This window comes from Schistosoma haematobium, chromosome 1, assembly GCF_000699445.3.
Source record: "Schistosoma haematobium chromosome 1, whole genome shotgun sequence".
In the NCBI taxonomy this organism is placed as follows: domain Eukaryota; kingdom Metazoa; phylum Platyhelminthes; class Trematoda; order Strigeidida; family Schistosomatidae; genus Schistosoma; species Schistosoma haematobium.
Genome location: NC_067196.1, coordinates 23066942 through 23137179, shown reverse-complemented (window position 1 = coordinate 23137179; position 70238 = coordinate 23066942). Strand labels below are relative to the sequence as shown.

Below are 70238 nucleotides of genomic sequence, written 5' to 3'. Positions count from 1 at the left end.
ATGGTACACCAACTGAAAATGATCTATGAAAAATACAAACGAAAAATTAAGCCAGTGTGTATGTAACCTCTAACCAAAATATGTGACATTGTCCGTTGTTTGAGCTTAGGATGTTATTGATTGATTTAAAACTTACATTAGATACTAAAATATATATAGAACCATGGATTTTTCAATCATAACATTCGATGAATTTATTAAGAAATAATATTAGATAATAGTCAGTCTGTCATCATATTAGTTCATGTTCTTAATGTATGTATTTGTCATACATTTACTTTAAGACAAATGTATTCTAGTTTGTAGGTATCATTACCAAGGTTTGATTTGATAATTTCGAATAAATTGAGCATTGGGTTGATTGTTATAAATAAAAATTAGATTTTCTACTCATTGGGATATTACAAATATATTATTTTTATGTATTCTAGTTTATTCACCATTTAACTTACTCATTATCACTGCTAGTTGTTACCTTTGAATTATTCATCATGTTAAGGTCATTCATACGTTCATACATTCATATGATGGGGTCGCACAAATTTTAGAACTTAAATTTTTTATTTAAAAATTCCAGCTCAAGTTATCCGTTATGTTTTCAATCTTATATTCACTAGTTTCTATTGTTTTTCCGCTCATTTAGTGGATTATTGATATATTTTATAATGTAATCTCCATAAGATATTCCATTCCATGTTCTAACTTCTAAAATATTTGTTTTTATTTTTCATTTTATACCTTGAATTGTATACACTACATGGACATGTTCATAGCAGAGAGTTTTATATGGATAAATCCAAACCCTTTAAATACAATCTTTAATGATGAATACACTCTAATCTACAGTACCAAAATGAACGGGAAATTGACTGAACATGACGGATATAATGCGTTACTTGAATTCAGACGAAATCCTTCTTACATTCAAACAAACGAATATGAAATGAATGAGTTGAGCGAATCCATTAGATTGTTTATACCTCAAAATGTGATTTGAATAGCAGTATTACAGCAGTGGTAATAGATACTATCAGCAGAATTGGATGATGGCTAGCCATGAAATCCAGGGCGCGCGCCTCATCCTATTTGTGACTTTCCAGATGGGTGTACCTGCAGTCCGGAGTTCTTGGGGATAAAGCAATTGTGTTTGGAGCGAATGGTACCGGGTTCGAGTCCCGGTTTGGACATAAACTCCGATATACTAGCCCATCCAACTAACGATCCCCAAATAAGACAAAACGCGCGTTCTAGATTCCACTGCTGACCGCATAAAATCTATTTTGTACAGACTCATTTCAGAATGGCTATATCGAAGAAAACCATATAGAACGCACATATGCTAAAAGAGACTGGTCACTTGAAGCTCTAAACATAAGTGGAAATATTCAAATACCCAATATAAATAATTATTATTATTGTTTACTGTGAACATTAATTGGTTTGCTTAGAATTAACGTTTTAACATAACTATGATGAAAAAAAGAGATTGAGATTATTTTTTCAATTATTTACATTGGAATATGAATAAGTAGTTTTTTTATTTTGAAAAAAAATTACTGATTCGTTTTCCTGTTACTAGCCTCTGATCATATGCTCACTCCTAGCTACCATACACACACATACAAAAGCCATGCACGGGGGAAAAGAAGACAAAACAAACGAAAACACACATTGATAAGATAGTGAATGGATATATATTTTATACTGGTATGGCGTAATTTGATATTTTTATATAGAATATTTATTTGTTGTAATTTCATTTTATAATTTCTCAAAAAAACATTTTGACAATTTCTTCCGTTGCATAATCAACAAGGAAATTATATAGAGATAAGACGAAATAAATTGATGATGAAAAAGAGGAGATAGAGATGACATGACTTGGAACACAATGAAACGTGATTTGAGCAACAATAATAATAATGGTAGTAATAATAATAAGTGAATAAGAGAATTAGAATGGGTATATCCAAGCAGTCTAGTTCCGTCTTCTGCTCCCCCTTGCTAGGGAATATACACACATATCCGAATATGCATACATGATTACCTACATGTGTACACGGTGTTCCTCATATACACAAAGATGTCGAAGAAAGTCAACGAATTACTATATTAATACATAAATAATAATTGTAGCACTACTATCACTAATACAATATCAATACAAATATCTACGTCTATATATATGCCACAATAATCTCTTTTAAGTAAATAAATGTACACTAAGATGAATGAGTGCCTCAAGTCTGTCCTTAGCTTTTTTGTATGGAGAACATAATGTCATCGCATTTATTGTTTCTGCACATTATTAGTAGCAAATTACGATGTTATGTTAATATTTCTTGATTTGTTGTACTTTTACCTTTTATTCGTGTGTATTTATGTATTTGTGTACATGTATAAGTGCCTATTTTCTTATTTATACCAACAATTATAATTATAATTACTATTACTATTATCATAACAATGTCTTCCCCACCGCATTTTTATCCTCCTGTCAATGTATACCACCAGTAGCGCTGATAACAAACTTCCTCATGTATTTGTATGTGTGCGTGTGCATACACCTGTGCCATAATGAAAGAGAAATAGGATGAGGAAATGGCGAGAGTAAACAATTGCTATCGTCATTGTTGTTGTTCCTATTGTCATGATTGTCGCCGTCTTCGTGGTTTTTCCCTTCCAATTTAATGAATAAACGAAAGACAAGTAATTGGAAAAGTATGTTTTTTCCTTTAAAAAAAAAGAGTAGATAATTTAATAAAAGCTTGTGTATGTAAAAAATGAATTGGGAAATTTTTTTAATATGAATGCATACATGACATAAAGAATTTTTGGAAAAGAATTGTAATTCTGTGATGGTGGTGGTGTGGGAGACGGAAGAAGAAAGAACTATTTTTTTACATTTACTTATTAATTTGAACAGTTTTTTGAGTTTTAAAAATACTTTTCTAGAGATTAAACCATTTATCAATCATAAATTCGTGTACTTGACTTTAAGTAGCATTCATATTGTGTGTGCTGAATGTGAGGGCTATCGTACGATGTTACTCAGTTGCAAAACATGATCAATTTTCCAATCGGCTACTGAATGGTTGGAAGTCGAATGCTTTAACCAGTAAGCCTTGCTCTTACTTTTATTTTATATTACAGTTAAAGATAATTTTGCATTTTGCATAAAATTTAAGTCATGAACTGATCGTGGCTAGATCAGCATTGGAAACTTAGAAGCACTGGGTGGCCAGTTCGTCCTAGTATAAGACTTCACAATACCAGCATGTATTCACGACCCTGAATCCGGAAAGTGAACCGCTAAAAAACTGTCGTACTTGACACTTAGTGACAGATCGTAGTCACTGAAAACACAAAATATCCTTTTGAATGATACCAATTAGAATAATAGCAGCCATATTGAAAATGGACCGATAGAGATCGATCTGTAATAACAGACAAGAAAATGGTGACACTGGTCATCATTCATTGATCAGTAAATTTTAATTTTAATTTGTTAGATAATGATTATTTGATAGTGTACGAATGAGAAACGGATGTCTAATCAATTATAAATAGACAGGTTTCAATTCTATTTTTTATATAGGAAACTCAATTCTCCACGGAATTTCCTATTGACAAAGCATCAGATTACTTACATTATAGTCAAACATTTATGTTCATGTACGTGTGTGTTTTAGAGTTGATATCAGTCAAAATGATTATTGTTTTAAGGTTAAACTTACCCAATTACTTGAAAAGGTAACTTGTTGTTTCACTCAAAACACAGTTAAACTATATTAGCTGCAACTAACGCTTAGAACTGTAGAGATTCATGTCAACTTTAGTCACTAGTAAGTAAACAGTACAAGAGGTTCCTAGAGATCGTTGAATTTTGTATCGGGCCTTAGTTAAACAGCCAAGCTCATTTTTTTCACTGGATAAGGTTGATGATTCCATCCTCAACCTTTCTCCTTCACCCGGGCTTGGAACCGGAAATAACTCTAAAAAAGGCTGCAGGTGAAGAAGCACCTGACACGTATATCTTTTTAATGTGGAACTTCTTAATCGATTTACGATATTATGAAACCATTTTCTAATATTACTGGTAGATAACTGATTCACAGGCGACATAGCTGAGCTTCACTTGTTGTAGTTTCCCATTAGTTGTCTTAAATGTTAACAAGTGGGTGTTATCAAACTGGTCTAAATGATAAATCTTCTCCGAGAGACCTAAGAGCATTGACTTCAATATGCGATGAGGTCGTAGATGCACATTACTGAGGAGTCCAACACTAGACTCAAACACTTGTTCAGTGCTTCCTGGTTTGTACTGGTTATCTAATTAAGGTCAGTTTTTACTGTAAACTATAAAAGTTACTATTTAGTTGAATGATTCATAAGAATTGATACCATTTTCGAAAATCTTTCGTTACATTAGATTATTTAACTAGATAATTCAAAATCTTTATTGTAGATAAATAATGTATGGATAGAAAAATATAATTATTCATTGTAACTCGACACAACAACAAGTATGGATTTATGCATTTTTGACTATACTTGGTTGAATACTGTTATCGAGTTTCGTAATTGGGTAAAACACTTGCCTAGTGTTTCATGTCTCCCAATAGTTGTCTAACTAAGGTTATTTCATGATAATATCAGATAGCTCTCCATTAAAAAATAACATGATCGTTCTGTCTGCAGTATAAATATAAATAGAAAGTCATCGAAAAACAGGAAGAAGTATTTCATCTTAACAAACAGCAACGAAATAAGATGGTGGTTGGAGGTAGTCAACAAGAAACCCTGGACCTAGGTTTCATGCTACTTGACACTAGTCAGCAAGGTGTACCTTTAACATACATGTAACATGTATGCAATAGCTTTGTGACATGGGATCAAATCCGTCAGGGAGCATCAGTGCCCTCAATATTACAGATATACCATGCTGGCGAGTTCCAAGTAGCAAGAAACCTAAGTCTAGGGTTTCCCGTTCACTACTTCCAACCACCATCTTATCTCGACATAGTGCACGCAATGTCAGGTCTTCTAGACTGGTGGCGACATTGCAACTTGGTCGATAGTATTCGATCGGCACTAGGAAGAACCTGACATACATGACATTGATCACCAACCACTGATCAATCAACTGTAAATACAGCAATGAAAACCTGACATGAAACAACACATTACTTAGTGAAATTGAGACTAGATAGTTATATAAGTTTCATATTTATAAGGTCTTGCATGAAACATACATTTTCATGACTTTATTCGGTAAATGTTGTAATTACTATTGATGATTTTGCTATTATTATTGTTATTCTCATTATTGCAATGAACAATAATTTAAACTGTGACTGTTATCCTTCTTCTTTTTTACGTCCTATTTATTACTTAAATTATGAATTAATTTTTCACTTATCATAGTATATAATCTTTCATCATGTAATAACGAGTGTTATTATTATTGTTACTATCAGTATGATTATATGATTAGCATTATTAGTAGAAGTGTTGGTATTAGTATTTTTAATATTAATAGTAGTATATATATATATATATATATATATATATATATATATATATACATGGTATTAAAGTCCCTTACTCTATATTGAATTGAAAACAACGCACACATGTACATATACACATATATTAATAACACTGTTTCGTATTGACAAAACATAACGCTTCTGTTTAAATATGTACATTTATGTATATATCATTTAGGATTATTATGTACTGGGAGTTTATTGATTTATGATAAATCCTATCAGGTATATACATTATGTTTGTACGTATGCAAATAAATATACACAAATACTTTACACGTTTCAATCATTATTTTTAATGGATATATCCATAGCCTATTATGTATACATTATATCTCTTAAGTCATGTAACCGTCCATCATTCACTTGTGTTTTATATCGCTTATTCTTTCATAAACAAATGCACGCATACACACAAGTATACTCGAGGAAAACGAGTCGACATTCACTCACGCAAAATTATAATTGAAGAAGACAAATGACATAAACAGATGGTCGAAACCTGTAAAATATCTCACGCTTATTAGAATTAATACTATTGAATATAATTATCAAGCAAAAATAATGTCATAAATACCAATGTATAAATGAAAGTTTTGTATATAAAAAACCACAAGAATAAGATTTCAACCAATATATTTATAAATAAACAAATAAATAAGAGAATATATATTATTCTTATATCTTATCATTTGTATTCAACACATTATTTTGCAATAAATGTAATTAATTCACTTGGTATTGTTTTACTTGAATCTTCTCATTGGTGTTTTAGGACTGAAATTGATCAGTCTGTTATCGGCATTTGTGCATACTGTGCGTATGTTCGAGTCCCAGAGTGAACATCAACTCTGAGATGCAGGTATATCCAGCTGACGAGTCCCAAACAGGACGAAACGCGCGTCCTGGATTCCACTGCTAGCCACTATCCATCTTTGCTTATAATGTAATTAATTGTTTTCAGAAAACAAGAGAAATTGCTGTACTTTGCTTCTTCAGCAACTTTTCAATTACTCAGAGGTAGTAATAATTTAATATGATTATGTTCTACTGACGTAACTAATGTGATATAATCCATTCAGAAACATTACGGTGATGTAATTGTTTTTCAATTAAAATTCCGGCGATACTATAATTTATGGACGAACCGATCAAATTTAGGAAAACAGATCTTGGATCTTTGTGCGAAATTCATTCATCTGTTTGGCTAAATAACATTTTAGCATTTTAGTTTATGTCAGTTCATGATGAAAATCTTAAATCTAATTCCTAACTGTAACCATCAACTGTAAATCATAATATTTATTCTTCGCACAAGTTTATAATCGTGATTTAACTCTAGTAAGTAGTTGGGTATTCTCAAGGTTACTTTAAAGTCACACATAGGTCGTCCATAAATTGTTGTCTTACCATAATTTCATGTGTGGAGATTAACGAGGTTCCTTAAATGGAAGTAGGTTTGAGCTTAAAGTAAAAAGCGATCATCATAGATTTGGTTATTAATGTATTCATCTAACTATTTATCTATTTATTTAAAAGTTTAAATTAGAATACATTAATGTTTTTAGATAAATTCAAATTGATCTAGTAGATTTCATTCGAAGTTAATTGTGTCTGTGAAGTATATTAAATCTGTTGAATTGGTACAAAATCTACGAAACACTAGTGACATATAATTGCTCATCATACAGTTGTGTATAAAAAGATGAAAAATTTCTCATCATTTATTGTAAACCCCTGCTGGACATTAAGTTCATCAATAGAGAAAACATCCGTTGAATACAGCAACTTTTGCTGGCTTTAAACATGACCACACTGTTGTTTTATAATCGCATTGAAAACAGGGAATCATACTGTAATCATATTGTTGACGTTAAAATAAACATGATTCCATTTGAATTTTGTGTATTGTGGTTAATGAAGTTTTGTTTTCTTTAAACTGTGTGTGTTCAGCAAAAGAAGCCTCGATGAGACTATGATTTATGGACGACCTTTGAGGAACACCAGGCTGACCTTGAGAGTGTACACCTAATAAACAGGACCAAATGGGGTCTGTAAACCTGTGTGAGAAATTGGAATTATGATTTACAGTTGATGATTAAGGTTAGAAAATAGATTTCGGTTTTTCATCACGAACTGACATCAGCTATAATGCCAAAACTCTATTTATCTGGATGAATGAATTTCGCGCTAAAATCCAAGAATGGTCATCTTATATGTGATTGGTTTGTCTATAAATTATAGTCTCGCTGAAGTCTCATAAAGGTCTACATTCTTACTCTTATTTGACTTATTGTAATAAAGTTGGTCAGTGTAAGACTTCTTTAATTTTAAAATGAAATGGCTTTAATATTTAGTAAATATATTCGACTCTTTAATTTGCTTGTTATTGAGGGATGGAGGTATGAAGTTTCATCATCACAGTTACATAATTATGATCATGTGCCAATAAGAAACTGGTCAACTGAATTTCTAAACGTCAACGGGGAAATTCAACCAGCCAATACAAATAAAGAACAATTACTTTCATGTTTCATTAAAAGAAATTATATATATGCATATTTAAAAGAATTAGCATAAGCGTGTTGAAACATCTGCCTGATTATTTTAACTCATTACACAAAATAATGGTCGGATTTTCTTTCTTGTTTATAACATTCCTACATTAAATATATAAATGGAAAATGTTTTAGAGAAAATTACTAAAGTTAAGACTTTTTTCTCGTAAATTCCTCATTATACTTTACTTAAATGTTTGGTAAAATAAATATATTCACACTCTTAGTGGTTTAGAAGTTAAGCGTTTGCGCTCGAGACTGAAGGTCCTGAGTTCGATTCTTGCGTGCGGGATGGTGGATGTGCACTTCTGAGGAGTCCCATGCTAGGACGAGACGGCCGTCCAGGTTGTCAGTGGTGGCTTAACATTGATACATTCATGATATCATTCTAAACTCGACAATCTGAACAACCCTCTACTGATAATTTCGAAAATGTCTTCATAAATTCTGAGTAATATCTTTTGTTCAATAGTTTTATTGACAGTCGATAATAATGAACTCAAACAATTGATGACTAGTTTAGATTATGAATCTTGGAAATTTCTCTTCCAATGAAATAGAAACTTTGGTGAGACTATAATTTATGAACGACCTATGAACAATGTTAAAATGACTGAAAATGTCAGCCTACTAACTGGGAAGCAGTGTGAGGAATTAAAATTATGGTTTACACATGTTGATAAGGATTAAGAACTAGATTTAGGGTTTTCATCACTAACTGACATCAGCTGAAATGCCAAGATGTTATTTAGCCAAATGAGTGAACAAATTTCGCGCTAAAATATAAAACCTGTTGTCTTAAATCTGATTTGTTCGCCCATAAATTATAGTCTTGATGAAACTTAATGATGATGTACAAATTCGAACTCAATAACTGAACCATTTACTTGCAGCGAAAAACACTATTTCAAAGCTTAACAAAGATGTGTTAAATAGTCTCCACAGCCAGGATGATTTCATCGTTGTCCAAAGTTAAATTGAGAAAGAAAATTTATGTGTAACATTACTGAAAAAACAATGTCACAAAAAATAGTCAGAGATAAGTAGTACATAAATAAATTTTGCTATATCAAGTCTGATTTACCGAATTATAGGGATGGTCAAAACATGGATACCAGTAACGATAATAATAATAATAATAAGGAATTATGGAAATTAAACTAAAAAAATATTATTTAAAATAGTTGATGCTTCTCAGCGAGAAATTTTAGCACCGAAACATAGCTACTTATGTTTCAATTAAGTAGTAGGTTATCAATAGGATTTTCATGATAAGCTCAATTAATCAAATTGTATCATTTTCTTTTCGAATTGAAATAGTTCGTTAAACAATTCATAACCCTGAGAGAAAAGGTATATATTTGAAGAAAACAAGTGTGTTCGATTTAGAGATCTGTGGGGATCGTTAAATGTTATTGATGTGATGAATCAATCTAAGTTGGACATTCTTTGAAAAGGATGAAGTACTGAACAGCTGTTTCGTTCCAGTATGAACTTCTCAAAAGTATGCATCCACAACCCCACTATATAGGATGAAACCTAGAAAGTTGGTTCACGTGCTAAGGCGCTTAAGTTCTAGGCCACTAATGATTAAAAACAGAGAAGAATTGAAGAAAGTAATCCTTTTTTCAATAAATTTTCATTTTTAATCAAAATTAGGTAGTGGTCAGCAACGGAATCCAGCACGAGCGATTCATCTTGCTTAGGATCAGTTACCTGGGTTTACCTGCACTTCGGTGTTGGCGATCAGACCTGAAATCGAAGTTTTAGTAGCAAAGTTTATAACGCGTCAGGCGTGTGAAGCTAAATGCGCTGAATTCAAGTGCCGTAATATACATTAACACAGATGCAGATACACACTACCGCTGAGTCACAAATAGGGCGAAATGTGCGTCCTGGATTCCATTGCCAGTCACTATCCACCTTTGCTTATAATGTTTGTGAATTAAAGCAATATAGAAGCAATCCGCACAGTATGCACTGATCAATTGCAGTCCTAAACATCAATGGGAAGATTCGAATAAACAATACCAAGTGAATTTCATAATTGAAGTCTGTTTAAAAGTGCTTGTGGTTTGTTAGCAATATCAATGTAATCCATAATTAGCTGTAACATAGTAATTGTTAAATATTGAGTAATATGTGGTTGTTCAAGTATTAGTCGTTGATTTATCAATAACATTAGCTTATATTGCATGGTCATCAACAAATCACCATCAAATCTTCTGACAAGTAAGACACTACCCACTTTTTAATTTAGAATTCAGTGGTTATTAATTTCAAATTCGGTCAATCTGTGACGAAGCTCAGTCCTCATCTAATGTAATCAGTAAAAAGTAAGAAATTTTGAAATTTCCACAAAACTGCCAAACTAAATAATAGTATTGTGATCTCATTAGTGTATGCATTCATGAAGCTAATCGATCCAATTCTAAAGCGAATACTAATTGACAATATTCTATAGTGGTTAGATTTCATCATGAAATGGATGAATTGGGAAATGGTCACAACAGTTTCTTGTTGGCTTTTTCTGCCACCCCCACATTATGCTAACCACCTTGGATCAAGCATAGTATATAGTGCAATATCCAGTCATCAAATTGCGACTCAGTCGAAATTAGCAATCGAGAAGCACTAGCAAACGCTTACTAGTTATACCATTCAGTAATTAGCCATTATTATGTAAAGTTTAATCTTGTAATGATAATATGACACAACTTAGTAGCAGGTACTCTTTTATATCTATCAACATCCTTTAACAAATCACCTGACTGATTTCAAATCATTTGACAGATGAAATGCACTATATATATAGTAAGTACCACAATAAATAAACAGAATTAGTCAACAGTTAACAAATGGATTTCCTACTGTATTTGGTAAGTAAATAAGTAAATATATTCGACATTCAATAAATCCAATCAAAAATTACCGCTAGGTTGTTAGTTGTTTTACTATTATTATTATTATTATTATTATTATAGTAAATAACTTAAAATAAAGTTTTATAAGCATTCGATATTGATGCTGATCTCGTATGTTATATTGGAAACTACTAGCTAAAGGCGTTCTGTCAAATATAATCATTAGATTACATAACATTTCCCTTCTCCTCGATAGCCAGTTTAGAAGTATCACCTTTCTCACCTCTAATTACAATCAAATATCGGCCTTGAGCATGGCATCTTGACGTCAACATCCAACAAATAAACATACGCCAAGAGTTATTTGTCACTAAATAAGTTACTGATGATAAAATTAAGAAAACGATCTTCTGTACGCAACTTCATAAAAATTACTTTCCTGTTACAAATAAACATGATTCGTAAGAACTGAATTTTTTCGGATCCAATCTTACAACGGGCTTGCCCATATGAAAATTGAATCATAATTACCAATGAAACAACCAATCAATAATGATTGTTGGAAATGTGATTGCTACAAGTTCAGTCAGCTACATAAATTCATCTCAAATGATGGCTACTTGAACAAGACTGTAATTCTAAACTTTTGCTGTTCTTAAAGCTAGAGAAGTGTATGAAGTAGATAATGGGAGAGTTTATAAATAGTCTTACTAATAGTAGTAATGTTAATACTAATGGTAACAATAATAATTAGTAGTAATAGTAGTGTGGTGTGTGCTACTGAGGTCGACAGATATACGTAGTACGTATCACGAATCGAAAATGGAATGCCTGGTGGCAGTAGGTTGAGAAAATCGAAGAGAAGAGAACGAGAACAGGGAGTGATTGATATAGAAAAGAAGGGACAACAAAGTCTGAGACAGTTAATGGATATTTTGCAAATGAAGTACTTACTGTATGGTTTTCAGATTTTACCAAGATATTCTATAATGTTTTATTAAAATATATTTGGTTGTCACCGCCTGTGTTCTTGTTCACTACAGTAGTAGTAGTAGTAGTAGTAGTAGTAGTAGTAGTAGTAGTAGTAGTTATGGTAGTATTAGTATTAACACGAATGAAACCTATGAGAAAGCGAATCTGCTAATTTCACTCCTCAATACTAAATATCTAATTAACTAATTTACATTTGAGCATATCACTAGCATATTCAAAGGGAGCTGAATTGCTCCCCCCACCTTAAAAAACTTTTCGACTTGAACTTCCACAAAATGTAGGATGTCCTTTCTTCTTGTATTCGTTTTGAATGAATCTACGTTAAATAAAGGGTTGATAATCTAAAAAACAGCAGTATTGTATAGTTTATACCGTATAAAAATTTACCTAAACAAATAACCGTCCAAGCTAAACTTGAGAGTATCGGAAACTGTTTCAGTTTTGTATATCACTTTTGCTGAGTAGAATCTTTGTAAAATCTCTTTAAGGGTCAAACATGAGACTCTTAAGTCAAAGTGAGGAGCACATTAAAATTCAATCACTAAAACAGAACTTATTTCAATAAACCAAACGATAGACTTAAATTATCAAATAAAAAAATGTGACTTTTAGATTTTCTCTTCATCTGAAGTGGGAGTGAAAAATATAAACTATTAAATCTTAACTTAGTAGTTTAAAAGTAAGAGGTACATTGAGTGACCTTAAGGTACTAGGTCTGATCGCTAGTAGTAGGTTAGATGAACACATCTGAAGAGTCCCATTCAAGACGAAACATCTATCTTTCCAATGCTTCACGATTTCCAATGGTTATCCAACTAAAGTCAATCTATGCTGTGAAACTATGAAATTTCAATAATCTTCACAACCATCTGTACTAAAATATAAACTTTTTTTCAAGTAGATAAATTTACTACATTGGTGATGTACTTTTAAAGTTCATATTCATATTATTCAGATAGATCAATAAATATTTTACGATAATGAAATATAACTGGATGAAAAAGCGATTGAAATTTGAAATGAGCTTTTTATTTAATGAAAGTTATCTCATTTTTCATAAGATCGTTTTGAATTTTTAACACATTCAGTATCTGCAGATAGGTAACAATCATTTTTGTCATTATAAAGTGTTTTCTGGAAGTTTCTCGAAGTATAAGGTCATGTTCTTTCTTTTCTGTACAAAAATAAACCTTAAGAGCAGAACTTCTCTCATGCTTCATGTATTTTTTCCATTTTGAACTAAAGAGTGAAGGACTTTGAAAACCTAAAAGCAGTTAACAAGTCGGTGTTAAAATACTCATAGATACAGACTATTAGAACCCTTAAAATGAAAGAAAACCAAACTATCTATTGCTCCTTAGTTTTCATTAATTATTTGGTTAAAATCATTGACTGATGAAAAGCATTCATGGCCTTTAATATTCGTAAAGACTTTTATGCTGTAATTATTTTTACTTCTTCTGGGTGCTTAACTGACTCATAATTAGTATTGAGAAACCTGAATCTGACGACGCTTAGAGAAAGCACAAAGACTGTTGATATGAATTTATTTGACCGCAGAAATAAATGAAAATGATTTATAAATACACCACTTTTTACATGATTTATTTACAGTCGGAATTTGTATAAACTGAATTCAGTAGAATTTGATATCATTTAATGGGCTTGTGGAAATTATCGAATTTCACCGAAATCATGAACAGATTAATATTAGTCCCTCAATGAATGACTATGGTTACTGGATGACTATTTCGTAGAAGTATGGAACTACAGAGGAGTCTCATACTAGAACGGAACGCCCGTCCTGGATTCTATCGTTACTACCATCCATCTCTGCTTAAAACAGTGAATTACGTTTGTTAAAGTTAGTTAACATATAATAATCACAGGATATTATTCATAAAATATTACGTTAAAATTGTTGATATAACGTGTAAAATTTTCCATGTGTAAATAAAAGGTAGGAGAGTGATCATTACTCAACGACCGAGTAATTGGAAAAATATCATTTGAATAAGTCACCCTCATATTCGTAAGAGATTAATGAGAATACCTCTGATTGTGATAATCGTTACTGAAGATTATCATTCCTCACTTAATGGATGAGTATCAGTTTCATAAGATTCCAGAAACATCTATCTAGTAAGCACAGACCAACATGAAACTCTAGATTTACAGCTTTCTGAGAATATGCAATGTTATTTTATGCCCGAGTTAAATAGAAATAAATAGAAATCACATTTTAAATATTTCATTATTGTTTAACCACAGGAATAGTTCCAAGTGGTGTCTACTTACACAGATTTCAGATTCTATTCCTAATAGGACATAAATTTGTACTCTGTTATTCTTTAGAGGAAATCACTCTCGAATTCAATTTAGTTCAAACTTTTTTGCAGTTTTATACATTATGGTTCGTTCTTTATTGCTTAAAATATATTTTGAATTTATATAATGAATAAATTTTTCTGTGATACCACTATTATCATTATAAGTAGTATTGTAGCGAATAAGAACACGGATGGGGTCAATCGAATGTACTTGAGCACAAAATTACAAAACATCTTACTAAAACCTGAGAATAATAGAGTAAATACTTAGTTTGCAAAATATCAATACACTGTCTCAAACTTGACTGTTTCTTTTGCAAACATAAGTCCATCGTCTCAGATTTCATTGTTCCTGCATTTTCATACCATTACATTTCCGTCCTTGTTCTTTCCTTTTCTATCCTCTGCAGAAATGCAATCGTTCTATACTACTTATGTGGATATAAGTATCACACACCACAGTATTATAATTATTTCTACGAATAATCTGTCCATTTAATAAAACTTGAAATACTAAATACATAATAATTTATAATAATAGTAAATAATTGTAGTTATAATATACATATTTTTGTAAAATGATACTTTTTTGGATAAGATAATCACAGTGATTAAACATATTCTATATTCTACTCATCTGTCCATTTATCTAATTGTCTGTCTATCTATCAACTAAAATATCTATCTAGCTACCTATCTTTATATCTATGCATTCATTCTGATTCCAATAATAATAATAATAATAATAATAATAATAATAATAAAAACAGTCTGAATCGGTTAATTAAATTAAGAATAATTATGATTATCAATAACCTAGAGATAAGAACTATTATTCCTTATTAAATAATGAATATGTGCGTATGTTTATGATTGTACACACATATGTGCGTGTGTATATATGCATATTTAAAGATGAGATAATTAACATGATTTATCTTTGTCTCGTAATAAAAAAAAAGGGAACGAAGAAATTCAATTTCTTATATGCAGATGCATATGATGAAATTAACGAATTATATAAGCAGGATTGTTTGCATATAGTATATACATATATATTATATGTATATAATATTAAGCTTGATATAAATGTAGATTAGAATTAATGATGGTTTATTGTATAAACGTGTACAGGCACAAGAAAGCAATTAAATTGATCGTGATAATGAGTATAAAAAGTGTGCATGTACGTACGTACGTATGTATGTATATATGTATAGATGTGTGTGTGTGTACACATACTTATTTGCAGATATACAATATACATATATATATACATTAATATGTTATCTCTACCTATTTATTAAACTAACTTATCATTAGACGTTATATTTTTTAAGAAGATAATTTCATTAAATGAGGTGTTATATATATTTATAAACAAAAAAGAATCTTCCTTTTTTTTTAATGGATATCATTTAAATAATTGTGTGTAACCATTTCGAATCAATTAAGCATAATATACTTAAGTGATAGAGATAGAATTCTAATTGGTGTTCAGTCTGTAATTTAAAGATAACTATCAAATTAATTTGAAGAAAGTAAAAAAATAATAATAAAGAAGAGATAAATGAATAAAGATTAAAGTAGACAAAATATTTTTGCCCTTTTTAGCTTAATTTGAAGGTTCCAAAGGATTTATCTAAGCATATCTGAATTATACGTTCAATTCCTTCAAAGATTGGAACCTACTAATATATATTTTCATATTGACTAGTTTACTATTCATGAAAAGGGATATTTGTGTTAAGTGTAGTGTTTTGATTATAGACAGGGATATCTTAACGGATTTTAGTCAATGTTATAAACGATTTTTATGAATTTTCATAAACTACTCAATTAAACAATCATGTATTCACTAGTGATGAACTTTTTAATAAATTACCAAGGTTCTAGTGATTGATATAGTTCAATCAAGTTATTTATGTGATAATTATTATAGGATGATCACCTGTCTATATCGCTGACTGATTAACATTGAAAATGTTAACCATTTATTAAACTTTGACTTCACAACTGTAGTTCAATGATCCTGATTTCAATCTCTTTTCATATTGTTTAGTGGATAGTTTTGATATTTATTTAGCGATATATATTTTTGAATTGTTCCCATATTGAAATCAGCACATAAGTTCATATATCATTTAATTTTAAATACTTAGTAAGTTGATAAATGCTATGAGAATGATTCAGTAAGATATTTATCACCAGAAAATTACTTTAACTTAACAATAACATGATTATAAAAAGAGAACATTTGTTCTCTTAGCCTAGCATCATCTCATGATGGCTATGACTAGAAGTCATCGAGAAAAAATCAACATGAAATTAAATAACGTTACAAAGCATTTTGTAAGTAATCGGTTCAAACTAAATCGTCTCATCTACTTCTTTGTTGAATAACCCTTTTCGAATTGATAGTATTTGTCACAGATTAATCTGAGTTGTAATATTATTGAAACTAGGAAGTATTAGGTTCTTATTTTAACTTATATGGAGCTCTTTAGCAATGTACACTGACAGCCGCATAAGGATTGGAAAACAAAAGGAAATATGAAAACAGTTTTACGTGAAACCATATGTAGGCTATTATCAACTATCACTAATTAAAAAGAAGTATTAGAAAACTATCTCCTTCGTCAGGAACATTTTAAATTTAATCGTTTTGATCGGTCTACATACAACCTTGATTTATGCTCGACCAGTCAGCGTTAATCACGTAACTATTCCCGATGTATTATAATTGTAGGTTAATTAATAAGAATATATATAAATAGTTGTATTTTAGCTAAATAAACATAATTTGTTTTCACAATCAATAACTAATTCATTATTCTTTTGATATTTCTACAGTTCAGTTAGATCTAGGGTACAAGGATTGGGTAAGATAGAAGAAGAGTAAAATCATATTCATTATCAAATTATTTCATTCAATGGAATCCATTTTGTGATTACTAGTGCAACAATCCACTCGGTCATATCAATTAGAAAGGGTAAAAATTATTTATAAAAATTATTATCCGAAATGGATTAATTTTTAATTTCTGGTTGCTTATCTATCAGGTGAATAGTTATTAGGGAGTATGAGAGAGAGAACACGCAAATTAGCGACAATAATATTTCAGTAATAATAATAATAGTTAACCATTAGGTTAGTGAGTTCAATTTAAACAGGCATCTATGATACACATATTACACTAGGGGGAATAATAACGAATATGGTAGAGGAGAAATTAATATCTCATGGGATTACTTATTATTAGTGAATAAAATGTCAATATTTTTTGCTAATTCAATAAAATAAGATGGTTCAGCAGTTTTCTGGGTTGCTTTTCAGAAGAAGAAGAAAAAAAAACTAATAAATTAGATTTTACTTCGTCAATAAAATTAAGGTAAATTCCATTGTTGTTGACAGTGCCAAGGTTAGATTCTTACGTTCAAATTAATTTATCAGTACCACTAACTAGTCAGTTATAAGCAACATAGAGAGTGGAGTATATGTACGTTGCCTCTAATTAGTCATTACCGAATTGATATAATGAAATGAAATTAACAATATGAAAAACAAGTAATTCTAAATAATCTCAGGAACAATGATGATGATAAAGACTAAAAATGGAGAATATAGCTTAGAAAGATAGAATAAAAAGGTGCGTATGAAGGAATATTAGAATTCAAAGTGTATAAGAAGACACAGAATAAATTCATATGTACAGTTTTAATCGATTTTAAGACATATCACTCAATGTTTTCAACTACTCATTGTGATTATCATACAAATTTGAACCACGTAGTCTGGGTTTACTAAAAGATTTGAACAAACGTTCAATTACTTTATTGACACATATGTCTGTTTCTTGATATGCCGATTCTAGTGTTTTCCCAGCTGAATCCTATGCTACCTAATATCGCTCGTTTAAGTAAGCGGTGGTTAAACATTTTTAATACTTGTCCTAACCAAATCAGTCGAAAAAGATTCACAACCTTAATAACTAATTTGTCATATTTATTAACTTACTAGAAGGGAATAAAGAGCGATTCAACAAATAAACAGTGGAAAATAAATTTTCGAATAATTTCCCGTTCATTTTATGTGTACAGTTTCACTAAGAACTTCATTTTGATCATCTAAGGCTATCTACAAATGTCTTCTGTGAACATGTTACTATAGAGTATCTCAACTTACCAAATTAAGAAATAAATAAAATGAAAGTTAGGGCTTGAAACAAAATCTTCAGTGAATATTATAAAACATTATGAAGCATTCATTCACTAAATAAACAAAAAGAATAGCTTGATGTTGCACAAATATTAGACATTCAGAAAAATATGGACTGGAAATTCCCAAACAAATATTCAGTACCATAACTTGAATAAAAGAATTAATTAGATGAAATGTTTGGCCTAATAGTTTGTTGTTGTATAATACTACTTTACCAATTGAGAATTATGTCAGTGTATATACTTGAAAAAAAAACAATAAAATATTTCCATTTCATAATCTCTAACAAATGATCAATGTCATGTTTTTCTTGTCTTTTAATATTGGTTAAATTCTATAGGTCAGGTTGTACTGCAGTCATTGGTCCAGGTGATTTGACATTGTATGCATTACATTGATACGTTAGATGGTTGGATGTAGTCGACAGGAAACCTTGTTCAGCCTAGACTCCTCGCTAGTCGATAATTGTCATTGAGGTTTATCTTTAGCCCTGAGAAAATTTTTGGTTGATGTGAAGTTTAATTAGTCATCGCTCAGTTTCACAATCTGAGATAATTATATATATAGGAATTGGTTGGTCTCCTGTAGGAATAAGATATTTGTATTGATTTATTACTGAGCATCATATCTGTCTAAAGTACTGTGGTATAAAGTGTTTATAAATACATTGTACCATTTACTAATCGCTTTTACGGTAATATCATTTGATGTACTAATTAAATGGAGTGTTTTTTCAAGAAATTAATTCCTTCATACTGTTATAATTAATCACTTCCCCGCAAACCGTAGGATAAATTTAAATTAAACTTACGAAGTGATAATGTTAACTATACAGAAATCTAGTTGAATACCTGAAAATTTTTTTTACACATTTTCAATGTTTCTTCACTATCATGTCATTTATTGTTCAGATACAATACAATTAATCAAAGTTATACAATTAATGATGAATAAGTTGACTGGTTTATCTCATTAAAGAATTAAGTTAAACTTTTACAATCTGATAGTCATCACAATTGTATATTGAATAAGAAAGACATTAATATCAACAACAGTGGTAAGCTATCACTGTATTGAATATTATATATATTGTATATATTGTATACAAAAGAAATAGTGAGTTGTTTTGTCAGTTTGATCATTTTCTTATAAATCTAGGTGGACTTTACACGAGAATAAGATATTTTTAAAAATAATCACTGTAACTTAACACAAATTATGATTATCATCTTACAATTTGAGAATCTTCAACCTCTCTTAAAAAATGAACGGTTAAGTCACAGGTTTAATATCGGTTACATCAAGAATTGGACTTAGTTGAACAACTATTAGGAACTAGGCAGCCCTGGACATTTACTTCGTCCTAATATGAGACTAATCAGCAGTTGTATATTCACGATCCATACAAGGAGTCGAACTTAGGTCTTTCAGGTCTCACGACGAATGCCTAATCATCTAAACTATCGACTTGGCATCCATTAGTTTACATTTGTAACTTCAGTTGTTTCGTGATATTGAATAACCATATTTTACTACTAATGATGGAAAGTTGCCTGTTCAGTCATTCTTGGTCTTCATTAGCTGTTTAGGGTCAGTCTGTTACTTAAATTATAAAATTCAACAATTTTCACTAGCTCCTTACGTTACTAAAGTACAGTAGTTAATGAATGGTTGTCGTAACATCAAATGATTAAATTACCATTTTGAAAATTTCCCCCTTAGATTGAACATGTGAATACCTACCGGTACGTAAACACAACTAATTCTCGCTTTATAAGCAACAATAAATGTTGGTCTCTAGAAATTGGTAACACTGCTGGACTCTTACGAAGCATTCATAAAACAACTATCATTTTTGAAACATATCTCATAAATTTCTAATCATTCAACTTAACATTATTATAAATAGATTAGCTTATAATACTTATATTTCCAAGCGAATTATGAACTTATAATTAACATTATTGCTTATTATTACAAGTGTTGGTAGTAGTAGAAGGTTAATAATTTCCGGTAAATATAAAAAAACTATTCAAGCTTTTTTCCGGTATATATTTTTTCCTAATAATAATAATACTAGTAATAATAATAAGAATAAAACTAATGAGAAAAATATTCGTTATTATTATTATTATTAGTAGTAGTAGTAGTATCAATATTAACTCATCAATCTATCTTCCTATTCATGCTTCCTTCTATCGAGTTTTTTTTATAATATTTTCATTTTACAAAGGTCAACATTCATTGTTTAACATTTGTGTATACTTATGTAAGTAGATATGTTGACATACATATTATTTAACATTGAACAATTTATTGTTCTACTAAAGTAACATAATTTCATTTAAGAAGAATTCGAATAGAATATTGTCTCTTTTTATTTGATTTATAAATAAAATTCCTAATATTGTTATTGAATATTCTTTACTTTATGTTATGATATCGTCCTTATTATTATTATTATTACTACTACTGTTATTATTAACAATAACAGTAGTATATTTATAAATACAAGAAATATATATATATATATATATATATATATATATATATATATATGTATATATATATCTGTAATATCATTTCCTTTCAATTTCATTGAACATTAAAATATAATTCGCTTTGAACACAAAATTATGTCAAAAAGATTTTTTTTCATGATGAAAATATTGTAGAAAATATTTCAGAAATTTTTTTTTAATTTTAAGTAGTGTTGTAACGGATTTTTTATTGCTCCTGGAAACGCGTTCAAACGCACACACACACAACATTTTAATACATTTATCTAATCAGTTTTTTTGTTTTAGGTATCAACTTATATATGTAATCCCTTTTTTTTCTCTCGCAAATTCGAATGGAGGTATTAATTTTTATAATTACAATCAGTAAATAGATTGAGTACAATCAGATATAGGGGAGATATCTATCTAAAAATTGCAGATAAGTGACTATGCAAATGGTGTGTAATCAGGATAAATACAATTTAAATGATTTAATGACTGATTGAAGGGTAGGCCTGACACTAGCAGCCAAAGTACAAAAGTTTGTATTTGAAATTTCTTCAGTTAAAATGTCCATAGTTAGACTTGCAATATACGGTCATTGTATGATCCTAGTTTTGACGGAAGTCGAGATTCTTCGAAAGTCACGAAACCGATGCCCCTTCTAACAAACGGAGCAACAGTTTGTATAGGTACATGGAACGTCCGGATAATGTGGAAGATCGAGAGGACCAGTCAAATAGGAGACACTATCTTAGTTCTGGTTACAAATGATGGAAACTGATGATACACGTTGCTTTAACAACTAACATAGATATTCAAGGAAAACCTCTAAGATTTTTACTCCTGCGGAGTATCGCAGAAAATTGATACCTTGAAGGATTAGCAGAATAATAATACTAAAAGTGGATAATAGTGTTTAATTCGAAGTGAGGAATCGTCGTAAATCAGGAAGAAAACATTCTATTTTGAGACCTCTTAAAAATATCATCATCACCACGACGTTGGAATTTTGTCAAGAATTTACTAAAGTTGAACTATTGCATTTCGTTCAAATACTTCAAGGTTGAAGTGTTCAAAGTAGGATTAAGAAATTCAGGCATCGATCCTTAAGGTAGCCATTGGTTCTATACTAATCAGAATTTTTAAAACGGAACACAATAAATGTTCACTATATTCTAAATTTCAATGTCATTTCATACAATATCACTTAATGTTTTATAATGAATTAGTCAATGGAATCTAATTAATCAAAAATATTTATTTATTTCACCCAGTCGCACAATCAGGTGACTATCAGGACTTAGTAGCTAAGTGGACAACGTGATAACGTTTGAAGCGAACGGTACTGAATTCTAGCCTCGGAATGAAAATGAACTCTGGGATTCAGATACATTCAGCTGACGAGTCCCAAATGGAACGAAATGCGCGTCCTGGATTTCATTGCTAGCCATTATTCATCTTTGCTTATACTATATGTCAATATCGAGTCGAAGCGTACAGGATATACATATGCCGATATGAGACTAATCAATTGTAGTCCTAAATAACAATAGGAAGATACAAGTAAAACAAGATCAAATGTTTAGGTGTTGTGGAGATTGTCAAGTTTTTTATTGAAATCATGAGTCAGTTGAAGCTAGACCACTATGGAAAACGTGAAAGCACTGGACGGCCGTTTCCTCCCAGTATGGGGCCCCTCAGCAGTGCACATCCACGATCCTGCCTTGTGAGATTCGAGCCCAGGACCTATCAGTCTCGCGCCAGGCGCTTAACCAACTAGACCACTGAGCCGGCATCCAACGGCGTTAATATCTAACTTCAATCAATCCACGAAATTGCGCGACCATCTTCCATTGTACTGAGGTAAACACCTGTTTCTACCCGACACAGATTAGCTCCACTGGTCACGGCTTCTCACCAGAACTCCAAGAATTTTCTCACAAAGCTAGTCACTAATGAGCACATGATAATTATCAGTTTAGGTGTTGTGGAGATTGTTGAGTTTTTGATTGAAATCATGAGTCAAATCCATCAAATGTATTCCAAAATATATTTATTCCTTAATATTATATTATATTGAAAATTTTTACAGGAAAAATATCAACCTCAATTATATGTAACAAGTATTTTTAATCATACTATAATTAGAAAATTAATTCCATCATCCAATACATCTATTGAACCTACAATGAATACACCAGAATTACAAAATGTTAAATGTTCAATATCTGACTCTTATTCATTATTGAATAATAACTTTATTAGTAATAATAATACACCATTGATACCTGATTATAATTTAACACTATCAAATGATTGGTCATATTTTTTAAAAATAAATCTTGAAAATTATATTGATAAAGCTTATTTATTTAATATGACTTTAATACCACAATTTAAATTACATGGTAACGTAAAATCAATAAAACATTTACATAATTGTTATGAACCATATTCTATAAATCAATTACAACTAATTGGTCAATATCATAATCCAAATAATATTGATGATGATAAATTAAATGTTAATTATATAAAAGAATATTCTATCAGAAATATACCTAATCAAAAAGATTGTGAAAAATTATGTTGGGCAATTCGACAACCATATTTATATAAAAATGGTGGATTATGGTTATGGGATAAAAAGTAAGTTCAAAATTATGAATAGTAAATTTTTATTATATTATGAATTAATTTTAGTTAGACATTTATTAAAAGTATGGAAATAATAAATGACTGTTTCATTCTAGTATGAGACACCACAGTGATAAGTATACACAACCTCATCGAATGAAATGGAACCTGAGACCTTTAGTCTCAATTGTGCTTTCAGGTTCTCACTAGTGGTTTGGTGATTTAAGCTAGGAAAATTCTACAATTTTCATAAATCCTCCCTATTTCGATAAAAGTTCAATGTTCCTTGGGACTAGAATGCTATTTGATAGATAATTGAAAACAAGTAATCCCCTTAAGCTAATTAGTGTTCCATTATCAAATGAAATACTATAATTGTAGTTAAATTTCATTGAATAGTAGGTTCATTCAGAACTATTAAGTGTTACTTTACCATCATGGAAAACCTGAAAGCACTGGACGGCCGTTTCGTCCTAGTATGGGACTCCTCGGTGGTGAGCATCCACGTTCCCACCTCGCGAGATTCGAACCAAGGACCTATCTGTACTGTATGTGAACGCCTAGCCTCTAGAGCACTGAGCCGGCATCCAATGGTGCTAATGTCTAACCTCAACTCATCCACGAAATTGAGTGAAGTCGGATTACACAGCATCAGGTCAGTCGGGTAGCACCATTTCCCTTAAGATTATAAGTACGCATTGTTGACGAGTGTCAGGTAGCAAGAAACCTAGTTCGAGGTTTTCTTAGTGACTGATTCTAACCACCTATTATTAAAACATATTACACTAGGTTATCAAGTCATTTAAACTAATACCAATAATGTAACATGTTGATTTGTAGAATTCGATTGGTATTAGGGGACTAGACCAACATGACATTTGTCACCACCCAGTAATCAATCAGTTATTCAAATACACCTAAATAATTGGTACTTTTATTTTACATCACATAGAACCTACAAATTGTTTGTAAAACTTGAGCATAATGTTTCCTCGACATTATGGTCTTGTAAATATAACAGTTCAGCAATTTCTCTTATTTCCTTTACTAACGACTAGATAAACAACATAATGGTCACAAATCAGTGATCAATCATTAGGTTCGAGTATACATGAACTAAATAATTAACACATATCTAAAGTTAGTAAACACTCTAAAATTACATACAAACGTACATGTAAACATTCACAAAAAATACTAATACATACCATTATACATCATTTAATGTAATAAGAAGACGAAGATTATCAGAACTGTTTTTACACTTAAGGTTAACCTTCTAATAGTCTTCTTTTGAGGAATTTAAAGCAACTGGTCCATTTGATAAATTTCGATAATGTAGTTCTGACAATATTCATCTTCTTATTACATTATCGAAATTTATCAAGGGGACTAATTGCTTTATGCATTATTTAATATGTAGTCAAATGTTATATTTTTCAGTTAATTTTGAAATTGTTTGTTCCTGTGAAATTTGACACATACCATTTAGTCATACATAACATTACTTCTGTTATGCTTATTATTTTCGAAGTAATTATCACAACAGTCGCTTTCTTAAAAAAGTACAATCCAAATAGAATTATCCTATTCATTCTTTATGTAATGAGTATTCACATATGTGTTATGTGTAAGTGTGGTGGTCTATGCATAACTTATGTAACTTAAAACTCATTAGTTTCTGACAAATTATAATCGATACATGCAAGCATTAATTAATTATATATAGTTAGACACATACTTATGCACTCAAATACCCATGTATACGTTTACATGAATACACACATACAGATGTACATATTTCTATAATAACCAAAAGATGGTACATGCAATTTAACACTGAAACTGGGATTAACTAGTTTTTTTTAAGATTAAGAGGATTAATTTTGTTTATTTGAACGTGAATTATTATTGAACATGACTTTTATTTTTATTGAAAATAATAACAATGGTACTTTGTTTACTTATTCAAAGGGTTAATTGTATCACACCATTACTACTAACATTATGTTAGTGATAGGCTCACTAATCCTATGTTAGTTACATTAATTGTTTTATTATAAAAACATTATTATGATAAGTATTATAATTAAACAAGTAAACTCCCACCTAATTATTCTCATAAACCTACTGGTTCAGGCAATGTTAAATAGCAATCCATAGTTATTCACTGTTCGAATTATATCATTAATCCTTTCTCTTTCCATCGTGTCCGCTTCCCTAACCTTTATATCATAGTCAAGTAAATCAGTGTTACCTTCCATCAGATTACCATAATAATGATAATAATAATGAGAATATTAGAAACATTTATGATAAATATAAACAAATGTTTTGTGTAGAGTGAAAAAAGAGATTTTTTCCCTTCAAAACAAAACAATTAACTAGATTAATCAAAAAGGTATTAAATTAAATGTTTTTATAAATAGAATTAAACAATAATACTGTTAATATTGATGATAAATAATAAACAAACACTCGTCCATTATTATTATTATTTTCTCTTTTGTAAATAGAGAAAAATTAAGTTTTAAACTTCTATGTTTTAGTAATAATAAATCATTTTAAAAAAATAATAAATATGGGATGATAATGGCAATGTTTACTCAATGGGATGTTGAGACTATTCATTAAATTAAATAATAAATATAGTTTGTAGGAAAATTTCGATTAACAAAAGCGGAGATTTGTGCAGTCAGAAATATTATTATTATTATTATGTAACTTGAGAAGAAGCGTGTGCTAGAGGGAGATCATATTTACTTTTTTTTATTGACAAAACAGAGTTAAAGTTTTCTGATAAAATTATTATTACTTAATAAATAATTTATGAGTGTATTTTGTTGTATGTGTCTGTATGTGTTCATACTGTAGAGAATAAGAGAGAGAGAGAGAGAGTAAGAGATAGAAAATAATTACAAAAGTGTATAGTTTAAAGTAAATAAAAAGACTATTCTACATTTATATAGAATGAAAGGGAGTCTATGATGATTCGAATAATCCTTCATTCATTCATTCATTTGTTTTGTTTGTTTGTTTATGCAAACAATGCACATAAACACACATTTATCGTTGAGAGTAAATATATCACTTTAACGACAACAAACTAATAAAATACATTAGAATTATGCCTGAGAGAAAGCATAATAAATAGATCACACTTGAAATATCAACTCTTTTTCTCATTTATATGATATAAAAGTTAATGAGTTTCGATCGTAATTAAACATAATTATACTGCATAATAATAATTATTATTAATATTATTAAAATATCTCAATTTCCCTTACTCCACCTCAAACATCATCATTTGTACGTATTTAAATAAAAACACATGCATTTAGTTAGTAGTTCTGTCAGAAAATGATTTTTTTTCTCTTCTTTTAGAAAGCAGCACTAATAATAATAATCATTAATAATAATGATAATAATAATAACACAATGATAGTTACAAACATCCCCTCTTCATTCTATCTAAATAAACTATACTCTTTCATTCTCTGTCATTTTCTAGCTTAATCGAATAAAATATTCGGAAATTATAAATTTCATATTAATATGAATTAGTTTTTTTTTATAAAACGAACAAACAAACAAACAACAAACAACAACAATGTACAAACTAACTAACAAGGTAATAATCATAATAACATAGAGAATTATTTCGACAATAACATATACAAAATGAATAAATGAGTGAATAGATGAAGTATTTCGTGAATTATTTTCACTTTAATCGAATCTCAAACAAAATTTTTTTTGTTTTTTCCCCTTCTTAATTATATATGAATTTTTAACATTTTCTCTAATAAGAATAGAGAAAATAATAAATTTCATTTATTCACTCACTAACCCCCCCTCTTTCTCTTTTTATTTTTTTTATGATTATTAATTTTAGGAAAATAGAAAATTTGAAATTGAACACGCATTTAGTTTTAATTGCAATTTTTTGTATGTATCTAAGTGTGTTTGTGCATATGTGTGTGTGTATGTCTGTGTATATATATGTATGTATGTATGTATGTATGTATGTATGTATGTATGTATGTATGTATGTGTTTATAGGATTGGCAAAAAATTAGTTTCGATAATTATTATTATATTTATGATTCTTTGTGTTAATGACGTTTTTAAATGAAAAATTATTAAATTATTTGCAAATGATTCAATATATTCCCCTTTTTTTGTTGTTGAAAATTCTATATTTAATTATAAATTTGAAAAAAGGGATATAATTTTAATTTATAGAATATACAAATAGTAATAATAATTCTTATTATTATTATTATAGTTCTCTCATATTCATTTATCTATACTACAAATGTTAATATGAATAGATTAATCAATATTAGTTATTCTATTGTAGTAATCATGGAGTTTATTACACAATGATCAAATTATTTTAGAATGTAACTTGGCACTCTTCAATAATTCTGTGTCTAGTACTTGTGTGTATATGTGTGTGGTTATATATCTATATACTAACTGACACTCATATTGAACATATATGGGATGAATGAATGAAAGATTGTGCTGACAACTTTCCTACAAAAAAAAAAGCTGTTGTTGTTGTTATATCTACAATTTGTAATGAACAATAATTCATATTCATTTTAATATGATAGATATATGATGAGATTCTATCGGAAGTTTACTTTTAAAATAGATGACATAGTTCTTAGTAATTTTAATCAGTAACACAATTTAATTGTAATTAAACAAGTATGATGATAAAAAGAAAGTGTACTAATATTTTGAGAGCCCTCAAGAGTCAGTAAATATGATTCATACAAAGAATTAGGACATAAACTTTTGGGTTCATATTCATCACCTGACCTTTAAATAAGTGCATTGTAATTAAATGATCTAGATTTTTAAATTTAATGACACTTCAAACTATATTGGTTAAATGCAAGAAAGACTAATCGATAAGATGCGATTAAACAACTTGAGTGAGATAATAAAATGAATATCATATGTTAGTATGGAGAGTTTGTAGAAATTGTTGAATTTCATAGTTTACATCATGAAATGATTTTATTTAGGTAACCATTAAAAATAAGAAAGTATTAGAAAGACAGACGTTTCATCTTAGAATAAGACTTCATAACAATGTATATCTAGGACATTATTGACAACTGGACTTTGAGCCTTCAATTTTGGCGACGAGCGTTTAATCTTTAAGTCATTTAGTCAACATCCAGTGATTTATATTTCTAACTTCAGTTGGCTTGTGGTATACCACAACCATCTTCCAGGGTTATGATTGAGTAATTGTCTTATATACGAATATGGTTGAACGTCACTAGAGCTTAGGTCGTAGTCTCAATTCTTGGTGTAATCGTAACTGCGAACTACTGAGTAGTCTCATGGAGTTTTCCTGAAAAATAACTTTCTTTTAGGTACTTCTTGGTTTAAACAGTTGAGTAATTTTGATCAGTTCGTTGATGTAGACCGTAAAAGACTGAATTATCGTTCAACATTTAGGGATTTTTAGTGTTTTTTCTTCACAGAAATTAAAATCTGATTAAATCTACTTCAATAAAAATTGACAATTCTATTTCCAGATATTTTTCACTCTGATTACCATATTCCCTTAATATATCATTAGAATAACAGAAGAGTAATACTTTGGATGATTATTCCTTGTATAACTCATGTGATTATGCAAATAAAGTAAGTGTGAAATTTTTAAAAGATGGGAGTAACGAATTTACATTCAATTGACTGTAATTGATAAAATAATATAATATCAGTTATATTGGTTAAAAAATAAGACAGTACTAAACAAGTACTTCATTATTACCTCATAATACTTATAACCACTATTTACAATCAAAATATCGTTCATAAACTTTTATTAGCTATTCAAGTTGAATCCTAGGAGGGTTGTGTTAGATATCTGAGAGAAACAAAAAAATTCCTACATTTCATCGTATGAAGAAAAACATTGATATTTATAAAACTTGAATACCCTTTATGAAAATTGTCTTTATTTTTCTTATCCAAGGTACAGAATACTTTACGCTGATTACAATCAAACCTTAATGGCCATCGAACAAAGTGGCGTAAATGAAATCAATTTGAACACTTTCACAGCAACGCGCCTACAAATACCAAGTGAAGAATATTTGAGATCTGAAGAAGGACTACATTTTGTCATGTTAATTGGGTTTCATAGGCAGGATCGAGAACAAGCCAAATGTAATGCTGCCATAATGGGTGTGATGGATTTATTAAGGAAAAAATTGACACCATATAGCATGTAGTAATTTGTTTTTTCACCTAAAAGTTTAACTACTACCTTGTTTATTCAGTAGTATGCTTTTGTTACAAGAAATGTAAGTCGAAATAATTAGCCTAATATCCGATCGAGCTAGTGATGTAATAAGGAAGTGAAATGTGTGATTGAGAAGTAACTTTTTCTAGTTCAGAACCAAAACACCTGTTTTATGTCTTGATTTATGTTCACCATTTATTTAAGACAATTTATCTAGTTGGGTTTTTTTATTAGGGTTTTTTGTTATGGGACTGAACTGTTAACCCCATGCCTAAACTTCTTCAATTACTTGGGTTTTGGACCGGCTGTAACCATAGAACGGCCGCAGGCGGAGTTATTTAAGAACTACAAAAAGTAAATCCAATCGGGCATCAAAATATTAATCAAGTAAAAGGATATATTACCGTTGTAAAGAAAGTGATAAGTTTAGTATGATAGTTATATGCATTCAGACTTTACGAATATAGCATTTAGATATTTCCAAGAATACACTGTATTCTTGACAATTTACAGCCAGACTAACTTCAAATCAGTTATGTTGGTGAGATGAATATATGCTACTCTGAGTTATAACATGAGGTAATAGACTTCATTGGAATATTACGAATATTTTCATTGTTAAAACATTTAAAGTTTATGTGATTCTGAGATGTGACCGATTCTATTGTAACCTTGATTGCCTTCTATAAGATCACAAACCGAGGCATGCTGTTGTTGAAGAGACAAGTCCTCACACAGTAAATTTAAGATATTCAAGTTATAAACTTGTGGTTTAAATAATACTGATTTACGCATAAACATGTAACATTCAACCATATCAGATGTGTGATAAATATTATCAGTAGCTATGAATGACAGTTGTACAAAATATCTAGAATTAATGGAAGTGAGAAATGTAAACAATCGATTATCGACTCGATAGTGTAGAATTTTAACTCTTCTCATAAGTTTTGCAAATCACCGATTTGGTTCCTAATGGGTGTGCATTCCCAGAAAAGTTGTTTAATGTTTTCTGGTTGTTAATAGTGATATCACGCAAGTTAGACTGTGATATAAACTATGAAACCCAACAATTTCCATAACACTGATAAAGTCGATCCTAGATTTAATCACAAATTTTCCTTATGAATGTATTCTTTAAAGTGATAATTATCATACGTAATTCTATGTGAACCTGTATTATAAGAATGGTCTTAATCAATCCAACTTTAGTTTCTACAATAGATGGATTGTGGCTAACAGTAGAATCCAAGAGGAGCGTTATGTAGGATTTGGAATATTTTAAACTATTACTAGCAATGATTTAAACATTTAAATTTTAAAAAAATATGTCAGGTAATATTTCTTGTCTCTCGTTCATCAAGATGGTTCAATGTTCATTGAATTGTTTATTAACAGTTACAAGTTAAATATTCATTTTAATACATAAAACTTACATTAAAATGATTAATTCTATATGATTTCATCTTTTATGATAAGAAGTATAGGTTATTATTCACTGAAATAAATATTAGATAATTGTGAAGTCTTTAATTGGATGCGCACTGCTGAGGAGTTGCACAATAGGACGAAACGGCCGTCCAGTGCTTTCGGGTCTAGCTTTAATTGACTCATGATCTTAACTATTAAAATTACTATAATATCCACAAAAAAACCATCTGATATTAAATAAATTTCATTACATGTTATTTGTATATCGAATATTGTACATTCATCAACATGTTTGATTTGAGATGAATACAGTTTCACTGGAACAATTTATCCTTAATGTTATAACACTCGGTTTTCCACGTCTACACGGATAGGACGTTAACTTGCTTCAGAAGGATATCTACACTAGATTCCCTCCCAGCGTCTATTCTACAGGATTTCAACACAGCTCATATCAAGAACATGTGATTAGCCTGACTAGAACGTAAATATATTTCCACACCAAAAAAGCCGACACAATCCAACAACAATCGATAATAATAAGAATATGGATAGGAGAATATATATCTCATCTAACGTTTGTAAAGCTATCTACAAGTCTGACTAAACAAACAACCAATCATTATCATTCTCGTCCACACATCACTTAACATTATGATAATATTGAAACGGAATGGTTGTTGATTGTTGACTTATTCACCAAAATACAGATTTTGTTTTGAACTGAGATTTGTAATATTAATGATTAAATAGTTGAAAACACTTCGTTTTTAACTAATAGGATAGCAGTTCGGTAAAAATATAGTGTAGAGATAAGTCGATCAGAATTGGGTAAACGATTAACAAATTTTGCGTTAAATTCAAAAATGTAAGATTTTATATGTCACATGAAACAATCAACGGAAATAACCTTTTCTGCATAGTGTTTAAAACTTTAACCAGGAACAGTTAGGAGACACCTAGAAAACTATTTTCGGCCACATAACAGCTTTAGAAAAACGGGTGTTTTCTAGTCATAAGGATAGATTTGTATGTTGTTGTTTCTCAATTTACAGAAAAACCAATAGGAATCTTCAATAAATTTATTCATCATGTAAAGGTATAAGCATACTTTACTGACGATCATCAGAGACTTGAAATGACCATAAGTTAATCCTAATTTCTGCCTTATCCGAATGTAGCTGATACAAATTAGTAATTCATAGTTTAAAATTTCCCTATAAGTTTAGGAATAAATTGAAGAATATTATGTAGATAATTAGATGAATACTTAGGGAGTTAGTTATTTTATTTTAAGCATCAGGAGTATTTAAGTTACTTCCGAAAAGTTATAAACTATGTGCTATATCCTTAGCTAAACGATTATCGCGAAATATGATACGCTAACTTATACGACCAAAATAATAACGAATACAGCAGTACGGGCAGCCTAGAGTTCCGATTGGTCCTTTTCCCACCCGGTCCTGCCTGTAAAGTCCAGAACGCCAATCTCAGCCTCCGTGATACGAATCATATATTTCAAATATACTTGGTTTATACACAAACACAATCAGACCACATCACACCATAAAATAGAAAATAACATTTGATCTAGCCAAAAGTGGCTGTGATTGTGAGAAACTGTGATTAATAGATTGAGAATAACTTGGGAATAGTAAATCATATAACAGTAACTAAGAGGTCAAATAAAAGAAATATGAATATACATATAATATAGTTACTTAATATTAATACAAAAAGAATATTCGTTCAATATTAGTGCATAAGTAATTCTTAACGGTCAGCATTAATTTATTCTCATCCGGATACAACACTATGGTTCCCATAATTTGACCTCATATTATAAACTTTAGGAGTCTTAGTAGCTGAATACGAGTAAGTTTAGCCTAGCTTTATTATATTACAAACTATCCGTCATTACGCTTTGAATTTCGCGCGAAGATTCAGTGGCTACTATCTTAAATTTGAATGGTTCGTCAGCATATTATATTTTGTGTATTGTTTATTATTCCTGTACTTTTCCATAAGCAATTGATTTACAATAACTGTTTTCCGAATGACTAACTAAAGAGTTGGATTAGTCAAGATCGAATTAATAATCATTAAAGCGCTTTCCCGTATATTATACACCTATCATAAATATAAAGCCCACCCCAACTACTTTGATTTTGGTAACCAAATTGAATCACTAGAGCTTATACTAAGAATTTAGGTCGAATTGAAACAATGATTTGCAAAACTATTGAATAGTTAAAAAAAAGATAAATCTCCACCAACTGAAGTTTCCAACTGTTTCTCAGTTTTGTTATTTCATACCAAAAAGACAAATCTTATTAATCAATAGATTGGAAGGTTAACAACAAGTGGAGTAAAACCGTATCGGGAGTGATATATTTATCACTATTAGTCAAGGATGATGGTTGAATTACCCAATATGGATTGAGTAAAGTTAGGAATGTCAACTACCCAAACGGTTACGAGTGGATAGACATAAATAGGCTTACATAGGGGAGAAAACACTGTCTCACAGTACCATAGTTTCTTAAATTTGTAATAAATTTTCGAATCAAATGTTTAATATGACTTATATATGTGACTATCGGTAATTATAAAAAAGAATCGACTGTTGAATTATCAGGTGAATGGTGGCTAGCTGGGGGATCCAGGATGGGCGTTTGGTCCCACCTGGGACACATCGTCTAGGTGTGCAAGGAAAACAACTAATTAGAATACCGTTTAAAGATCCCCGTCATATTAAAAGTCTAGTATTTGAACGAAGAATATTCTTCTCGATAAATTCTCTTCAGGTTCTACAATTATATAACCAAATTAATAATACGAAAAATGGCCAGGTTAAGGGTAAAGTATTATTATTATTATTACTATTGGTTAAACATCATTATTAATCTCCCTTATACATGGTTCATTCACTTAGCATTCATCCCTCCTTATCATGTCTTACTTATTTGATCGAATTGTAATTGCACTAATATTTATCTCTCACCCTATTTGACCCATATTTATTCTGATCATGGATCTTAAGAATTCACTTAACATGTACATGCAGTTGGAACCCATAATTATTCACTTCAAGGAAATCTAAGAAGGAAGGCTTATTGCAATATTTCCACAGTTGAAAATTAGGTGGTATAAATGTCTGGACAAACCACCTCAGTCTGTGTACATATAGCAAAATGTATTCAAAGCATTACTTTGTAAACAAAAATCATGCATTACTTTCTGACAGTGAATAAACAATCTAACATGTGATTTCCAATTTGACATACAACTTTCCGAGCAAGAATTTTATTTTACTTTAGCTTATTCTCTACTAGTTCTTTAGTAATATTTATATCTTTGGTGTTTTTATTTGATTCGCTATTTACTGACTTCAACGTCATTGATGTATACCTATATAAAGTGTAGATAGTTTGAACTGATAATCGATATCCTAAATTTTGCTTTTAACTTTAAAACTAGACCACATAAAATGGTTAAATTAGAATATCTTAAACGAAAGCCAAATGTTTTCTTCTGAAAACCCAAAAGAAATAGGGACCAACCGAATTCCTTCAAGCATTGTCATACTATCCAATCAAAAATATCATATTCATTTCTAACAGTATCTGAAATATGTGATATATTTTGACATATAGATAAATATGTAATTACAAGTCACAATCCCTGTAAACTGTTAGAATACTTATCTGCTTTGAATAAAGTGCACGATTTTATTTTATTTAAATTAACTAATCACGTTCTTGGATACGAGCTGCACTCCAAATGTGAAGGCTAATGATACTCACAACCCAGTTACTCAACGAGTAGGCAGGACGGGTCCGGAACCTGAGAGTTAATGGTTGAAAGTCGGACCCTTCAACCACTGAGACACCACATAATTTATCAAGACAAATCAATGAACCATTGAACTTACACATGTATTTATATTTTCTGAAACATAACATAGGTATCGTGTACGTCGTGAAAGGAGACTTGATGGCCACAAACAAGCATCATCAGCACTATCTGAAGTTCGAGATAACTAAAAAAGATTGTGAACATTAGAGCACTAGCAAACCACTTGGTTTAGAAGGAGTATGAAGCTGGTTTCAGTTAATTAATTGAATAAATGAAGCAAGGTTTATATGATAACAACTTTGTAAAAAATCAAAAGATAATTTCAATGTGATGATAAAAGTGACTTTAGGATGGGACGTTTCAGGGTAATTGATGATATGAAGCAAGAAATTAGGTGAGAGTACTCAGACAGAAGTACTTACATTTGAATAAGACTGTGTTAAATCTGGTATTATCTACCAGAATGCTAAGTGACAAGTACTGATTTTAAGACGTCTGATTTGTTACTTGGATTTGCATTTCCCTATTGTCAACTTAAGTGATGTTCAATAAACAGCGAACCGTCTTCACATATAGCATAATTTTTAAGTTCACGGTCACTTATGGAGTATGTTACTGATGACTGGTAAATGAAAACATGGTAATAAGAAAATAACGGGACACAATCAAAATCTCCGATGAAGCGCATCCTCATAAAGCATAATGCTCCCGGCAAATAATCCTACTTGTAACCTATTAATTAAACACATGTTTTACGAAGACAACTAAAGCACAATGCATGAGAGCTACTGGTACTACCACGTTGGCCAAACCGTATTAGTTGAAGCGGGGTTCAAATATACAACCTGCAGGCTGGAACCCAATAGCTTCGACCACAGAGCCTAAGCTCTATAAGGAAAATAACTAATTAGAATATGATAGTAAACTGCTCTCTCCAAGAGAACATATGCTAAATCAACCACGGAGAGGCAACACTGAATAAAAATATTACATAAAGCGAAGGTAAATATTACAGAGCCTTCTTGATTCATGACTTTCATATATTTTAGATGGTGGAGAACAGTAACCAATCAGATTCAATATCGACAGGATAAGCCGCTAGTTACTTTCGAAGAGATCCTAATAGGTAACTTCATTCTATAGTATTTCATGATTTCCTCTAGAAATACGATGAAAACTTAACAATCGAACTACTTAGTTCATGGCACACAGCTTTAACAGGATTGTACATACATACTTTATTTATGGTTGCAAATGTAGAGGTCAATCATTCATAATGGTCAAATACAGCTAATTATGTTTACTTCCACAAAATCCGAACTTTGTAGTTATAAATAATAAGGTCAAAACTAACAACCTACTAGCAACCTTTAACAGTACATCAAGCAATCATTTTCATAAAGGAAGAAAATTGCGACACATCCTTTCTATACGTCTTGTCAACGAAAACCGACGCGACAACAAAAGGAAATGTTCATTGTAAGTCGTCTACATAAACACAACGTACACATTTTTCAGCTTGTATCTCATTACAATATATGTGAAATCTAGTCAAATGTTCGGATGAAACAGTTAAAATAACATGCTCTGATGATATCCTTAAAGAAGAATCACAACTTATCCATGATTTACCAAACAAGGATACACATATTCATCAAAGTTCCTGACAAAACAGAGACTGAAGATGAAGTAAAATCATCGACAGCACCAAACATACCTTTATTCCCGAAGTTAGTTTAAACTTGATATAGTAGGTGGAATAATTATCTGACATACAAGAAAAACCACAGAGCATTCATTCGATGTAACAAGATCATCCGTTTCCTCTTCCAGTCAACTGATATTGTGTTTACGGAATAAGAATAAACTAACTAGTTTCACAGGCTCCGCCTCATATTAACAAATTCAGCAGCTGCTATGGGGCCAGGTATATTGTATGTATAACCAGACGAATACATCATCGTATTTCTGGAAATCACCGTTTGTGGTTGACCAAATGACTAAAAAACCAACCGGAAGTTCTATTCTAAAACACTGCTTAATATTTGGTCACTATACGAGTATAAATTCAGCCGTTGAAGTTATCTGCGGATTCCTTTCAAAATTACCCCATGCTTCCAGAATCTGGTTACACACACCGCAGAAGTCATCGGAATACACATCAATAAATCTAGCCTTTGTATACAAAAAGCGTTTGTACGGCCTCTTGATTTACCATGACCTACACACTCGCTACTAAATTTATCCAGACCCTTTAATTTTGTTTTCTAATTCTCTTCTTACATGATCTGATAATCCAGTTTTCTTCCCACCTATCCCATTAATTACTTATTATTAATTCTATTAGTAACACCAAACATTTATATTCAACTATTTAATTTCAAGTTTACTCAGTTCCTAGTTTTACTGTTATGTAAATAGTCGTGATAATTAACCGACTATGTAATTTCACTTTAGTATTGACTTTTGTTATCTGTTGTGTACCTTACCGATTACTAATAATATATGTAGCTAAACTGATCCATCCCTATTCAATCGGTATTAATTTTGTACTACTTGGTTGCAAAACTAATTAAAGAGGGACATTTCTGCACCCAAATCATATTTCTAATATCGCAGTGTGAATTATTAATACACACATTATTAAACTGCAGTATTCCCGAAGTTATTAAATACACTAGAGGTAAATTGTCACATTAGCACGAGTTAAATTGAAAAGATGGGGAGGCGAAATAATATCGACAGCAATGGAACGCTTAACCTCAAGCAATATCGTTTCGGTGATTCCTCTATACGCGAGCAACACAGTGAAGCTTCCATCTTACGGCGTAACATAATAACGATAAACACTTACTGTTAAGTAATTATCACCTTTAACACGGTATAAAGATAAATGTACAACCTGGCACGATTATGTAACAACCCTGCCTGGAGCACCTCTGGGGTTACTGACGGTTAGTGAGTCAGCTACAACGTAGGACCAGGTACATATATGCACCGGTCCAAGTTGCCATACAACATTGTCACAACAAAATGAACACCGAATTCATAGTAGTTAATTCAATGGTGGTAATATATAAAAGAAAGATTGTATATAAGGACATAGTAAAAGAATAAAGAATTAGTTCGTAGAAACAAAGGCGAGACTCTAATTTATGGACGAGCCAATCAGAGGCGTTTGAAGGATTTCAAGGTTACAGCGCCAACTTCAGTGCTTAATGCTAACGTACGATGGGTTCACAAGGAATTTTGTACAAAACGTGATAATTGAGCGGCTATAACAAATAAAACGACGAGGCTATAATTTGTGGACGAATCAATCAGGTATAAGATAATAGATCTCGGATTTGGGCACGAGAGCCTCTCATCCATTTGGCTAAATAGATTTCTGGCATTATAGCTGATGTCAGTTCGTGATGAAAACCCCATATATAATTCCTAACTAAAGCAAATTACAACAATTATCGCGAACTAGATAATAAAAGTACCAGTAACACTGGCTGCAGTCAGGTACTACAGTATATAAGGATGATTGGAGAGCCTACAGACTCCTATATAGGCTTGGTTATCTGCATCGTGTCGTCATCCTCAAGCATTTTGTTTACTCAACAACCGAAGTGCACATAAACAATATTGAAACTATGTGGTCGAGGCTGAAAGAGTTTTGAGACTTTATCACGGCTCCGGAGGCCAACTATTCTGCAGCCGTATGAATGATTTCCTTTACTGCATGCATTACGATTTTAGAACCTCTGGACCTCTTTCTAACATTGACAGGTTTTTGAACCACGTATAAGAAGTGTATCCACTTTATTTCCTTGGTTTTGTATAACATATTTTTACTCTATACTGACTGTTTGCTGATTGGCTAATATTTCTCAAGATCGCTTAAGATTCGTTCAAAGGTTGTCCATAAATTAGTCTCGTCGAAACAAAAATATAAAGCAATTTTAATCTCATAGTTTAAGGGAACACAAAAAGTGTATACACCTACGCCATTGTGATCCATTCTGAGCCATGTCACCCAGTCTCCAACCATTCGTTATGATAGTCAAGCGGGATATCATGAGCAGGACAACACCATGGAGGCCTTTTCGACACTATGGCATGCCTGAGAAGATAGTCAACATCATACGAATTCCTATGATGGGTTAAAATGCAAAACCGTGCATGGAGGACAGTTGACAGACTCGTTCGAATTAAAGACCGGTGTCAGGCAAGGTTTCACAGTCTCACCCTTTCTCCTGGTGATCGACTGGATTATGGAGGTGTCAATATCTCGGGGGAAGCACGAAATACAGTGGACAGCTAGACGACCTAGACTTCGCAATGATCTGGCGCTTCTATCGCACACGCAAGAACAAATGCAGGTTAAAACGACCAGTGTAGCAGCAGTAGGTCTCAATATACACAAAGGGAAAAGCAAGATTCTTCGATACAACACAACATGCACCAATCGAATCACACTTGACGGAGGTTTGGAGGATGTGAAAACCTTTACATATCTGGGCAGCATCATTGATGAATACGGTGGATCTGAAGGCGCGGATTAGTAAAACAAGAGAAGCGTCTCTACAATTGAAGAACATCTGGGACTCAAAACAACTGTCAACCAACACCATAGTCAGAACTCTCAATACAATTTTTAAGACAGTTCTATTGTATGGGGCGGAAACTTGGAAAACTACAAAGGCAATCATCCAGAAGATACAATTGTTTATTAACAGTCGTCTGCGCAAAATACTTCAGATCCATTGGCCAGACACTATCAGCAACAACCTACTGTGGAAGAGAGCAAACCAGATCCCAGAGAAGAAAGTGTTGGAAGTGGATAGGACACACATTGGGGAAAGCACCCAACGTCACAGGGCAGCTCTCACTTGGAATACTCAAGGCCAAAAGAGGAAAGACCAAAGAACACATTACACCGAGAAATGGAGACAGACATAAGAATGAACAACAATTGGATAGAACTAGAAAGGAAGGTACAGGACAGAGTGGGTTCGAGAATGCTGGTCGGCGGCCTATGCTCCACTGGGAGTAACAGGCGTATGTATATAAGTAAAGTAAGTGCGATTATGTAACAATCCATTTTTCCATATTTAAAAAATGTAGGATAAAGTGAATAATAAAAAAAACGATACTAATTTAAGGCGTTAAAAAGTAGGAAATGAACTATATACAATTGATAAGAAAATAATTGGATTTGCAGAACGTAACATATTTCTCAACCTAAACTATCCATTCATCCATCACTACTATTGTGATAAACGACACTCAAAAGATTACTTGTAAGTAGTGTGTAGCAGAACGTGACTTCGAATCTGTCAGTCGTCAGACGTAGAAAAGATTTTCAGTACATCAAAAGCATGGCGTAGGTAGAACAATTGAAGATCAGACGAGATTTTCGGATTGTATAACACACAGCAACATGCTAATGGATGATCGAAGGCTATATAAACGCATTATGCAAGCGTTTTGTGATCTCTCACAATAAATATTCCATCTGTCTACCTTGCCTTTTTCTACATTCAGTAATGAGACCCAGGATAGAACCACACTATTCATTAACAAAAACTAATTTATTGCTAGTAAAGTAAAATATTTACTCGAGATTAATTGCACCATACTTACATAACAGTTAAAAGTATGCATACACATATATTATTATAGTACAGTCTTTACAAAGAGTCACTGAAAACTTTGTCAATAGATGACTTTTTTTCTGTCCCTCACATAAACATTTATATATGATTACTGAGAGGACTTCTGTTGTTGTTGCTGCCTTAATTGTTTCTGCCACTGAGCTGCAAATCCTGCAAACTGACCACTACTTAGTAACTGATGAAGACGTTCCACTTCGTCCATAGTTCGCGCGCGTTTAATTGCTTCCTGTATTGCAAATAGATCTTGACTTGATGCAACTGAAATTGAACAAACAGAATATAATAGTAAATAGAAAGACCATACAAAATAACACAAGAGGTGAATGTCATATCGAAAAACTGTGATAGCAATAAGGAAGCTGAAATCGAGAAGTCCTATAACAGTTTATGGATAATCTAACATAAAATAGTCATGTTTATCGCCATGTATTACAAATCCGTATAATTAGTAAAACAAGTAACATTAAATAAGAACTTTCGTCTGAAGAGGGAGGTTGATTATGAATACAGTGGTCTTGAGTGTTGTTAGAGGTATGAAGGCGGTTATCACTTCCCGGTTGCCCACACCGTGGAGGGGTTCTTCTGGAGGTACCTGAAAAGGAAATCGGATTAGAGGTGGTCTTAGTGAACTGGGAGCGTGACCGCAGTGCCCAAGGGACAACTGCTTGAGGTCGGTCACACACGACCTTTTCGTGGGTAATTTTTGTGTTAGTTCCGTACTTGTTGAGACCTTACCGCCGGGGACGGATATCCGTGGGATAAGGCGAGGTGTGCATTTTTAGGGTCGACCTTTTCTAACCCGACCCCTCCTTGTGGGAAGGCAGCATCGCTGTTATGCTGGTTGTCTGAAGTAAACACCTTACTGCTGTCACACCTCTGTACAGTCAGCAGTACGACTTCGCCTTCGGACCTTAGATTTGTTGCTTTTAGTATTACCGCTCTTCAACCGACCTGTCTGACATAATAGGACCTTGAGGAACGGTTGTTCCAGCCAGCATAGCTCGGTTGCTTCATCACGATAGGCAAGCCCGACCACCACGTCAAGGTAGTAACAACGGTCGGGGAACTTTCGCTTAAATTTGATCGAATAGTTTTACAGTATTTGGGTGCCGAGTTAATGTGAGACATTAAAGAGGAAGAATGTATTTGTAAAATATCAGCAAAAGAATTTGAAGCAAATCCAACGTTTCATCTGGCAATCTGGTCCAAGCTATTTCAAGGAAATATAATCAAACATCAAAATTATCGAAAATAAATAGGTACATGGTTATCCGGTTTACTGTATACTGAATAAATCATCCAATCAACGTTAAAAATGTTTAAAGTAGGTATTTACATTAGTGTGTAAGATACATGTGGTGTGAAACGAAAAGTGTTAAGATAACAGATTGTGTGTATACGTAGGTTAGAAGAAATTTCATTCACTATATATTGTCTTCGGTCGGTAAATATTAAGAACATATATATAAACCGTGATTTTCTGGTATTAGGCGGTTGGGACCAAAGGGCAAAAGGGTCTGTTCAATACATGCGATACAACAGTCAGAAGACAAACTTTGGTCACCAGGATAGCACCAATTGATACCTTATGTTAATATTTCATGACAAAACCAATCAATGTAGTCACACACACACCTACTGTTTAAAACGATAGCAAATGACATACTAGATGCATCCCTAGTTCTTATAAGCGTAATCTTTGATCAAAAGTGGGATATGATTGCTAGAGTAAAAATAATAAAACTGTCTATTCAAAAATACTAGAATATTTACTGTCACTGAAGTTGACCAGTGGATGCGTAGTTAGCGCATTCAACTTTTGGCTACTGAGTCCCAAGTTTAAACCCTGCTTCGCTTAGTTCGGTCTGAACAATTGGGTAGTATCGTTAGCCCCTACACTTGGAACATGGCTCATACCCAAGAACAAACAGCATGAGTTAGTTTTCTTATTTATTAAAGTCTCTGTATCCGAATTTAGACATTTGCGTCTGGACTTGTCATCCATATTTGAGACCACAAAAGTTGGTTTATCGAAACACAATCTTTTTTAACCAGAACCTTAATGAAACCATTCTTCTTCTATCCAAAATCATTTGTGTACATAGATAACATCGGATTATGAGGTAAAGACGTCGACAAAACGTTTTCTAGATGCTCTGAACAATAACTAAGAATCGGTATGGGGGATTTGTGCAGATGGTGATATTTTCACAGTTGAGATCGCGAGCCGACCTAAGTTTCCATCGATGGTGGTCTAGCTTACATCGACTCGTGATTACAACTGTGACGTTAATCAGGAAGTATTGTGATTGACTTTCTTGTATCAACAACTATTTCAACAAAAAGGACTGAAACAGGTTTATACTTTGAATCTATTTAACTAACTATCTGTTTGTATTCAATTCAATGCTGTGAACAGAATGTTTAGATTATAGGTTGGTCGAAACAGAGCTTGGGTCACTTTCTTTCCTTATGACCAGATATCATGACTGATTAGTTTGAATGAAGTAGAAACCTTGACAGTGACGTAATCATTATATCTGAATGAAAGTATGGAGCACTACTTATTAGTAACACAAACCTCCAGTTGTTACCCATGTTTTTCAATCATGAGTTTTTGAGTAACTCGTTGGTCTCAATATGAAGTATAAAATTCCCGAGACTTCGTAAGTTGGTACTACGTTAATGCTATAAAAGTAGAACGTTTCCTACTTTACTTTACATCAGTTAACGTCTTACGTTGAATTGTTTTGACTAGCCATGTGTAACGAATGTTTTCATCTAAATAGACACAGGTTCATAAATAATTACATATCATAAGGATAATAGATAAAAAAATAGGTTAACTGTGATAGTAATCATACCAGTAGTTATACAACTAACCTGGGCGTTTATTTCCTGTTGTGACAGGAGTTGACGGTGGAGGCATAGGAGTGTCAGCTGAACTGACTACCAAGGTATCAGACTTGGTTGACTCAGTCTGATCGTTTTCCACAGATGTATTTAGGGTAGGGGCATTGTTCTCCTTACTTTCCCCAAGGTGAATCTGTTCATTACTAGATCTTGTTGGTTCAGTTCCAGGAGGGAGAAGATTATTTGAATTAATTGGAGCACCAGGAATAAATGTTTTAACAATACCAGCAGCAGGAACTGAGTTTTCTACACGATTAACAATAGCTTTCTGATATGGTGCTTTTACATTATTTACGCTGTTTGATAAAGCAGGAAGACGTTTAAACATTGATCGAGCTAGTTTACGTTCAGCTTGGGTAACACGACGATAGTCTAAAAAGCGAAGCTAAGAATGGAAGAAGAGAAAACGTATAGCGACAATTTTTTCAAGGATTATATTTTCAAACACTGGATAACTTGAACATACTCAGAATATTAAAGAAACAACAATAACAATGTGTGGATGATACAGTGTTACCTTTCCATTAAATCAAATAAATAAAATGCCAAGCGAAGCGTAGAGAGGATGATGACATATTACATGCCCAACCATTAAAATTCGTATTACGAAACGTTATACACAGTTCCAAGCTTAATATGTAGGGTTAGATTACACGTTTAGTAAAAGCAACATCTTAAAAATGATTATAGAGTACTTGGCAATAGTATATTTGGAATAAATTCTTGGATATAATCGTATTCACTCAGTCCAATCCAATCTATGTATGTATCATAATGAAACTGTTTAAATAAACTGCAATGCATGTGACAGAAAAAAATATTACAGAAGTTTTAAGTGGTCTACACATCGGTAACATTGCTGCTTTGAAAAACAGACCAATATTACTAGTTAAGGCTAAGTATTCTAGATATCTGATAACCGAATATCCAGTTGTAAATTAAAACTAATCTAAATGAATTGATATTTGGGCATAAAGAAACACGATTGATTCTCTAGAAGATACGTACTAAATAATTAAAAAATAGAATTTGTGCAACTCGGTATTTATCTACATGGGCCAGGCTCTAAACACATTTTGAGTAACCCAGTGATTGGACATTAACTTATACGTTACAGAATGAATAATCTTTTTGTAGGTACATTTATACGTGTATTCCAAAATGATAAACATATATTGAAATAAACAGGCTACAGTTCACATAACGATAATTTAATTTACAGCCAGAAAATGCATGAGTTCACGATTATGACAGTATTTTACAAAACTATGAAAAACAGGTCCAGTAAGACTACTTAAACTATTTGACTTACAGATGCAACGCGGCTGATAACATATAAACGGTAATTTGCTCGCATTGTTACAGGACAATGAAGAAGACTCAGAAAATTTAATTTCTCACATGATGATAGAGGATCCAAATCTTTGAGGTCAGAAAGATAATTACTGGTTAGGATAAGGGTCAAGAGATTGGGTAAATGTTGACCCAAGTCCTCGGCGATACGGGCAATCTAAAAGTCATAATAAAAACAAACAAAAAGTTCATAAAACCTTGGCGACTTTTCTATGATGAAAGTAAAGCACGTGACTAGAGGGTAGGAACATGGATTCTATAACCGCAAGATCAAAATTGAACATCAGACTGAAACTTTAGCTTTTGAATTGTATTAACACGGTATGTTGACTTTATACAACTAAATAAACCTTTGTTCACGTTGTATTATTGGAAGTCAAACAGAAGACAACTAACAAATAAAAATAAACATGAGTTGTGTGGTTTGTCTGTAAAGGTGAGCATTTTCAGTATTGTATTATTTTTGACAGAAATATGAAATATTCATACTATAACTAGATACACACACCTAAGTTATGGTATCACTTTCTAATCAAATGTATGATGATAAAGTATGAGAAGCGTTTTTACCAAGATTATTTAGTTTACGTATCTAAAATGCTGTAACAAAGACTCCAAATACTTGTAGTGCATTCGGTGCACCTTTCACCTGACACGGCTCACACTAATAGTGACTTTGTAGATGGATTTCACGTCGTTTTCTTCTCGTATCTTAGGTGTATTAGCACCAACCTTTGAGCTGATCAACATAACGGATGTTGAGGTGAATTATGATTGGAAATGCAACGTATTTCACTACCGAAACCCATAATATGAAATGCTAATTATTCTTGTATACAATTATACCATATACAAACTGTTGACAATATGAATGTACCATATGTGTACTGCTATAGTAACATGGGATAGAATATACAGTTTTACGCATTTGATAACTGTTCCACATAATAACCAGTATAGTGCACTATTATGAAATAAGTTCATTTGACGGGTTTTGATAACTTTTAAGGCTTATATACACGTCATAAACAGTAAACACTGTCTTCTTCTTTAACATTTGGATAACAATTGAAATAATAGATGATAAGATCCTTAATATTAACGAAGTAGTCAATATGTTTAATTGTTGGATTGGAGATCAATTTGGGCAGATTATCAAGCAACTCTTGGATTTTGGCGCGAAATTCACTCGTCCATTTGGCTAAATAGATTTATGGCATTATAGCTGATGTCAGTTTGTGATGAAAACCTGAAATCTAATTCCTAGCCTTAACTACCAACTGTAAATTATAGTTCAAATTCCTTACACAGGTTTATAACCCTCATTTGGTCCAGGTTATCAACTAGACGCTCATAAGGTTAGTTTGGCGTCGCTCAAGGGTCATCCATAAATTAGTCTCACCAAAAACTGGACCAAATATTGGCATAAACAGACACTGATCACACTGAGAACTAAATCAAACGCCAATGTCGAATCTTTTGTGTAGAAGAATAGGATGTACCATGTTTGAATGACGACTGACGGTTTCAATATGCATCTATCAGAGTAGAAGGGATCCCCTCAGAGGCAGAGAGTCATGTTTTCTAGTAGCATTTGCACAGTTTACGGATTGACGGGAATTGGTGACACAACGGACTTAAAGAGAAAGGTGTGTGGAAGCGGTATACAAGAAAGAAGTTCGGAGGCGACAGATGAGAAATCTGACAGCGAAAACACCACTAGCAAAAGTTTCTTATTTAGCTGATATATTGTTGATATATTCGAAAACCAGATTGGACCTCCAGTGTTAAATTGCAAGGATTAATATAGGTTGATAGACCTATCCTTTTTACTGAAGACTGATGTGCAAACAACTAAAACTGTTTAGATAGAACGTAGGGGACGTTTGATACGAATCACCTACTACTAAGGGTTAGATGAGTAAATCGGGTTCAACATTAATAGGTGTTTAATTATATGAGAGTGGAGAAAACATTCATAATTGTTACGATTGAAGTACATTCAAAAATAAAAAGGGTACATAAGTGATTTGAGTTTAGAATCAGATTTAACAATAGAAAGTTTACCTTGTTGTTTGTAAGTATTAATGACTTTAGACGTTTTAACATTGGAAATCCGTCGAGTTTTCTGATTTCATTATCTGAAAGATCAATAGTATCGAACTGGTCCAATGTACATCCCATATTTTCGATCGCAGGAAACTTGTAACTTCTGAGACTAAGCTCACGATCCTTAATGGCGTTGGTAAACTGTGGAGCATTCTCAACTATTTCAGATGTTATCCTGACCATAATGAACTAACATGCGCTACAGGAGCTCTTTCGAAAAAACCAGCGCCTTCCAACTAATAAGTTCAAACAAAAGATCTGATATCTAATATCTTAGTTAAAGATAGTAACTACGCAATGACTCATTAGTGTTCATTTCATGGCGTTCCGTAAAATTCTGATTTCCTTTGAATGCATTATTCTGTGATTTCTCCAGACAGTTGACTCTACGTTATTTTGAAGTCAAGCAATTGAATTTACTTTAAAGCTACTGTCTCGATGAAATCAGGGGTTTTTAAGCTGATAGTCAAATTTCAGGGAGTTGCGATCAGCCAGAAGGCACTTTCTGTACTAACTGAGTAAGCGGAGTAAATTGAGTGAAGAGATCTAGAAAAATGAAGAACAAGAGGAAAGATAAGCCGAAAACATGACAAGGGCATAAATACACTTACTTCCAACGAGGAAAGAAACAAATAATAAATAACGGTAGCACAGGCTTCAGATTACAAAAATCTGGGAATGGAGACTAGAGGCAGATAGTTCTTCCCACTACCCAGGTTTTTGGCTGGATTAGGGAACACTTTATTGGTGGAGTAGAGGTAGAAAGTTGAGAAAACGAAAGACCTAAGTTACAAATAACCTCTAAAAATGGCATGCAAATGATTTTTGCAATGAAAATAAACTTGTGTTACACTTACCATTCCTGTAGAAGACCCTACTCCCAATAACATTCCAATTTATTAGGGAGAATGGATGACGAATGTGCTGTAGTTGTGTTGAAAGATATAGTTCAATCTGTACGGTGATTTTTGACACCCTACAGAAAGTCTGTTACTATATTTCGAATTGTAAGGAGTCTGAAATTCGTGTGACTTAAATAACTCTTGTTTAGAATGTCATATTAGTTATAGATCTAACATTTGTGACTTTGATCTGCCGAAGTCGGTTAAGATCTAATAGAAAAATTCGTAAGCACATGGTGAACGATACTAGTGTGAAGAAACGCATGATTGTGACCATTTAAGTTTCAAAGAGAAACTGACCGAAGGCACACGATAAAGCCTTAGCACTATTTCCGGCAGCTCAACATGTAGATGGGTTACTTATACGCATACCCTAATGTCAAACCAGCTTATTAGAAGCTTAATGTCCGTTTCGCCAAGATTCACGAATCAAGCTTTCTATAAAGGCAGAAACCGTTCTCCCGTTCTAGATTGCACCATTATTTTTGTGTGTGTATGAACCAAAAAAATATTAAGTTCGGACAAGCACTTGGTAGTGTAGATCTTTGCATATAACTTTCCTTAACCATACAGGAATTTCTTTGGAATCGAATAGGCACGTCACATCTAATGTTTAGCAAGGGCGTTTTGGAATAATCTTATTGTTTCTGAACTCTAGCAAACTTACGATTAGATGACTTTTGTTTTGTAGTCGAAATGTTTCTCCTTAAAATGGAACTATAGTCTATATTCGTTATTAGAACATTTATATTTGCTCCTACAATAAGAGGCCTAATTCTAGAACTCTAGATATGTCATGATGTGAAAACTTAATTTATGAGATCTTTCCTGGAAATCACAGAATTGTCTACACTGCAATAAATTTAACACAGAGTAACCACGCCTACATGGCCGAGCCATACTATTTAGAATAATCCGATTGGTCTCGCGTTCACCATCAACAATCTTCTCCAAGTGTTACATGCTGAATGTAAATCGTCTCATGAATTATACGCTCGGCTTCAAAAATCATGTGGTTTGGACCAATACTGATACAAGTTGGAAATTTTTCGAAATAGATTATTTGAAATATTTTTTCTTTACGGTATACTAATACAATACGTTAACAAGCCACTGAATCAAGCTATGTCAGATACACGCTCCACGAACTAGGGGAGAGAATCAAGACGAGTGCTGGTTAACACTTAGTTCCACACAAGGAGAGACAGTCCGTCACAGTGATTCCATAGTAGGAATAAATGAAGGAAAAAGAAGTCGTACATTCATTGATCAGTAGGCTGTGCCGGTTTGTCCACACTTGACGACTAACCATATTTTACCCTCACCATCGCACATCACTTTCTTGAATATATGTTACTGTAATGTGTACCAAAATGTAGTAAGACTATAGTTTTAAACGACCTTTGGACGACGCCTTAGTGACCTACTTTCTAGGGCTAAATAAAAGTTATAAGACAGTTTGAAGAATAAGAACTATTATTTACAGTTTATGGTTAAAGTTGGGAGTTAGATTTATGGTTTTCATGACGGACTGAAATCAGATAAAATGACGAAACATTATTTAGATGAATAGGTGAATGAATATCGCACCAAAATCCGAGACCTGTTATCCTAAATCTCGTTGCGTCGTCTACAAATCATAGTCTCGCTTAAAATGCTACTCGAAACTGTCGAAGAATTTTAGTGAATCTTTCTTGAGTGTTTATGTATGAATGGGTTTGCACGTGGGCGAAAATCCTCCTGTATATGTATTGTGTAACAACAACTCCCACTCTCATTTCTAAATGTAAGATCATTGTTTCCCTCAATACCTTTAACAGTGTAATCTGTTTGTTCCTCGCTTCGAACGAGACTACGGGTTATTTTTTTCTTGCCTCTTGTCTTTTTTATATAGGTCGGTGCATGGCCACATACTTTGTTGTTTTTGAAATCTCACAGCAGGTTAGGGTTGAAATGCATCACGCCTGGCAACCCCATTTATCTGCAATTACCTACATAAAACACGGCTTTACTGCCGGTTCAATGCATATAGTACCGACGAGATTAACGAGTGATATTTGGTTTCAGGTGGTGGTTGTGCTTTTGGGGTCTGTAACCAAATTAATCTACACTGACATCGAGTTTTTTCATGTTGTGAGACAACTGCTTGATAATTGACATTGAGTCGTATGTGAGTGATTTTGGCCTCAGTAAAGTGCATGGCATTCAGTCAAATAAATTTCTGATATAATGGGAACCTAAGATGCATGCTTAATTCAGAATTTGTGCTCCGCAATACTCAAACCGGTAGTGAGGACACATTTAATGTCAATTTCATAACTGAAAATTTGCGAAGGATATTATTGTCAATGATTGCATAGCGTTGTGGTCAAAGTTCGATATGTACAGACATAATTAAGTAGGTATAACTCTATTCAAAGAACTACATCACATTTTTATTATTTGTGTCTGAAAAAAGGTCAGTCAAAAAATACTTCTGACTGACTAGTATTTCTCAAGGTCACCAAAGATTCGTTCAAAGATCGTCCATAAATTATAGTCTCGCCGGTGCAAGTTGGCGGACCACCCAGTGTCGCCCAAGTACAGAATGCTCGTCGTCCCTTCATGCCTTCAAGGCTGTGTGACAAAAACAAGAGGTAGCTTATAACTTATGCCTTCAAGAGAGGTGTAGATCTCACAGAACAGTTATAGAGATCTCTATAGTCATCGACGGCTAATAAAATGGGGTGAAAATCCTGTGAGATAGATTTATGCACTTGACGTTATCCATACAAGGTCACAAGAGAATAAGAGATGATTTGACCATAGCACGTCAAGTCACACATGTACAAATAACTTACACAAGAACACCTAACCACAATGTGGCACGGGGCGACTCACGAGTCTTCTCATTGCCCTTCTGAATTGAAATTCTTTGTGCGCTCCATCATTTCGGTCAATCGGTCGACTACCAGACAACGTAATCACTGCAAGTTACAGGAAACTTTAAGTCATTCAATGAACATACCCACCAAATTTCAAGATATAAACTGATGATCAAACTCTCCTAGTCGAGTGACTAGGATATTCCAATCAAATATATTAATAACCTGTAATGGCACTGAAATAGAAAAGAAGCAAGTGCAAGCAAACTAACTGGTTTAAATAAGCTGATCATGATCATATTGACTACATTGAAATAGTCACTTGATTTGAAGTGAGCGGAACAGGGCGACGATGAGTCCCGGCACCGATCCGGATTCATCTTGTGTAATAACAGCTGTTGGTTTTGTTGCACAGGCTGGAACCAAACAGCAAAAGTATGAAGTCGTAAGTTGGAACACTTTTGTTTTCATTACTTTACAACTGTAAACAACATTTTTTGCTCCGAACATAGGAATCACTCGAGTTTTAATAAATTATTGGAGTATATGAAATGTTTTAAGCTATAAAGCATTGAAGTCGACTGAATGAAAGTCTCTGTAAATCTTTGCTCATTTTGAATGTTAGTTCTTTCCTTGAGCCTATTGGGGAATGCTAGTCTCCCAAAGCTGTATAAATTTTGAGGTTTTCTTTTAAGTCATATGAAAACTCGTAGTTTTCGTCAAAGTTTGAGAAAACATTAAGGAAATCCCAAAACGTAGCTGACGATTTTGGGGATCTCCCCACACTCGAAGGAATTTGGGGGTTTGAGCCATTTCCCAATACTTTTTTATTGTGGCTTCAAATTTTCCCCCCAAATTGGAGGATTGGGATATTATGTCTTCATTAAAAGACCATCACCAATACGAAGTTCGACTTGAATGTACTTCGTTTATGACTACTAAGAATTGTTGTAGTGAGATAAATGCAATGATTTCAATATCAGTGAAGTCTTAATAGTGTTGGTGTCGATGATTTTAAGAGTGACTGAAAACTGTGTACCTAATACAGCTGACTCCATAGGAGCTGTTAAATTTGTTAATATGACGTGGAGCCTGTTAAAGTAGTTGGTTTATTCTTAATCCGTAAACACTGGTTAGCGTTTTTTAGCGAGTTAGTTACTATATCAAGTATAAACCAAAACGTGATATCAGTCCTTGGATTTACTAACGTCTTGTTTGAGCCATGTCGGTAGATGCAGACTACCTGTTTAGGTCCGCGTGACTATCGTAGCGAATGGTTGGAGACTGGGTGACATGGCTCAGAATGGATCACAATGGCGTAGGTGTATACACTTTTTGTGTTCCCTTAAACTATGAGATTAAAATTGCTTTATATTTTTGTTTCGACGAGACTAATTTATGGACAACCTTTGAACGAATCTTAAGCGATCTTGAGAAATATTAGCCAATCAGCAAACAGTCAGTATAGAGTAAAAATATGTTATACAAAACCAAGGAAATAAAGTGGATACACTTCTTATACGTGGTTCAAAAACCTGTCAATGTTAGAAAGAGGTCCAGAGGTTCTAAAATCGTAATGCATGCAGTAAAGGAAATCATTCATACGGCTGCAGAATAGTTGGCCTCCGGAGCCGTGATAAAGTCTCAAAAACTCTTTCAGCCTCGACCACATAGTTTCAATATTGTTTATGTGCACTTCGGTTGTTGAGTAAACAAAATGCTTGAGGATGACGACACGATGCAGATAACCAAGCCTATATAGGAGTCTGTAGGCTCTCCAATCATCCTTATATACTGTAGTACCTGACTGCAGCCAGTGTTACTGGTACTTTTATTATCTAGTTCGCGATAATTGTTGTAATTTGCTTTAGTTAGGAATTATATATGGGGTTTTCATCACGAACTGACATCAGCTATAATGCCAGAAATCTATTTAGCCAAATGGATGAGAGGCTCTCGTGCCCAAATCCGAGATCTATTATCTTATACCTGATTGATTCGTCCACAAATTATAGCCTCGTCGTTTTATTTGTTATAGCCGCTCAATTATCACGTTTTGTACAAAATTCCTTGTGAACCCATCGTACGTTAGCATTAAGCACTGAAGTTGGCGCTGTAACCTTGAAATCCTTCAAACGCCTCTGATTGGCTCGTCCATAAATTAGAGTCTCGCCTTTGTTTCTACGAACTAATTCTTTATTCTTTTACTATGTCCTTATATACAATCTTTCTTTTATATATTACCACCATTGAATTAACTACTATGAATTCGGTGTTCATTTTGTTGTGACAATGTTGTATGGCAACTTGGACCGGTGCATATATGTACCTGGTCCTACGTTGTAGCTGACTCACTAACCGTCAGTAACCCCAGAGGTGCTCCAGGCAGGGTTGTTACATAATCGTGCCAGGTTGTACATTTATCTTTATACCGTGTTAAAGGTGATAATTACTTAACAGTAAGTGTTTATCGTTATTATGTTACGCCGTAAGATGGAAGCTTCACTGTGTTGCTCGCGTATAGAGGAATCACCGAAACGATATTGCTTGAGGTTAAGCGTTCCATTGCTGTCGATATTATTTCGCCTCCCCATCTTTTCAATTTAACTCGTGCTAATGTGACAATTTACCTCTAGTGTATTTAATAACTTCGGGAATACTGCAGTTTAATAATGTGTGTATTAATAATTCACACTGCGATATTAGAAATATGATTTGGGTGCAGAAATGTCCCTCTTTAATTAGTTTTGCAACCAAGTAGTACAAAATTAATACCGATTGAATAGGGATGGATCAGTTTAGCTACATATATTATTAGTAATCGGTAAGGTACACAACAGATAACAAAAGTCAATACTAAAGTGAAATTACATAGTCGGTTAATTATCACGACTATTTACATAACAGTAAAACTAGGAACTGAGTAAACTTGAAATTAAATAGTTGAATATAAATGTTTGGTGTTACTAATAGAATTAATAATAAGTAATTAATGGGATAGGTGGGAAGAAAACTGGATTATCAGATCATGTAAGAAGAGAATTAGAAAACAAAATTAAAGGGTCTGGATAAATTTAGTAGCGAGTGTGTAGGTCATGGTAAATCAAGAGGCCGTACAAACGCTTTTTGTATACAAAGGCTAGATTTATTGATGTGTATTCCGATGACTTCTGCGGTGTGTGTAACCAGATTCTGGAAGCATGGGGTAATTTTGAAAGGAATCCGCAGATAACTTCAACGGCTGAATTTATACTCGTATAGTGACCAAATATTAAGCAGTGTTTTAGAATAGAACTTCCGGTTGGTTTTTAGTCATTTGGTCAACCACAAACGGTGATTTCCAGAAATACGATGATGTATTCGTCTGGTTATACATACAATATACCTGGCCCCATAGCAGCTGCTGAATTTGTTAATATGAGGCGGAGCCTGTGAAACTAGTTAGTTTATTCTTATTCCGTAAACACAATATCAGTTGACTGGAAGAGGAAACGGATGATCTTGTTACATCGAATGAATGCTCTGTGGTTTTTCTTGTATGTCAGATAATTATTCCACCTACTATATCAAGTTTAAACTAACTTCGGGAATAAAGGTATGCTTGGTGCTGTCGATGATTTTACTTCATCTTCAGTCTCTGTTTTGTCAGGAACTTTGATGAATATGTGTATCCTTGTTTGGTAAATCATGGATAAGTTGTGATTCTTCTTTAAGGATATCATCAGAGCATGTTATTTTAACTGTTTCATCCGAACATTTGACTAGATTTCACATATATTGTAATGAGATACAAGCTGAAAAATGTGTACGTTGTGTTTATGTAGACGACTTACAATGAACATTTCCTTTTGTTGTCGCGTCGGTTTTCGTTGACAAGACGTATAGAAAGGATGTGTCGCAATTTTCTTCCTTTATGAAAATGATTGCTTGATGTACTGTTAAAGGTTGCTAGTAGGTTGTTAGTTTTGACCTTATTATTTATAACTACAAAGTTCGGATTTTGTGGAAGTAAACATAATTAGCTGTATTTGACCATTATGAATGATTGACCTCTACATTTGCAACCATAAATAAAGTATGTATGTACAATCCTGTTAAAGCTGTGTGCCATGAACTAAGTAGTTCGATTGTTAAGTTTTCATCGTATTTCTAGAGGAAATCATGAAATACTATAGAATGAAGTTACCTATTAGGATCTCTTCGAAAGTAACTAGCGGCTTATCCTGTCGATATTGAATCTGATTGGTTACTGTTCTCCACCATCTAAAATATATGAAAGTCATGAATCAAGAAGGCTCTGTAATATTTACCTTCGCTTTATGTAATATTTTTATTCAGTGTTGCCTCTCCGTGGTTGATTTAGCATATGTTCTCTTGGAGAGAGCAGTTTACTATCATATTCTAATTAGTTATTTTCCTTATAGAGCTTAGGCTCTGTGGTCGAAGCTATTGGGTTCCAGCCTGCAGGTTGTATATTTGAACCCCGCTTCAACTAATACGGTTTGGCCAACGTGGTAGTACCAGTAGCTCTCATGCATTGTGCTTTAGTTGTCTTCGTAAAACATGTGTTTAATTAATAGGTTACAAGTAGGATTATTTGCCGGGAGCATTATGCTTTATGAGGATGCGCTTCATCGGAGATTTTGATTGTGTCCCGTTATTTTCTTATTACCATGTTTTCATTTACCAGTCATCAGTAACATACTCCATAAGTGACCGTGAACTTAAAAATTATGCTATATGTGAAGACGGTTCGCTGTTTATTGAACATCACTTAAGTTGACAATAGGGAAATGCAAATCCAAGTAACAAATCAGACGTCTTAAAATCAGTACTTGTCACTTAGCATTCTGGTAGATAATACCAGATTTAACACAGTCTTATTCAAATGTAAGTACTTCTGTCTGAGTACTCTCACCTAATTTCTTGCTTCATATCATCAATTACCCTGAAACGTCCCATCCTAAAGTCACTTTTATCATCACATTGAAATTATCTTTTGATTTTTACAAAGTTGTTATCATATAAACCTTGCTTCATTTATTCAATTAATTAACTGAAACCAGCTTCATACTCCTTCTAAACCAAGTGGTTTGCTAGTGCTCTAATGTTCACAATCTTTTTAGTTATCTCGAACTTCAGATAGTGCTGATGATGCTTGTTTGTGGCCATCAAGTCTCCTTTCACGACGTACACGATACCTATGTTATGTTTCAGAAAATATAAATACATGTGTAAGTTCAATGGTTCATTGATTTGTCTTGATAAATTATGTGGTGTCTCAGTGGTTGAAGGGTCCGACTTTCAACCATTAACTCTCAGGTTCCGGACCCGTCCTGCCTACTCGTTGAGTAACTGGGTTGTGAGTATCATTAGCCTTCACATTTGGAGTGCAGCTCGTATCCAAGAACGTGATTAGTTAATTTAAATAAAATAAAATCGTGCACTTTATTCAAAGCAGATAAGTATTCTAACAGTTTACAGGGATTGTGACTTGTAATTACATATTTATCTATATGTCAAAATATATCACATATTTCAGATACTGTTAGAAATGAATATGATATTTTTGATTGGATAGTATGACAATGCTTGAAGGAATTCGGTTGGTCCCTATTTCTTTTGGGTTTTCAGAAGAAAACATTTGGCTTTCGTTTAAGATATTCTAATTTAACCATTTTATGTGGTCTAGTTTTAAAGTTAAAAGCAAAATTTAGGATATCGATTATCAGTTCAAACTATCTACACTTTATATAGGTATACATCAATGACGTTGAAGTCAGTAAATAGCGAATCAAATAAAAACACCAAAGATATAAATATTACTAAAGAACTAGTAGAGAATAAGCTAAAGTAAAATAAAATTCTTGCTCGGAAAGTTGTATGTCAAATTGGAAATCACATGTTAGATTGTTTATTCACTGTCAGAAAGTAATGCATGATTTTTGTTTACAAAGTAATGCTTTGAATACATTTTGCTATATGTACACAGACTGAGGTGGTTTGTCCAGACATTTATACCACCTAATTTTCAACTGTGGAAATATTGCAATAAGCCTTCCTTCTTAGATTTCCTTGAAGTGAATAATTATGGGTACCAACTGTATGTATTAATGCAGTATTATGAAAGGCTTAAGTGCTAAATATCTCAGACCGAAACACTACATTTGTTGACATATTCTCTTCCTTGTTTGTCGTCTGAAAAATAAAAGACGAATATATTGGAACTTATGAACTCAGCATTTAATGGATGAGAAGAAAAACCGTTGTATCGTCGGATAACTGATTGTAAATTTTTGACATTGAAGATAGGTAGGGGATACTAACTACTGAAAATAACATTTGTAACATATAGTCTCTCAAAAACAATTTGAATGTGTGTTAAAGAGAGATTTGTTGCGATGTTGCACAAATGAATCTGCGAATATTTTACCGCAACAAAATTTATGATAATGAGCATGGCTTTTATTACAGTTATTATTAGAACCATAGTTATAGACGGAAAATATCACTTCTAAAACATCATTCACTAAACGATGTTATATCACTCTGTAATGTATTCAGTGCGAAATCGGATACGGAATTAAATAGTAATAATATATCTGTTATTAGGAGAAAGGTAAAAAAATCAGACATCTGACACCAGCGTCGAGCTAAATAATCTAAGATAGGGACTGATAAACTGTACTTACCTCAACGCCTTTGTAACATCTATACTGAACTTTTGTCGTGTTATATTTGAAACTTGCCAGTCAGTCCGTTATAATAAATGTAGAACCTGGAACAAATGTACTTTGACCCAGAATGCCATACCACATTAGTACGAGATTCAGTTAACAAAATGAATAGGAAAGAAATCGGAATAACGTAGTAGGAATGATAATGAGAAAGGCTAATTTTCATTTAAAGGGAAACAGTTAACGAACTTTAATATATGAACTCAACAATTGAAGAGTTCATAAAGCTGTATTATTTAGGTTTCCAAAATAACGTGGACAAGGACACTGATAATTGCCGATTATCAACTAAATAACCGACTGCGCAACTTGACTGATTAATCGTAGCTGAGTTTTCATTTCACCTCAGTCATCATATACTGGAAGCGTAGTTCATCGTTTTTACGATTCAGAGAAAATTCATTGTATTTGATAACTATATAAACTGTTGGTGCATGAAAATAAGATACAAATTAACACTCAGTTGATAAGGTCTTGTGAAGTTTAAACGTGTTTGGAGTGAAACAGTTGTCATCAGTGGGATGAGGTGATATTCACGCTATAACGCGAGCTGATTGAAGTTGAAATTATGCCATTAGACGTCGATCCATTGGTTTTGATGACCAAGCATTTACCGCGAAACCTGGCAGTCCTGAGTTTGATCAATGGTGGGGCAGTGGGTTAGCACCGTTAAGTGCTCATACCAAGACAAAACAACTATGTGGTACTTCGTATTTTTCGCTGCTATCCAAGCTGAGACCAATCTACAACGTTAAGACCTTCAAATTAACGCTACATTTGCCGTTTATAAATAAAGGCTGATGTTTGTTTCATGACTATCTAGTTTTTGTGAAGATGTAGGATAAATATCTGTTGTAGAGGAAAGTTTTCTGGGATTTCGTTAGACGTCGTTTTCGAGTGTTAAGATCTATTAAGAGAGTTCTAATCGATAAATAGACGCAGTGATATATAGCTGAATGATGGTTACTCACGAGACCGTGCTGTTGAATTAAGCTGACGAATGATTTGAAATCACAGACAAGACCTCTAGTTAGATGAGTAAGTTTTTTTCGTATCAAAATAACCTGCTCGTATACAGAATATGAACACAGAATAAACACAATAAAATATCAGGCGATCGGTGGAAATTAGCTTGTAGGTCACTCCTTGCCAGTCAGCTAAGATCTGGCCGTTAGACGTAATTCCTCGGCATCGTACCAATGTCCTCAACATTATTTACTCAATAATCTGACAGAACATTGTGTTAGTTGAAACAAAGTCGTCAAGTTTCATGTTTCTGGTCGTAAACTACTGAGTAATCTAAGGGCATCTAGTTTGTAATTAGGATATTCTTGCTCAATTTTACTTATATATGTAGGTATCATGTTATGTAATTGTTTTACTTATCATATCCTTTTATCATGTCTTCAACAATATAAGGCTGGACAAAGACCAATACTTGTAAATTTGGTACTAGTAGACGACGGTGAACATATTCCTGCAAATCATCAAGCGATATATAATACAATAGATACAGGTGAACATTAATTTCATTATATCATCTTTTGCTCATTTTTATATTGTATTTGGTAAGAATTAATGATAGCAGAAGTCAGGGTAGTAATTTTAGCCGAGAACTCGAACCAAAGTATAGTCGAGCAGAAAAGTCCCAATCTAGTTGGAATTCTAATCCTCCTCAACTTTGTGCACATAAATTTATCTCATCTATTTACTTATTGCTGTAGTAGAAACCTGTTGAAATAAATTTTCTGGAAGAACTAACCAACCCATTTTTATTTAAAATATCACTTTCAGTTTTAAATAGCCCATAGGTTTGTTTCAGTGATTTGATGTCTAAAGTAATTAGCCTTCAACTATAAGGTCATAGATTCGAACATCTATTAACCTACTTTAGTGTGAACAATCAGGTAATGTCACTAATACTAGCACATAAAGTGTAATTCAAAGCTAAGTTCACAAATACATGCTTTGGAAATGAGTATTAGTTGATGATTATTATTTTGGTATGGAGATTGTAGTATTTTCACTGTTAAAATCCCGAGTGGATCTAAGCTATATCACCACTAAAAACATGGGAGTACTAGACGGCCGTTCTGTCTTAGTGTGGGGCTCCCCAGAGGCGCACATCGACTATCCTGCTCATGAGACTCAAGTCTAGGACCTTTGGTCTCGCACTCTATCGCTTAACTTCTAGCCCACTGAGTCAACATCCAACGATATTTATGTCTAACTTCAGTCAATCCATGATCTTGCGCAACCCTTCATCCATTGCGTGCGCCTGAGACTGAAGGTCCTGGGTTCGAGTCCTCCGTCCAGGATCGTAGATGCACAGAGTTACAAACTAGGACGGAACGGCCGTATAGTGGTTCCAGGTTTTCGATGGTGGTCTAGCTTAGATCGACTACTGAGTTCAACTGTGAATAATAATGATACGACAATTCGACCTATTAAGAGATCCTAACAATTATCGGTGACTTCATTTCCGAGGACAATTTGGCTGCAAAAGTTTTCTTTTAGACGACAATTTGAAATACATAATATGGTCCAATGATAATTCATCATAAAGGATTTAAAAATGCCAGTAATAATGTAGAAGGCAAGGAGCGACTGAAAAAAGTAAATGATGGTACATTGTGTAAAACTATGCAAGGTGATAGTTTCTAATCTCCCCATCTCTCTCTTTGTTAGGTGACTATTGTTTCAAATTTTCTTTTTTTTGATATGCTTTATCTGTACTTATCACGTTGTTGTATTATGACTACAACTACTTACTGATGTTTAGTACAGTTGGTATTTGGTTAACGGTAAGATCCTGGACCCGCGTTTCATCTTATTTAGGACTCATTAGCTGGATATATGCGCCTGCATCCGATTGTTGGTATTCACACATTGGGACCATCCAGATCAGGGGACAAAACTCCATCAAAACACAAACTTGTGTTTTCTTGTCGCTTATGTTAACGGCTGCAATTCATCAGTTTCTTTTGGAATATATGCATCAACTTGAGTGGATCACCTCAATATTGCCATTTAGTCACAAGTGAAGTCCAGAGCTCTACCGCTAATCACTACCCAGCTTTATCAAACACTTGTGATTAAATGGCGATATTGAGGCAATCCACTCAAGTTAATGCACATATTCCAAAACAAACTGATGAATTGAAGTCGTTAATATGAATAACGAGAAAATCCAAGTCTTTATAAGTAAAATTCATACTCGTTGCGTAAGCTAGTGACTATCTGGTTTGAAAAGCTCAGTGAAGAGCATTTTGGCGTTTGAACCAAAAAAATATTAGGTTCAGGTCCCAATGTGTGGATACCAACAATCGGATGCAGGCGTATATATCCAGCTAATGAGTCCCGAATAAGATGAAACGTAGATCAAGGATCTTACTGTTAACTGCATACCAACTGTGAGTAGTTTTGGTCATAATACAAGTCCTTACATTTACAATTTACTGATTGTCTAAAATCGACGACTGTTATCTCTTAATAATTATTAAATTAATCGTGATCTCCCTTCATTTTTTGCTTCCAACGTGTCTTTGTTTACCACTTAGGTGAACGTGCTTTAAAAAGAAAAATTCTTTGTGCTAAATTTTCACCACGTTCTACAACTTCTCGTGCAATTACCAGAATTGGTGTTTACAGTCGTCCACGTACTACAACTCCTGGTTATACACGTATCGGGTTAGTAGTTTATTATTGATATTAAATATCTACTATGTTTTGTTTGTCATAAATATTTTCTAGCATCGCAAATGATCATTTTACCAGTTAACCATTAGAAAGAAAAATCTATTTTTGGTATATTGAAGGAAATTCAGTTAATATTAAGTGATTAAAAAAACAGTATTTATATGAATTGACATATCATTTCCATTTATGTATTAAAAACACGAAGTTCAGCAAAGGGATTTTTTTTCAACGAATTTATTATCAACTTCTACGATTGTACATATATGAAATTTTTTCGTTAAACTGATTAGTTCCGTGAGGATATATGAACAATAAAAAGATTATAATACTAGATTATGTAATATGAATGATAACAATAAACGATTGCATGTGTGCAAATAGAAAGCCTTGTAAAATTAATAAGTCAACAACGGATTATAGTATGAATGAAGTAAAACAATTTAAATGTTTTTATTACAATAATTAAAGGTAATGAAGGTGTAAAATTAAATGAAGTGATATAAGAAACAATCATGAATAAAATCATGAGTATATAAGGAATAATTAAAGAGAGAGGGGGAATATTTTCTAATATGCAATACAATAATAATAGATTAAGGTCAAGGTAACGATAAGACATGCTTCTTTTGTGCACACTGTTCAGGCTTGAGCTCATGAATGGCAAGAACTTCTGCTGTATTGAGGGCTCGGATACGAAGAAATCTAGATAGATTTAGATGAACTGTATAAATAACCTTAAAATCAACATGTGGATTGGTAGAATGATTAGATTTGGTTAGATGTTCAAGAATGGATCTTCCAACTGCTTTCCTCTCACCCTTGTAGAACCACACTAAAGAATGTTCTCGTATCCAAATTGAAAGCAAGAGCTGGCTACGGCCTATGTACATTGCTCCACAAGAGCTGGTAGATGCATATGGAGGCAATTGAATGGGGAAGCTTATCCTTTGCGAATACAGAAAACAAGTTTATACAAGTGAATGTTATTCGCAGCTTTGCTGCATTGATTAATTTTACAAGGCTTTCTATTTGCACATACAATCTTTTATTGTTATTATTGAAATGAATGTTAATTAGTTTCAACTCGGTAGCATGGCTAAGCATCAGTTTTGTTTGTGTAGTGATTCTCACTATCAAACAATTCTATAGTCAATATACGACATACTTATTATTTTCCTATATTCATTTACTATTCAACTATTGAGTTCAACCGATCAATTTAAAAGCCTTCCATTTTCTAAACGTATTCTTAATTCACTTTAACCATCTTCACTTATCTCGTTTTAATATAAAAAATATTTATCCCCATTTTTGTTTTAACTAAGTTTAACGTACAACTAACAAAATTTCTAATATTTCTAAAAAAGATTTATACAAATATTATTATCCAGGAAATAAGACTTCTTTAAAGAGATAACTATCGTATGTAATGAGAGAATTGTTTCCATCTTCAACTGTGTGTAAATCTCCATATCTTCTAAATTTGCGTTTTTTTTTTCAAGTATATGTGTATTAACGGAAAAGCACGTTTGTAGTTGACGATTTTACATTGGGCACTATATATTAGGTAATTAGATCAGTTGAACTAACACAATAATCTGGACACTAGATCAGTGTACTCAATAAATTACAATGCTTCATTACGTATGTGATATACTCAACTTAATTGTTCGACCAATGGTCACGAACTAGGCATAGGCCAGAACTTGAATTGATTATTACAGAATACAAGGCAGTCAACCAGTGTAATAAAAGCGGAATCGAAACAGAATGAAAATTCGGATCAACTTTTGCATATAACTTAGTCTCACATTTAATATAACCGGATACGTTTGTCCTTGTTCATTGGCCAATCATGCCTTACTTCCTCTTGACACATGATTTAGAGATTAACAAAAATCCAATATGCATATAGAATTGTTTGACATTGCTTGTTACAAACCTTTTGTTGGGATTACAAAGAATTAAAACCTTGTAATGCAAGTTTTGGATGTTTTTTCGCAATGTTCGTCTTGATAGTTAATTTTGATTGATATAATTGTGCTCTGTATTCCGTAAACTTATTGACTGGTTATTTGTATGGAGGGAATTGAAAGCAATCGACAAGCTGTTGAATTACTTATTTTTTATAATTAGTTAAGTGTTATCCCTAAATTTTTATTCACTCATATTTCATGGAATGTATTATGTTCTCTTATTGTCTAATGTGCCCTGATTACGACAATTCACTTGGCTCTCCTCAGTATTTGTTTCAATAACCCAAAAGTTTATGCTGAATTCAAGTGAGGATATTCTACTATCTTGTCGATTCGTCCACAATCATAAATCGTAGACGAGTTGCATTAGTATTTCATAAAAATATAAATACTGTTAAGCACCATTAGCTATTGGTACTTTTTTTTCATTGAAAATAAAAAGGGTTTTTTCGGTAATAAGCTAATTGTATTTTTTCTTTCCTTTTCGACTTACCTTTTTCCCCCATTCATTTCATAAGTGATATCAATTCGATTGTGATTTATTGTAAACATACAGAGATTGGTCTACTTAATTCAGAAAGATCATCTGTTCAAGTAAAACTTCCCCCATCAGTCCCATCTCGACCATCAATTCCAGATAGAAATGGTTTGTATCCAAGTTTACCTTCATTTCCATCATCAGGCAACGCTTCAGCTTGTGAAGCATTCGCTACAACGCGACGTGGAACAGTACATCGTATGTAATTTTTTATATTATTATTGATTGTATACCTTTTGGAATTTTCTTGGTGCGTGTATATGTATGTGTGGAGCGAAGTTGGTCATTCACAACACTAACGTTAATATATAAAGTGACTAAAGGAGTTTCAGGTAGCATACATTTGATGTTGTTGTTTTTCTAGCTACATGGCTTAATTACGAAGTTTTCACTGCCATTCTCAACAATATCATCAATGCCTCTTTCATTGAGTATTCTTCATAAAATAGGCACTGATGATGTCCAGAGTGACAATGAAGGCTATGCAGTTATAAAACCTAATTCATAAACTCAATATCATCAAAAGTATACACCTAAGCTAATGTGGTGTGGCAACTCGAACTGATGTACGTACGTACGAAGTTCTACGTTGATACTGACTGATTGACTGACTGACATGCATCAGCAAAATTTGAAAAAACCAACATCAGTTTTGTCTTATTCTACTCATTCTTTCATGAAATATTTAAAGAGCTAAAAGTATAAAGTGTCTAATAAGTGGTGTGTAAAAGAATGATCAGAAAATAGAGGTAGGTGTACATCCTAACCAATGCACCATTGTACGTTTTTCTTATAATTATTCTCAGTATTAACTATTTCATCAGATTTACCACAATGACAAATTACTTTCTTAGTTATTTTGAATGTCCTTTAAACTCACTGGTTGTGTAGCACTGTAGTATTGTTTTGATGTTTTGCTTTCATTCGTCACCTGAATTATGTGCCTTTGTCCAGTATGTAATGTTAGGGAAGAAGAGACTGAATTTAGAAACTTGTGACAATCTTTCATAACTTTTTAGCATGCAACCTTATTACATGACTAGAATTGCAATAGATGTAAATCACTTGAGTTATTGAAAATATATATGTAGGTTTTCGCGTCTAGCCTCAGGGTGCTTTGTGTTGGAAAGGCATACAGAGCAACGTATATGAGGAAATCTGGGAAAATTAGAATAAGGAAAATAATGGGCTGGTGACTCACTAAGCACATAGTACGAACTTACATTTGATTACAAAAGCAGTTGACAATAACTAGCGATAAGACATATGTGAGATTTAATGATGCTTTCAGTGTTTGATTTATTCATTTTCACATTTGTTTCTTAATAATTCAGCTCTGTCTGGGATTCCTTTCGAACTGAACAAACGTTATCTTACTGGCGAACCAGGGGAATGCGGAGTAAGTAAGGACTTTTTTGCTTCTTTATTTCAAAGTATATCTTTGTCTCTCCTACATCTGTTCCAAGTAAAAAATGTAAAAAAAATTACATCATGTTTGGTAAATTCAACATAGAGGGAAGACATCTTTCGGGCCGACAATCAGACGTTGAGTAGATAAAATATGGTCAGCTTTTTCCATTACTTAATCTTGTCATAAAACTGATTAATAAACAGGTAATTAAACTCAAGTGTTGATTACACGTATATTTAATTGCTAAGCTTCTAGTCATATTGTGTTGAAGCTAGGCATGTTAATCAGTTGGCTTACTTCATATAACTGTAGTGAGTTCTTACTGAGATCCTTCGTTAAACCATTTACCATAATGTTCACCTTCCTGTTGGATTCCCTTCATTTAAGTAGAGTAGATGAAATTTCCCAAACCGAACAAATAACACATGTGCTCACTAGTGACTAGCTTCGTGAGGGAATTCTCGGAGTTCTAGTGAGAAGCCGTGACCAGTGGAGCTAATCCTTGTCGGGTAGAGATAGGTATCTACCTCAGTACAACGGAAGTTGGATTGGTTGATGTTAGAAACTATCACCATTGGATGCCGGCCCAGTGGTCCAGTTGATCAAGCGTTCGCGCGCGAGACTGAAGGTCCTGGGTTCGAATCCCGCGAGCGCACTGCTGAGGAGTCTCAATGAGACGAAACGGTCGTCCAGTGCTTCCAGGTTTTCAATTGTGGTGGTCTAACATCAATCGGTTCATGATCTCAATCAAAAACAAGTGATATAATTGACAATTTGTATACTTATATTTTCAGACTAACGGAGCATCAAAGTACAAGTCATTTGACGAAATAGATTCTGAGGTAATTTCCGCAGTAAATCATATATTTGTTAACCTTTTTAATTTCATTTTTACTTATGACCATTGAGTTATTACACCTGAAAGGAAGTGACTAACTGGGACTAACGAACTGACAGCAATACTGTGTAGTAACGCTTCGACTTGGCATTTCTGCCGTTCCAATTTGATATAATATTAAAGGACATGGGGAAAAAGGCTCATGAAGAATCGACGAGAAATTTGTGAATGTAAGATAAGTGTATATTTTATATTTATGAAAGACAAGGATCAAATATATCTTAAGCAATATGGTTGATTCCTGATCGTGGTATTTGTTGTGACCGAATACATATATTCATAAAATAAACTACTGATACTGATTTACAAGATCGTTACACTAATTGAATCATCTTTGTTTTGAATACACATTGTCGAGTACATCGTTGGCACCAGATGTTAAAAGTCCTTAGGAGACAACTATTATCAACTCCTAGTTGTTGTTATCAGTGTCTATTAGCTAATCCAATCGATTCACAGAATTTCGATTTTTTATGTGAGTAGGGTGTTTGCGTGAACATTTCCATTACGGCGTTTAGCTACACAACGTCCAAATTGTCCATCGGAAATTGTTATCCATAAGTTAAACCTAAGCACTTGAACAATGATGCCTCAGTTAGTTCATATATTATATTGGTTTATGTAAATTATCTATGAATCTGCCTTGGGTAGACAGCGTGTACATATTATCCGTAGTCACATACGGATGCAGAGAATACTTCGCTAGTAAATATGTGGACTGTTTTGAGTTTGTACTTTAGGTATAATCTTCCACAGTATCCTGTATAGACCATACTTATGATCTATGTAAAACAGCTAAGAAACCACTTTATATATCTCTCTTAAGTCAGAAATATACATCTATATATTTAGAAAAAAGACAAATAGACTAAATAAAAAATAATTATTTACAATTATTGTTGTTCTCTCACTATCTAGTATTTCCCGATACTTTACTTCACTTGATTCTTCTCAAATCAGAACAAGAATTGACAGCGGGTAACATGTGTCGCAATAACTTGAGTAATATAGGTACAGTAATAAATTCATTGCAGTTTATATAGAACTCAAATTAGAATATTCTATCATATTCCCGATTCGTCTGTTGGTTTTGAGTAGTTTAAAAATAAACCAATCAGCGTATTCTGTCCAAGTCTGGCCAGAGCAGTCAATAACCAGGACTATTCTGCTAATGATTATTTTCTCACTAGCTGTAAAATCATAGGCACGTATGTTTTCTAATAAGCATTAAACTGAATACTATTCAAGTAGTATTATGTTAGATAACAACAGTGTTAGAGGTTCAAGGGTATTTATAAAAAACTGATAGTGTTCAAAAAATAAACGAAATATGATGTTGACTAAGATGGCTTTTTAATATTCAGTGGTATCTGACATAGATTTCAACCTGTAGTTCATAAAGCACAAATATTGTACAATTACTTTTATAAGGAAATCTTATTCAGCAGTCGACTATTAACGACAGTTCGGTCTTTATTTCATTATGAAAAAACTGATATAAATGGCTGATTACTTATAGAAGCTACCATTTTCCGTTTTCTTTGCTTTCAAATTTTGTAGTTTCAATATCGTTTTGATCAAGAACGCTTTTTACTTGAAACATCAACGTGAACGCTTATCAAACACAGATATAATTGTAAAACGGCTGATGTGATCTATATTTATTTATATTTAATAGTTCTCTTCAACTTTTAAAAATTCAGATATCACAGTTTTCTTTTTTTTTTAATATTAAAATAAAGTCGATGAAAAAGTACATCTTAGTCTATTCAAAGTGTTCCCTCACATAATGCTATTATCAATATGCAGCAAGTTAGGTGGTTTGCGTTTGGTTAGTGAGATGATAGTTTAATTTATTGGTTGAATTTGATCATAGTGTTCTTTGGATACCATAAATAAACATACAGAGCATGTTAATTAACCAATGTGATGACATTAACTCCCTATTCTGCCCAAATGCTTACGTAGTTTATGTCTGATTATTCAGTTAATCATATAAGTTTCATAATTACTATTAGCAATATCTTAAGTACGATGTTAACAGTTCCAGATAGTGAGTGATAAATTGTATGATTAAGATAGTCACATGATTTAAGGAAGTGGAATATCACATCCCAGTCAAGTGCCAGAATGTGCAATCTCGTATGGATGGCGTTATGTCTTCTGTTGGGGTTCTTGTGTACAGCGGCTGTTGAACGAATAAATAAGCTGACAAATTTAAAGGCAGGTCGTTTCCGTTGTCTGCGACCTAGTCATAAGGATTGTATTGCGTATTCTCTATTAGTTCGTTTACGTGAGATTAGGTACAAAGTATTTGAATATTCCTACCAACGATTTGTATTTAGTACTTTTGAAAAATCATGTTTGAGACCACTTTAAGTCGCATGTTTTGGGGTTTTACGACAAAAACCTAGAAGTCTACACATTTTGACAGATTTCGAAATATAGAGGTAATGCAATGGTAAAAATCGTAAGGGTGACAGGCCTATTTTCAGTAATGTCTTTCATATTGCTTCATGTACACGATTACAGTAATTTCAAGGTTAGAACTAAAGATTTGATCATCACTACGACGAGAGTAGATCGGATAGTGTCTATTTGGGGATTTTTATATTGAAAGGAGCAGACTATGCGGTCTGGCATTTCAGCAATCGGTGAATGGTTCATTTGTTGAGACTGACTAATCATGATGATTGTTGTTCGTCCAACAAGGGGGATATCGCCAATAAAGGTTTGTGGTTATTTTTTAAAATTTCAAGTTGGAATTTTCGCATCAAATTATGTTAGTTAGCAAAGATTTCCACCAGCCGAATTCGCTATATTACATTGAAAAAACAAAAATCACAAAAGAAATTCTGTACTCTTTCATAACTAGATTGCTTATTCTTGGACTGATAACGTCATATATGTCGTATCAGTAAAACATCAGACACTAAACAAGTTCGTTGAGCAAAACTCATCCCTTCCGTGGAAGAATAGTCAGTGCATTTCGAGTCGCTTACTAAACTTAGTCAAAGTTAGAGAGGTGTCGATACGGATCGAGCAATTGTCAGTATTACTCGAACCGTTCACTATTAATAATTATCAACAGAGTTGAGGTGTTGGTACCAATAATTTGACTCAGTTGTACTGGCGTTAAATTCTTTTGCATTAATACCTCCATGTCTGTGATTCTAATTGCATCTGGTACCGTGTCCGGTGTCTTAAAATTCGCGGTTGGAGCATAGAAGTGATAGAGCGAACAATGGAATTACGAACGATGTTGTCGCTTATTATTTAAGAAAAGCTTAGTTTACGTCATAGTTAAACAAATTTCACAATACCAGTGATTAAAACGGGTTATCATCGCTGAATGAATGTGCTTTCCACATTATTTGTACTAGTCTGGTAGTAAAGAGCAGTTGACTACATTATTTTCCCTTTTTTACTTGAGTTTGGACACTTCAGTAACGAGAATCATACTTTTTCGTCGTTATTTCAAAAGTACGTTCTTTCAAGTAAGATATCATTCATTTTTTAAAAACATTGAAAATGCCTATCAACCTAACCACCTGGTTAGGTTGAACATGTCGTTGTGTGATTTTGAAGTATGGTCACGCAATATTGGCCATCACATCATTTTCAACGGAATTGAGTGGATGTAGACTATTAGATGTATATAATATATTAGCGCCTCGTAGCTATTATTATTAACGCTCTGGTGATGGAAATACTTTATGTACACATGTAGATTGTTGAGATCACCAGACAGCGCTTTGTTTATTACCGGAAAACAATATTGACAAAGTGGTGTAGCGGTAAATCAGTCCCAAAAATGTATAGTTCCGTGAGTCTTAGACATTGATGTTGACCTAGTTAAACAAACACTTCTTAGCTGAAGGCAACCAGTCAGGAATCCTCACCAGATCACGAGTGAGTAAGCCGTGCTATACATCGCTTCCAA

The 70238-nt window shown here is 32.8% G+C and overlaps 4 protein-coding genes across 5 annotated transcripts; 2 read left to right on the top strand and 2 right to left on the bottom strand.

Annotated features, from left to right (window-relative positions):
• Nucleotides 1-16580: 16580 nt before the first annotated feature.
• On the top strand, nucleotides 16581-29929 carry MS3_00005331 (uncharacterized protein; the record flags this gene model as incomplete). Its single annotated transcript, XM_012938464.3, has 3 exons — nucleotides 16581-16649; nucleotides 23116-23672; nucleotides 29671-29929. 3 exons carry the CDS (start codon nucleotides 16581-16583, stop codon nucleotides 29927-29929), a joined length of 885 nt encoding a protein of 294 aa, XP_012793918.2.
• A 551-nt stretch (nucleotides 29930-30480) lies between these two features.
• Nucleotides 30481-31043, bottom strand: MS3_00000106 (uncharacterized protein). The gene has a single exon (XM_051208008.1). It carries the CDS (start codon nucleotides 30883-30885, stop codon nucleotides 30568-30570), a length of 318 nt encoding a protein of 105 aa, XP_051073447.1. The 5' UTR covers nucleotides 30886-31043; the 3' UTR covers nucleotides 30481-30567.
• Nucleotides 31044-40810: 9767 nt separating this feature from the next.
• On the bottom strand, nucleotides 40811-47453 carry SNRPA1 (U2 small nuclear ribonucleoprotein A'; the record flags this gene model as incomplete). The annotated part of the gene is made up of 4 exons (XM_012938476.3): nucleotides 40811-41153; nucleotides 43779-44193; nucleotides 45121-45318; nucleotides 47229-47453. The coding sequence occupies 4 exons, from the start codon at nucleotides 47451-47453 to the stop codon at nucleotides 40984-40986; spliced, it is 1008 nt and encodes a 335-aa protein (XP_012793930.1). The 3' UTR covers nucleotides 40811-40983.
• A 3903-nt stretch (nucleotides 47454-51356) lies between these two features.
• Nucleotides 51357-68051, top strand: MS3_00005308 (uncharacterized protein; the record flags this gene model as incomplete). Of its 2 annotated transcripts, XM_051213351.1 has the most annotated exons (9): nucleotides 51357-51481; nucleotides 56163-56270; nucleotides 59193-59289; nucleotides 61334-61463; nucleotides 63967-64094; nucleotides 64131-64184; nucleotides 65321-65385; nucleotides 66192-66239; nucleotides 67856-68051. In XM_051213351.1, exons 1-9 carry the CDS (start codon nucleotides 51389-51391, stop codon nucleotides 67904-67906), a joined length of 774 nt encoding a protein of 257 aa, XP_051073446.1. In that variant the 5' UTR covers nucleotides 51357-51388. The 2 variants fall into 2 exon arrangements, with proteins under 2 accessions (XP_051073446.1, XP_035588079.1); XM_035730575.2 differs by having other exon boundaries at nucleotides 63967-64184; nucleotides 67856-67906.
• Between the last annotated feature and the right edge of the window lie 2187 nt (nucleotides 68052-70238).

Coding starts and splice junctions, on each gene's coding strand:
- MS3_00000106 (XM_051208008.1), bottom strand. CDS start 30,885: ATGAGAAGAGTTAAAATTCTACACTATCGAGTCGATAATCGATTGTTT.